Consider the following 72,089-nt stretch of genomic DNA (forward strand, 5'->3'; position numbering starts at 1 on the left):
GACATCTACAAATAGAAAGGACAAAGATAGATTAGAATTTGAATCCCTAATTATTACCCAATAAGAAAATTAGGGCTAGGATCCAACAACAATATTTACATATTAGAAAAGGGATGCCGTAATCTAACATGCAAACAATTTGAAGGTAAGTGAATGACGATTCACTAATTCTCCACCATGAAAACCTAACTTTAAGCTCTTAATGTATTGAGAATTCCTAGGTTTGGATGAGATTCATTGAAACTTTTCAATGACATGTTTAAATCTCGATATGCCCCTCTCGTTTGTGACTGGGATATCGAGGATCACAAAGTGGGTGTGAATTACCATGCAAATTCACATGGTGCCTTCATTGTAACAATCACCTATTCGATGTGCCGGTAAACCACACACGCTCCATCGAACTATGATAAAAAAATGAATCACCCTTTGCCACCTTTGCTTAGAACCAATTAGTGTGCCAGTAAACCACACACGCTCCACTAACTTCTTAGCAAGGGTGCAAAGTGTAATTTCATGGGATTGCATCAATTCACTTTTCCTAAAGTAACTAGGATTGGGAATTTTTGAAAAACATGTAGTTACTTTATAGGTTCATTATACTTATTAATGAGGAGAGAGAGTTGCCCTATCCTACCCATTCGGCTAACGACCCTCCACCGATCAAGCAAGCGGTGGGTGAGAGTGTTCACCCATTAAGCGCCATTTTATAGGCAGCATCCTTATACTCACCTTATAGACCGACTTCGTAAATGAGGCCTACTAACGGTAAGACTAGCATTTTTAATTATATATATATATATATATATATATATATATATGAATCTTGTAATATTATATTAGTATAGGGTTGAATTTTAAACTTGTAAAATTCTAGGGTTTGAAATTTAAATTGTCTAAATTAAACTTTTAATCACAAAATATAAATTTCAAAACTTGAGGGCAAGTTTTAAACTTTTCAAAACATAGGGGATCAAATAACAAATAAGCTAAATCACATAATTATCCATATTTGATTTATTTAATTATTTCTTGCAAAACAATTTACCAATTCAATTAAAATAATTAATCATTTATCACATAAGGAAATTAATATTTAATTAATTGATAAATATCTTCAATTAGGTCAAGAATATACTCATATATATCTCAAAATCGGATTTATATTGACCTAACATGATTAAGGTAAGTTTCCAATAGATAAACAACAAGAAATCCCGAAATTTGCTCTTTCTGACGCTCGAACTCGCCGAGTACCACAATGGACTCGCCGAGTTGAGGCCTACTCGCCGAGTACCACCATGGGACTCGCCGAGTTCATCAGGCAGAATGATAAAATTCGAATTTAGCAAGCAATAAACAAGCAATCAATGCATCAAATCAATAGAAACCAATCTAGGCTCTGATACCACTGTTGGGTTTTAGCCATATGAACATTCTTATGTGAACATACAAAACCCTAATGCTTGGATCTAGGTTTCTCTAATTGTTCATGCATGAATCCAAGACTTCTAATGGTTATTCTATCATAATGACAATAAGAAATCAGAGTTATAAGTTTACCTTGAATTACTTGCTTGATCTTCTTGTCCTTGGAGCTTTAGAGTCACAATTGTCACTCCTCTAATGGTTCACAAACACCAACTAAAGAGGATGATTTGAGAGAGTGGGGAGGGATATAGAAATCGGCCAGGGTTCTTCCAAGAGTAAGAGTACCGATTTCTACAACCCTATGAGTCTATTTATACTTGTAAGGCTCCTAGGGTTTCACCTTTAAACCCTAATTGGATAACTTAAGCCCTAAGCAATCCTAATCCCTTCATGATAAGCCTTCGACGATTTCAAGGCCTATTCAAAGTCCTTAAACCGTCCAACCCCTCATCTTTAAGGAATTACAACCCAATGTACAACTATCACACACTTGACAGTTTATGACTTATATTAATCAAACAACAATATTAATCAAACAACAATATTATTATTCCTTATATTATTCTTAATTAATTTATGACTTATATTAATCAAACAACAATATTATTATTCCTTATATTATTCTTATAATATATTAATAATATTCCTTCTCTCATTATAAATCATCCTGTCAAGTTGCTATGGTGAAGGCAACCCAAAAGGACCATGCACAACTGGGTCAAATACTTGCCTAATATAGTTGCAGCCTTAGACACTATTCTAACAATAAGAACCAAGGAAGGGGATGAAAACAGTCTATTGTTTGGAAACACTTCAACAAACCAGATCCAGTTCCACCTGAAGGAGCACGCACCACATGTATTCACTATAAGAAAAGCTATGTGTATGAACCAAGTCAGAATGGTACTAGTGCTATGTCAAAACATTTGAGAAAGTTATGCAAGTTTGATCCACTTAAATGTCAAGTAGATAAAAAACAAACAACTATAAATTTTGTTGGAAAGGGTACGGATGGAAAGTTACAATGTGGTCGTTTTACAAAGGAATTGGGTAAACAAGCTCTTGCTAAAATGATTATTATTGATGAATTACCATTTAGCTTTGTTGAAAAAGAAGGTTTTCGTTATTTTTGTAGTGTAGTTTGACCCGACCTAGAGTTATCGAGTCGGATTACAATTGCTAGAGATATCTTATCATTATATGTGGATGAAAAGAATAAGTTGAAAGAGATTTTACGAAAATCTTCACAATCTGTTTGTCTTACAACGATGCATGGACTTCATGTTAAAACATCAATTATATGGTTTTAACAGTCCATTACATTGATGGAGAATGGAATTTGCAAAAAAGGATTTTGAATTTTGAAGTTATTTCGAATCATAAGGGTGACACAATTGGTAAAATGGTTGAGAGTTGTCTAACTACATGGGGTATTGAGAAGGTTTTTACAATCACCGTGGATAATGCGAGCTCTAAAGATACAAATATATCCTTTCTAAAAAAAGAAAATACAAAATTGGGGACATGCGGTTTTAGATGCTCAATACTTGCATATGTGTTGTTGTGCTCATGTGTTAAACTTGATTGTGTGTGATGGGTTAAAAGATTATGATTCTACAATTCAAGTTATTAGAAATGTTGTGAGGTATGTTAGATCCTCACCTTCAAGGTTGGCTAAGTTCAAGGAATGTGTGAAGATAGAAAAGTTAAATGTTGCTGGAACTGTATGTTTAGATGTTTCCACTAGGTGGAATTCAACTTACTTGATGTTGGAGTCAGCTTTGAAGTATAGAAAAGCATTTAATAGGTTGGAAGAAGATGGACAATATGCAAGGTTTTTTAATGTGGGTCCTAGTAGCTTGCTGAATGAAGTAGATGCAAAGAAAAAGTATGATGTCACTAGAGTCGGGCCACCTAGTGATATTGATTGGGATATTGCACAAGCATTTATGATTTTTCTTAAGGTTTTTTATGAAGTGACAAATCGGTTTTTGGGGTCTTTGTATGTAACTTCGAGTGCTTACTTTCATGATATGTGTTCATTGCATAGCCATATTGATGAATACATTGAAAGTGATGATTGGCGGGTGAGTTCGATGGCTATGAATATGAAGGCAAAGTGTGATAAATATTGGGGAAATGCAGAAAAGATGAATCCTTTATTGTATGTAGCAGTTGTTCTTGATCCTCGATACAAGTTAAGATGTGTCAATTAGAGTTTGGAAGAAATGTACCCTATTGGTGATATTGCATGTGACTTGAAAAAGAAGTTAAAGGCCAGTTTGACTCGACTTTATGACTTTTATTTGGAAAAAGATCATATGCATGCCAGAAGTTCTTCTTCAAACAAGAATCATAACAAAAGAAAAGTTAATGAGAATCTTAGCATACAAGAGAAGCGTATGCTAAAATATAAGGCACATTTGGAAGATGAAAAAACAGGATAAGTGAGTGAGCTTGAAAGATATTTTTCAGATAACCAAGAGCCAAGTTATGAGTCATTTGACTTGTTGGATTGGTGGAAGACAAATGGAGCAAAATATAAGATTTTAGGAAAAATTGCGCGGGATGTCTTGGATGTTCCCAGTTTCCACAGTTGCGTTGGAATCCGCATTTAGCACCGAGAGTAGAGTTTTGGATTCATTTAGGAGTAGTCTTTCTCCTAAAACAGTGCAAGCGCTTATATGCACACAAAATTGGATTCGGGGTGTGTTTAACAAAAATGCAAAAGTTGGTTATGAAGATGTGTTGAAAGAAATTGAAGACCTTGATGAAATTGAAAATGGTAAGTTTTAAATTTTCAAAAGTTATATATTTTCTCCTACTTATTATTTCTAAATTCTAACAAAATATAACTTGTATTTTAGATTTTGAAAGCAAACTTAATATTTGCACTGACAATATCAAATGAAAGGTACATTTCTTCTCTTGGTTTTATATTGAATTTTTGGTGTGATGTTTTAATATTGACCCTTTGGATAGCAAAAACTTATGAATTGGATATAATTTTGGAAGTGGATAGCATTTTGGAAGTGATCTTGCTGATAATGCTTTTTGGATAACAGTTTTGCTGTTTTGGACAGCTTAGTAGGATGTATGTATTAGAATAATATTTGATATAATGGAATAATATTTTATATTTTCATTTACTGCTTTTTATTTGCTGTTTTGGACAACTTTTTTTAATAGTTTTCTTGCTGTTTTTGACAATTTTACTATTGCAGTATTTTCAACAAACAGTGCAGTGCAGTTTTTTTTATTTTTTATTTTTTTTACTAAATTAGGCAGAATTTTGAATGTTTTAATACCTTAAATGGTGCTGTTTTTTATTTAACTGTTTTAATACCTTTAATAGTGCAGTTTTTTATTGTTTTAATACCTCTAATATTGTAGCTTTAATATTACGTAGAATTTTTACTGTTTTAATACATGTGATAGTGCATTTTTTTTTTAACTAAATTAGTTTAATGGACTCGACTAAAATGGGCCTAAAAAGCCCAAACCGTAAAACCAAACCGGAGCCAAACCGTTAGTAACGGTTTGGTTTGGTTCGATTTTAAATTTTCAATGGTTCGGCTTTGGGTTTTGCTTGACAAAAACCGTTAGTAACGGTTTGGCTCCGGTTTGACCTATAAACCGAAAAAACCGGACCGTGAACACCCATAATATTCTCCACAAAGAATTAAATTGGAATGGAGTGTGGGCAGTGGCGAGTCTAGAATAGAAATTCAAGTGGTTCACCAACTAGGGTCGGTACAAGAAAAAAATCGGGTTTACTCAGAAAAATAACCAATTCCACAGGTATAAAAACTAATGGTGAGAGGACTGAGCCCAAACCGATCAACCTTAATTTTTTATTTATTAAAATCAACTTAAATTTAAAATAAAACTGATTTGTTAATTATTATTCACATATCTAATAGTCGGTAATAAAAAAAATATATGTGAGTAAAGGTTTTTCTGTAAAGAAAAAATGATATGAAAATATATTTGAAAGTAAATAAAATAAAAAAGAAATTAACAAAATGGATATAAATTCACAATCAAATTGGAGATGATTTATGTGTGGGTTCCCCAAAGCAGCAAAAGTCGATAAATAAGATATATGTTTGTTTTTATTATAACTCAAAATAATAACCTTAATGGAATTGGAAACTTAAGTAGAAAAAACCTATTATTCCTAAATAATTTGAATCCTGGTTCTATTGTTTCACCTATGTTTCAACAATTGAGTTTTTTTACCAACAAAATCTCTCTCTCTCTCTCTCTCTCTCTCACACACACACAGAAAAAAATCGAGTTTACTCAGAAAAATAACCAATTCCACAGATATAAAAACTAATGGTGAGAGGACCGAGCCCAAACCGATCAATCTTAATTTTTTTTTATTAAAATCAACTTAAATTTAAAATAAAGCTGATTTGTTAATTATTATTCACATATCTAACACTCAGTAATAAAAAAATATATATGTGAGTAAAGGTTTTTCTTTAAAGAAAAAATGATATGAAAATATATTTAAAAGTAAATAAAAATAAAAAAGAAATTAACAAAACGAATATAAATTCACAATCAAATTGGAGATGATTTATGCGTGAGTTCCCCCAAAGCAGCAAAAGTCAATAAATAAGATATATGTTTGTTTTTATTATAACTCAAAATAATAACCTTAATGGAATTGGAAACTTAAGTAGAAAAAACCTATTATTCCTAAATAATTTGAATCCTGGTTCTATTGTTTCACCTATGTTTCAACAATTGAGTTTTTTTACCAACAAAATCTCTCTCTCTCTCTCTCTCTCTCACACACACACACACACAGAAAAAAATCGAGTTTACTCAGAAAAATAACCAATTCCACAGATATAAAAACTAATGGTGAGAGGACCGAGCCCAAACCGATCAATCTTAATTTTTTTTTATTAAAATCAACTTAAATTTAAAATAAAGCTGATTTGTTAATTATTATTCACATATCTAACACTCAGTAATAAAAAAATATATATGTGAGTAAAGGTTTTTCGTTAAAGAAAAAATGATATGAAAATATATTTAAAAGTAAATAAAAATAAAAAAGAAATTAACAAAACGAATATAAATTCACAATCAAATTGGAGATGATTTATGCGTGGGTTCCCCCAAAGCAGCAAAAGTCAATAAATAAGATATATGTTTGTTTTTATTATAACTCAAAATAATAACCTTAATGGAATTGGAAACTTAAGTAGAAAAAACCTATTATTCCTAAATAATTTGAATCCTGGTTCTATTGTTTCACCTATGTTTCAACAATTGAGTTTTTTTACCAACAAAATCTCTCTCTCTCTCTCTCTCTCTCTCTCACACACACACACACACAGAAAAAAATCGAGTTTACTCAGAAAAATAACCAATTCCAAAGATATAAAAACTAATGGTGAGAGGACCGAGCCCAAACCGATCAATCTTAATTTTTTTTATTAAAATCAACTTAAATTTAAAATAAAGCTGATTTGTTAATTATTATTCACATATCTAACACTCAGTAATAAAAAAATATATATGTGAGTAAAGGTTTTTCTTTAAAGAAAAAATGATATGAAAATATATTTAAAAGTAAATAAAAATAAAAAAGAAATTAACAAAACGGATATAAATTCACAATCAAATTGGAGATGATTTATGCGTGGGTTCCCCCAAAGCAGCAAAAGTCAATAAATAAGATATATGTTTGTTTTTATTATAACTCAAAATAATAACGGTAATGGAATTGGAAACTTAAATAGAAAAAACCTATTATTCCTAAATAATTTGAATTCTGTTCCATTGCTTCATCTATGTTTCAACAATTGAGTCTCTCTCTCTCTCTCTCTCTCTCTCTCTCTCTCTCTCTCTCTCTCTCTCTCTCTCTCTCTCTCTCTCTCTCTCTCTCTCTCTCTCTCTCTCTCTCTCTCTCTCTCTCTCTCTCTCTCTCTCTCTCTCTCTCTCTCTCTCTCTCTCTCTCAAAATAGGTCCTTAAAAAACCTCAATGTCTTGGTATAGAATTTCTATTACTAGTATTATTTAGTATAAAATTTGGTGGGTCATGTGACCCACCTTAGGCATGCATAAAGCCATAAACTCGCCACTGAGTGTAGGGGTTTTGAGTGTCTCTGTTTGTGTCTATGTAAACGATGAATGAACAATGTCTTAGTATAAATGTCTGTGATAGATTCTCGAATAAACAATAATAAATTTCTCGACAATATAAAAACCTATCATTCAATTCAGTATTGTGTGTCACCTTATATACTATATATATAAATTGTTTTCAAATGCACATGGCCTTTTGAGCTTCCACTCGTCTCTGCTCTCCCACAATAGTTTTTCTTTCCCTCTCACATGGTTTGTCTCTCCACATTCTCTCTCTATCTGATTATTTGAATTAAGTAAACTTGTTTTTGTTTTGTTTATTCATTGACTGAAGACTTCTAAGATACTTTCCAGATCTACAGTGAAAAAAGGGAGTTACAGAGGCTAACAGGATGACATGAATCAGATGGATTTTCTTTTCCCCAATCTCAACTTCTTTCGCTTTTCTGATCTAAATGGTATCTTTCATTTCAAATTTGTGGATCACGTCAATGGTATGTATTATGCTTCTCCAATTACATTTTCCCCTTCTGTTGACAAACTTCTCTCGATCTTAATTTCATAAATTTCGATCTGCAGAAACATTTTGTTAGTTGCGTATAGACTTCATTGATGCTCAAAATCACAATTTCTTCAAAGTAAACAGACATCAATACTTTTTGCATTATTATTATTGTTCTAAAACGGTGAACGAGATGGAGGATGATCATGTTGAAGATACAGAGGTTGAAGTCCTCTCTTCAACGTGGCCTGAAGACATTAATGAAGCTGGAAAAAAGTTCAGTGTAGAAAAACCAGGACTCCATGAAGATATGTTAGAGGATATTGCCTTCACTGAAGAGCCTAGTATAGTTGACTTCGCAAGGTTAGTAGAACTCACAAGTTACAGTGAAAAGGGGTCCTCACAGTTAGCTTACCTGGTAAAAAACTGGGAATATAAACAAGAAAATGCTGTGAGACTTTTGAGGGAAGAGCTTGAAAACTTGAGAAAACAACAATATGAAGTTAAGCTTAAAAATTTAGATATCTTTGAACAACATCGTTTTGAAGGTGATAAATGTCCGGTTTCTGTGCTGGATGAAGGTTATGAAAATTTTCAAGATGTACCCGAGAAAATAAATGATGTTATTGCTGAAGAAAAACGGGTAGAAATAGATGCTGAATATGATACAGTTATATATTGGAAGCAAAAGGCATTGCATTTGGGAAAATTGTTGGAAGAAAGTGTTGAGAGAGAGCATATTCTTTTGGAGAAGTTGGAGGAAAGCATTGAGAATCTTGAAAAACAATCATCACCTGTTGAAGAACTGTCCCAGATCTTGAAAAGATCTGATAATTTTTTACATTTTGTTCTTCAAAATGCACCCGTTGTTATTGGCCATCAGGTAATTTGATTTCAAGCAAACCCTTTTTCTTTTTTTCCTTTTTTGCCCTTTTTACATTATGATTGTCATATCTCAGGACAATGAGTTGCGATATCGCTTCATTTATAATCATTTTCCAAGTTTACAAGAAGAGGTAATACGATCATCATCAAATTTTATAAACTCAAATTTATTGTTTGTTGTAAGTTCATAGATTTTTGAACCATGTCTTTTTTGTTCCTAATACTATGCACAGGATATAATCGGGAAAACAGATGAGGAAATATTCAAAGGTGGTGGTGTAAAGGAATCCCAAGACTTCAAAAGAGAAGTTCTTGAAAGAGGATTACCAGCAAAAAGAGAAATTACTTTTGAAAACGAATTATTTGGTGACAAAACATTTTTATTATATGTTGAACCTGTTTTCAGCAAAGATGGAGAAACAATCGGTGTTAATTACATGGGCATGGACATCACTGATCAGGTACGTTCTTTGTTTGGTCTATTATAGCATCCTACTTTTATCTTTTCTTATTACAACATTGTGCTTTGAAAAATCTACCCAATTCACTTTTATAATTTGATAGATTTTCAAAGTAATGAAAGTAGGATACGCTATTTCTTGTACTCAGTCACTTCTAATATATATATATATATATATATATATATATATATATATATATATATATATATATTTATCATGTGACAGGTTAGAAGGAGAGAAAAGATGGCAAAACTCCGGGAAGAAATAGCTGTGCAGAAGGCTAAAGAGGAAGAACTTAATAAAACCATTAATATTACAGGTTGGTAACTTTTCTTTCTCTTAAACCTTAAAATTTTTTCTATATATGAAAAAGTATTATCGAACATTTTGCCTAAATCAATTTCTTTTAGAGGAAACCATGAGAGCGAAACAAATGTTGGCAACCATGTCACATGAGATAAGATGTCCATTATCCGGGGTTGTTAGCTTGGCAGAGATTTTATCAACTACAAAACTCGATAAGGATCAAAAACAACTCTTGGATGTTATGTTATCTTCTACTGATTTAGTTCTTCAACTTATAAATGACATTCTTGACCATTCCAAAGGCGAGTCAGGTTATTTTTCATCCCTTTATAATTTGTATTTTTTTTAATAGACTGATGTTTATACTGTGTATTATTTAAAAGTTTAGATTATTTTCAGGAGTTATGAAGCTGGAAACTACAAAATTCAGGCCTAGAGAAGTAATCAATGATGTTCTTCAAACTGCTACTGCATCATTGAAAAAGAAGCTGATTTTGGAAGGACACGTAGCAGATGATGTCCCATTGGAGGTTTAATCTCTACTATCGATACAACTTGCTATAAAAAGAAAACATTTATGTTAACATTTGTTAAACAATTTCAGATTATTGGTGATGTTCTTTGGATCCGACAGATTCTTACCAACTTGATCAGGTATTTCTAAGCAGGTCAAAATGGTCCATACACAACAAATTCTAAACTCATGAATTTTGTGCAGCAATGCTATTAAGTTTACTCACCAAGGGAAGGTCGAGATAAATCTATATGTAATATCAGATCCATATCCTCAACATGAACCGAAGAAGATAAACACAGATGACTCATCGATCTCAGCAAAAGACAATCGGCATGAGGAGAATGATCCTCAATCGCATGAAACGGTAGTCTGGATACGCTGTGATGTTAAAGATACAGGAATCGGAATACCAGGTACCTTTCAAATTCCTAATTTCTCATTTTCGTAGCTTCATGTTAACTACAATATTTCATTCATCGATTTGATCGATGTCAGAAACTGCATTGCCGAATTTATTCAAAAAATACACGCAAGCCAGTGCAGATACAGCTAGGAAATACGATGGGACTGGATTAGGTTTAGCGATCTGCAAACAACTGGTAATGATTCTGGATTCGGAATCGAAATCGGAATGTGAGAACGAAATTGGTTTTGACCTAAAATCCGTGTAAATCGTGATTTATCGCAGGTTGAGCTGATGGGAGGACATCTGACTGTATCGAGTAAAGAACATTGTGGATCTACATTTACTTTCGATTTACCTCATAAAGTTTCACATCCATGGTTCAGATGATATGGCCGATAACGACGAGTCTGAAGATGACGATATCACTTGTGATGTCGGAGCAGAGAAGAAGAGAAACTAGAGCTCTTTGGTAATTGTTAAATATAGGTCGACTTTAACGAAAATTACGAAGGTTTGTTTCTAACTAGGGGTATTCTGCGTTTCGTTCTACTTCAATAAATTTGTTATTTGTTTACGTGTAGTGAAACCAGTGTTTTAAAAACTGGTTCGAACCGGCCGGTTGAACCGGTCGAACCGGGAACCGGAGGTGAGGACGGTTCAATTTGGACCGGTTTTATAATGATTTCCTGACCGGATTGAACCGGACGGTTTTGATAAAAAACTGGTTCAACCGGCTGAATTGAACCAGAATGGATCGGGTTGAACCGAACATTCTTGGATTTTTGTGTTTGTTTTGGACTTCTTTGTTTGATTTTGACTTCTATAATGATTGTTTTTATATGTTGGATTCTATTTACGTTTGTAATACTAAAAAGATGACAAGTTTTGCAATCAATGTATGCAAGATTAATAAAAAACATATAAAAATATAGAACCGGTTTAACCGTCCGGTTGAATTGGTTAAACCGGTTGAACCGGAAAACGTCACCCGACCGGTTCAATTAAAAAACCGGATTTTAAAACATTGAGTGAAACTGAAAGCAGTAAGACAAACTTATGAAAATAAGTTGCTGTTCCTTACATTTAATCAATCATAATATGAAAGTTGTTATTGGTTTAGTGTTTACTCAAGTTGTATTAAAAAATTCCGATAATTAATTATTTAAAAGATTTTAAAATTAAAGGCTAAATGCAAGCTAAAGCAAAAGTTAAGGGAACTACATTTTTTCTATTTGAAACTGTGAGAAACACTTGCTAACACACTGTATCATCTGTAAACCGTATGTCTATATTAATAGCCAGTTTTCTCTTAGATAAACTTGTAAAGTAAAAACTCAAAAAGGTAGCTAAAAGATGCAACTAAAAGGAATTCAAAGTGGGAAGGTCCAGGATCCAACTAAACTAAAAGAAAATCGAAGAGAGCACCTCAAAACCCATCAACCTTCCCCATGAAAATACAACTCCAATCTTTTTTATTCGAAAGAGCTCTTGCACATAAATAGAAATGTTTCAAATACAACTCGTTGGAAGTGGAGAAAACCCTCTGGATATACCCATGAAAGTTGATTTGTCTACCTGTGGAGAAGCATATGCAAAAATCAGGAACATGTGAGTTTCTGCTTACACTTGTCTGCATTTGAAAGTTTAAACAAAAATCAAAATGATAATTTTTTAGACACGTAAATCTTGAACATTCATTTTACTAGAACATCATTTCGTTCTAAACCATATTTTCTGTCTCAATACTTGAATTCCCAAGTAGTATTTCACAACTAGATTATATTCATCAACAATAAGACTTTCTGATATTGGGACAAGAACTTATCATATATGATATACATGCTTATGCTGGGATAATCTCTGTTGTTTACCTTCATATTAATTTTATAAAGAAAGATGAGCTATTAAAGTTAACAACTCCCAATAAAAGCCAAAGTTAAATGGAAAAGAGTAAAAATTGTTGCAACCTCAACATCTTGGAACAACAGATGGTCTCCTCTGCTTTTGTTCTGTTTTTAAGTCTAATCTCAAAAACAGAGACTAGATAATAAATCAAAATCGACCTATCTTTCAGATTTTTCAATACTTGAATACCCAAGTAGGAAAGAAAAATCTATTATTTAATTTTTCATATATTAATAAATAAACTACAAGAGGTCAAAGACAAAGGAAGGGTTTACCTTCATATTAATTTTATAATTCCTGGGGGATATGGGAGATAAGGGGCCTCTTCTAATAATCTTCCTTGGGCATCTTTGGGCAGTTATCAATAGCAAGATGCTGGAGAGAGGCGAGTTGAGGTGTTGCAATCCCATTGAGAACTGCTTTAAACTTCTGAAATTGGCCTACCAAATTTCAGAAAGCAAAGATTAGAGTTACTAAAGTTAAATTACAAATAAATGTCAAAAGTCATATGTAAAAGAGTACAAATTGTTGTGACTTCAACATCTCACAACAGCAGATGGTCTCCTCTGTTTTTGTACTTTTATAAGTCTAAATCTCAAAAACAGAGACTACAGACAGAATAAATCAAAATCAACCTATTTAATGAAACTTTCATTTTCTTACACCATGTGACATACAATATGTGGTAAACTGCTAATCGGTTTTGTTAGTATTATCCATTCGTTAGATGGATCATTAAATAAAGAACATATTAATTGACATTTTCAAATGGATAAAGTGATACGTAGCTATCAGGAAATACATTATTCTAAAAATCTCATGTACGTGAAGCGATTCATTATTTGAACATATTCATAATTTGTTTGTTTCTACTTTTCAATCATTATTACAAAGATGTCAAAATCTAACTTCTACAACTTTATCAAATAATACAAACTCGACGATCAATACTAATTCACAAATTATGTTAGGATTTTGAATCTTTTGTTTTTATTAAAAAATTGAGGTATTTACACAACTTCAATCATATTCAATAACAAGAAAACAAAAAAGAAGCACTTGCACGTCCATGTTAACAACCATATATTGACATGCAAACATATTTTTTATTATATAAATGTTTATGTTGATATAATATTTGCATTTTCCTGATTGAATGAAAGCAAAATCAATTATTATTTTTATAATTTATCAAAGGCAGAGGGAGAAGCATACCTTCGTATTAAGTTTGTAACTGTTTAGAATATGAAGGTGAGGGGGATAAGGGATATGAGGGGCCAGTAGGAGCCTCTTTTACTAGTCATTTCTTTCAGATGTGGGCATCCTTCAATTTCCAAACTCAAAAGTGAAGGCAGCAACATTTCTGGTAGATCTATCATCTTTGGGCAGTTCTTAATGAAGAGATGCCGGAGAGAGGTGAGGTTTTGGAGTCCCATTGAAACTGATTCCACTTTCTCAAATCCTCTTATGTGAAGAGTAGTAAGAGTTGAAGGAAATAGATAGGACAGCTGACTGAAATTACTCACATCTTCCGACTGTCCACCTATTAAAGATAGATTCAAAAGTGAGGTTGGAAAAGTCTGTGGGCCCCACTTTGAAATGGGCTTCTTTAACCCCCCAATTCTAAGGGAACACAATTTTGGAGGCCAAAGCCCACCTGAAAAGGAAGCATCCATACTTTGACAATATGTTATTGACAAATGAATTAACACATTGAGTTTCGGCAACTCGTGGTCAGGAAATGAATCCATATATGGACAATTGCTAATGTAGAGATCCCTGAGTTGATTGAAGGAACTCAATTCAGTGATCGATTTCAGATTTGACCAATTAAATATGAATACAGATTCAAGCATGAGTATGTTTGAGTTGATCAGAGGCTTCTCTCGTCCTCCTACCAACTCCTTTTCCATTAATTTATTACAATTCCAAATGGAAAGTGACTTGACACTATTTGGACAGCTGCAATGCTCCAAGATTTTACAATTCCATACGGCCAAGGTCGTAAGAGACGTTAGGTTGCTCCCAGAATTATCCTCCTCTTTCTCTCCTAAGCTCACCAAATTCGAACAACCACCTACATCCAACTTCCTTAAATTCACAAGAACCTTACTTGCCTCTGCTTCTGATTCCCACAAGTATCTAATCTCATCACACTCTCTGACGCTTATTTCTTCAACTGCCCCTAAATGCTCTATAAGACCTCCCCACACCTGATCATTAAGTCCTGAAATAGAAGTTATACTCAACTTGGTGACTGATGAAGCTATATGAACCAGACTTCCTAACACTTCATGACCGCACCCACTTATCCATAGAACCCTCAGTGAAGGTAATGCTTCAACTGAGACTCTAACCAAATTAGGACAATTCCATATCAAAAGCTCTTGAAGGCATGGAAATGCTGTATCCACAGGTACCCCATTATTATTGGTTGACAATGCCTCCCACCCTTTCATATCTTTGAAACGTAGAGTTTCAAGTGAGGGGAATGCAAGACCAGTCCCAAGAAACTCGGGACCCACAACTTTTACCTCATCCATCCCTCCAATAACCAACTCCTTGAGTAATGGTAACTGACCAAGTGGCGGTAGAGATGTACAACTTTTACAGCCACTTATCGACACATCAACCAACCAATGAAACGAGGGATCCCCAACCCAACTTGGAAACTCTATACCTCCATATGACTTAATTTTAAGCTTTTTTAGATAATCACTACAAGGCTTCAGCAGATTCAGGACCTCCTTTTCAAGTGTTTCTTTCCGAGAACCATCAAATTCATCACTCCATTCCAACTCTAACTCACTTGGCCTCTTTTCAGATAAGTTTGCTTCCTCTGCATGCATTGAGCCTTGCACTTTTTCCAGCCCCTTAATGGAAATTTTCCTTTGGAGATCCTTTAAATCTTTACACTCAATTATTGAAAATCTATTGCCTCCTTCAATAACCATCCCATACAGAGCTTGTAGACTTTTCAACTCAAGAATCCCTAAGGGCATCTTCCTCAAACATGGAGTATCCCTCATGTCAAAATGCCGCAAATTTTTAAGCTTTGAGAAGCTCTCGGGCAACTTTTCCAAATGATAACAGCCATAAACAATCAATGTCTGTAAATTATAAAGGTTGCTGACATTATCTGGTAAATGTGTGATTCTGGTTCGAGATAAATTAAGATAACGTAAGTGCTTCAAATTACCAATGGATTCAGGTAACTCACTTATACTAAGTTGACACAAACGGAGGACCCTTAACATAGGTAACTCATGAAGTAAGTCATTGAGGACCTTATTTGATACGCAACATGTACCGAACCTTTCTTTTTTCCCAGCATACACTGCTAAGAATGTTCTCAAATTTGCAGCTCCTTTGAATGCCTCGAACCTTTTGTAAACCATGTAATCCTCACAAATCAGTGACAAATGGCGGTGCTTCTCCAAAGCTTCGTTCCTAAATTCCCTCTTCATCCCAATGTCTAACCTTGAAAAAAATTCTCCTGCCACAGATGTTGCCAAGTCATTCATGATATCATGCATCACAAACAATGATTTGTCATCAGGTGCATGTTGAAAAAATGATCTTGACAACAACTCTTCAAAACCTTCATGACCTAAGCGTTCCATCGATTTGCTTGCGGTTGATTGGTGCAAAAACCCTTCTGCCATCCACAAGAGAATCAACTCCCCCTTATCGAACACAAAGTCTTTTGGGAACAAGGAGCAGTATGCAAACAACTGCTTCAAAGAGGCAGAGAGATCATTGTAGCTTAGTTTAAGAGCCGGAACAATCTCATCTCCCTTTCCTGAATCCCATATTTCATTATTCAGCAAATCCTTCCATTCTTCTTCGTCTGTTTTTGTCCTCAACAACCTCCCAAGTGCGATCAAAGCCAATGGCAAACCAGCACATTTTTCAACAATGCCTTCGCCAAGTGGTTTAAGTGTTGGATGTGAATCGAAGTTATCTTCACCCAATGCATGCTGACAGAATAAAGACAGAGCACTGTCATGTGATAAAACGGAAAGGTTGTAAGGTTGCTTGTAACCGAGTTTGGTTAGCAACGACAGCTTCCGGGTCGTCATGATAATCTTACTTCCGGGTGCCCCTGCAAGAAATGGACGTGCTAGAATTTCCCAATCTGAATAGCTTTCACTCCAAACGTCATCAAGAACAAAAAGAAACCGCTTCTTTGAAATATTCTCTTTTACCGCTACTTGAAGCAAGTTTAAGTCCTTAAATTTTTGGTCTCCACCGCCTATCGATTGGAAGATAATTTTGGTTATATTGAAGATATCAAATTCATCAGAAACACAAACCCACGCCTTGAGTTCGAAGTGATCCTTCCCTTGCATTTCCTCATACAAAAGTCTAGCTAGAGTGGTCTTACCCACCCCACCCATACCAACTATGGGCACGATGCTAAAGTTTTTATCACAAGGTTCATCCTCCAGCAGCTTATGGAGCAATGCATCCTTATCACCTTCACGACCAATAATGCTAGATGCATCTACCAAAGAGGTCTGTAATCTTCTGTTGGTATGTTTTGGGCTTTCACCTTTCACAATTAAACCAAGATTATCTTTTTCCTCCACCAGTTCTTGTAACTTGATGGTAATATTATCTATCTTGTTACGCATCTTACTACTTAGTGAGAAATTTGTGCAACAAGTTGGGATTATCTTTCTTACCAAACTGGTGGAGGCTCCAGATTCGTGGGTCAACTCACGATGCATAATTTCGGTTGCCAAATCATCAAGTAGGTCATCTATGTCGTAAGCCAAATGTTGGAGACCATTTAGCCATCCTTTAACAGCTTCATCACTTATTTCCTTCTCAGAAGCATCATTAAGCACAGCTCTGATCTGGATTAATGACCTCTTCAGTTTCTTGAGCTCAGAATCAATCCCCTTGGAGCGAGCGATCTTCTTCAAGGCTTCAGAGGCCAGCTTTTCGAAGACTGCTGTCAAGAGTGCAGAAAGAACAATTTCAGCCATTGCTTATTGTGAAGACTCAAAATGGGAGCACTTGGTATGTATGTACGTATGAATTTTTGGGATGCAGATGAAATGAGTGCAGAAATAAGAACAATTCAATCCATTCTTAATAGTGATTTCAGCCATTTTATGGTCAACATTTTATATTATATATTCCACCTCCTAGCCGGCTGACAAAATGCGATCAATCACCCCACAATAAAAAAAAAAGGGGGGGGGGGGGGGGAGGGAGGGGGGACAACAAAACATTTACCAACCAGTAGACAACATAGAAAGGGATAAGATAATGTTAGATTCTTATATAATATTAATATTATTAATCATTTTTTCCACATCAGTTGGTAATAGTTAAGCATTTTATTAATTGAGGTATCATATAGGGAACTTTGAGTTTCTATGCCCAATAGGCAATAACATCACTTATATATGTTCAATATTATCATCTTATTAAAATCAAAATGTTCTATGTTGAGACATTTTTTGTAATAAAGATTTTTACAAATTTCAAATAACTAAAAATTTGTCTTCTTGGTTGGTACTTTCATATATACATACATTCTATTGGGAAGTAAGTTTTTAATTATAACGAACACTTAATAATTCTCATTTGTTAAAGGGATACATCTCCACTGGTTTGTTATATTTATTTTTACTTTTGTTAAAAGTCTCATTTAATATATCAATCTGACAGCAAGTTGCTACCACTTACAAACATATTCCAGTTATTTTGTGTTAGATATTTAGATACATTCAGTCAAGTGGCAATAAACTACAAAATATTATTGCTTCAAATTTACCTTGTTTGAGTGTTTAAAATAACAAGCAAAATGGAAGTAATTGGCACATCATACATTGTTTTGGTCTTTTGTTTCTATATATATTTACTTTTTCCAAACTTATCACTAGCACTTTTTTGACAAAATACCAAAAGTTCAAACATTTCAAAACCCAGATTATACAAATTAAACCAAGAAAAACAGAATGCCTCACACATAGCAAAATACAAAATCAGATCAACAATCTGATACATGAACAAAATTCTGAATACAAAACAAAAAACGCAGATTAACACTCTAATTAATCATAAAAAGAAGAAGCAATGTACAAAGCACAAACAGTTAAGCTGACGAACTGCGAACCAAAGTGAAAGCAGAGATGACTTCTGGGCAGGCAATGGCGATTGCCATGGGGGTACTGTAGCCGAGCAGGCGATGATGACGGGGCAAGCAGCCGAGCAGGAGTAACGATGGGTTGCGCATTTTGTAGAATGTTTTTGTTTTGAGGTCATTGTGGTGAGAGGGCTTTGGGGAGGTGGAAATGTTATATTTTCAGCAGGAAGAGGATTTTTTTTAGGGTGTTGGGATTTCTTTGAAAGTTAAAATAGACTTTTATCTTAAAAAAAAATCTAAAACTCATGGAAAAAAGAAATTAAAAAAAATGTTTGGAGGGCTAAAGACGAATAGCTTTGCCATCTTTTAGCTTCGTTAAAAGACGAATCTGTTGTTTGATTTCTATTTGGGAAATCTCCAGAAAAGTCCTATAATTTTAGCCTAATTTATGAAAAAGTTCCAAACTAATTTTTGTTTACAGAAAGCACAAACTACCGGCTAAATTTCAAAAAAACCATTTTTGGCCAATTTTGTAGATTTAGTCAGTATTATGTTCTTTTTCGTTAGTTTGCTCAAAATATTAGGATTTTTTTGAAAATTACCTGTTAACCAAAATATTGAAATTTTTCTGAATATTACTATGAAATTAATGAATATTATTATTAACAAATTAGTTATAAACATAAAAGTATTATAAACAAAAGAAATACATTTGTTGCTAATTTTAAGGAATAGAATGATCGACTATATACTTTTCTATTGTTTGTTGGTCACTTCAAAGTCTCTATGTTCCTCCTATGTAAGTTTATGGGTGTCATAGTGAGAAGTACTTTCTATGTAAGGTTATGAGTGACATAGTTCCTCCTAAAAGTCTCTATGTTCCTCCTATGTAAGGTTATGGATGTCAAAGTGAGAAGTACTTCGTTAGACGTAACCAATAAAAGATTTGATAATATTTATTAATACACAATCAATATATTTATATAAAAATATATTTATATATTATTATATTTTAAAACTTACCCTTTCACTTTTAAGCTTTCAGGACGTTAAAGAGACTACTTCCGCTGAGATGAACGGCCACATGTGCACGTCTTTTTTATATCTTTATATAAAAAGTAAAAACTAACATAAAGGGTAATTGAGGATGCGGATGGGATTAGAACTGGCCACTCACAAAAGCCCGCCAATTTACAACCAAGTTGTGTGGGTTTCTGATGTACACACACCTCAAATGTGATATATAATCCTTACTAGGTTATAACCCATGGAAACCACGGATGTTATGTTTATAATTATTATATAGACAAAAAGAAATATTGTTAATAAAATTTAAAGTCATCCAGGAACACTGAAGCATAACCAAGAGCCATCATCCTACATCCTATTTTTGCTCCACAAATGAAAATATCATGCTATTTTTGGTTTAAAAATAAAAGTGGAATGTTATTTTTGGCTAAAAAATAAAAGTAACGTGTTAATTTTAACTTAGAAATGAAACCATGCTCTTTTTACATCAAAAATGAAAGCAACATGCTATTTCTACCATTTTGACCAAATAAGTTTCATCAATGGGATTGAATGTTTAAAATAGAAAAACTGGATCATATCTATAAATTCAATTGACCACAAGGATGGAAAACGTTATTTACCCAACAATCAGATTAGCATATGTACCTTACCTTCATTATAGTTAATAGCTTCTTTGTAAACATTACACCATCTCTTCCCATAAAATATAGTATAGTAAAATTAGAAAAATATTCTAACAGGAAATAAACTACTCCATCTTCTAGCATACAAATCAACTAAATGTATTAACAGAGCACAAAAGTAAATTGAAAGAAACTTGGGTTTTCAATCGTCGGTCTTCCACTCAACAGTTACTTGATTAAATCTTGGATCCCATCTCAGAACTACAAAACACATTTTGTTGAATCCTACAAAAATTGCAAATTCACACAATAAGGGTAAAAACAATTAGAGAAAATAATTAAATTTTCAAATCATAAAGCTTTTTGTTTTAGGGAACTATAAGAAAGTTGCTCTAAGTCAAAAAAAAAAAAAAAAAAAAAAGAAAAAAAAACAAACAAAACAAAACAAAACTAAAACAAACAAAGCTTATTCCTAAATATAACAATTAGGGAACTATAGAAAGTTTCTTAAAGTGTGTGAAGTTTTGTTCCAAGCTGAATTCACTTAATGTAAATGTTTGATAGGCCATAATCAAAAAGTTTAAAAAAATCCATGGTTTTATTTTTCCTTATAAAGACAATAAAAAAATCCAAACTATAATGTTAAATGATCTTATGAAGTCTTAATAGTAATAGATAAAGACACCATCTGGTCTTGTAACTTCTTAACCTAACCGTTTCAACAAAAAGTTATCATTACATCTTCAAGAAACAACATTTGATTTTAAAGAAAAAGAAAATGCTTCAAGAAAGACTTAGACAAAACCTCCAGGTACAGAATTGTACCTGGTTGGACTTGGCCAAAAGAATCATTTTCATTTTATTATTCTAGACGTTGAGTAGCCTAGGATGCAACCAACATCAAAGTCCAACATTCTTCCCAAATGGTTTCATTGTAGAGGAGCACCATGATTCAAACACCAGATATAATAGTTAGATTATATCAGAAAAGATTAAGTAGATTAGTTGCCCCTTATTCTATCTTGAGAAAATGACGATTATGGTGTTGTTGTAATATCTCATTTGAATAATGAATGCATAATTGCTTGATGCTGTTTACATAGAAATGTCCAAAAAAAAAGGCTCATTGTTTAACTATAAAAAATATACAAAAGTAGAAATGAAAATAAACCAAGTAAAAAACCTACATCAAATCAACCACTTGTTCAAAGTTAGGGTTCAATATGATGTTTTCATCTTTAACAACATTACATCTTTCAACTATACCCTATAAAAATGACTTATTTATCTTTTATTTGTTGAAAATATATACGGTTATTATTGTCAAAGTGATTTAAAAGAAGGGTGAATTTACATGAGAAGTAGCACAAGTGACCACCAAGGATTCTATGAGAATGTTATTGTCAAAGTGATTTAAAAGAAGGGTGAATTTACATGAGAAGTAGCACAAGTGACCACCAAGGATTCTATGAGAATGTTGACTCCTGGGGCAGGCCCTTCTAAATATAACACAACTCCGCCAGGCTTCTCGGGCTGCACAAACATACCCTCTAACTTCTCCCACCTCTCTTTAGAAACAGAGGTCCTAAAATAAAAAGTTTTTTCTTCTAGCAACTCCTGAAATTGTAAATCATATATACAGTGACCCACAAGTGACTAAAATAAGCATTTACCTTGTGATTTACATATACTTTGTTTCTGATCCATGATATTCAAGTTTAAGGGTGGCGATGACATCAGCATGGCCATGGAGATGGAGATGTGGATGTTCAACCAAAACTCCAACATGTGCAATCAGTGTGTAAGTTGAACCTGGTGAAATTCTAATTGTAATATCTTGTTCTAATCCTTGCCAAGTTTCTTTCCTGTTTGCAATCACTGCATAACGATTGGATTTTTTTTCAACTACGACGCCATCACAAGAGTTTGTGTACCATGAAAGAAAAACATTAGAGAAATCATGATTTTGTACGATGTTGGTAGACGTGGCACTGCTGCTAGCCATGTTCCAGTCCTTCGATTTCTGTAAATTAAGCAATGTTAGTCATTGTGGAATCAAATCACTTCAAAAATGAACACATACCCATAACCGATGGATTGTGAGAAAGGGGTTGAGGAGAAAAGCCACGAAAAAAGTGAGCAAGCAACAATTAAAGTAGGCGATATCTATGAGGAATTAAAACAAAAACTGGTGGGCGAAACTGATGGCTGATGGGTTCTTCATAACTTCATTGTTTTCAATCGCCTATAAAAATTAAGCACATATATTAAGAAACTGAAACGGCCAAATGTGAAATTTAAAATCAAAGAGAGGTTTACCTGCGATCTATGGAGCTTTGTGTGATCTTTAATAAAAAAAATCTAAAGGTGAGATTTTTAATAAAAAAAAAACTATAAGATTGTTGATTATTCAGATTTTTAGATAGAGTACCATTTCAATTGATCAAGCTAAACCATAGTGTATGGTAGATTTAATTGCAAAAAACATTAAATTTGTCTAGTTTTGTTAAAAAGTAAACCTTCTCATATATTTGCACTTAATTATTGATGACTATCCTGTGTCAACATCTTCATCAACACAAATCTTAGATGGGGTAAAATTCTTATTTTCAAGCTTACAGATAAAAATGAGTACAAATGAAATAAATTCACAGACAATTGATGATTATCCTGTGTCACCTTCGTGATTGTCTTCATAAAGCTCTTTGAAATCTAGAACTCTGCAATTGAAGGAAGCAATGACTGTAGACATATGTACAAATAATTGGTGGTTAAACCCCTAAAAATCAAATTTCTTCAGCTTACATCACTAAAACTGAATTAGAACTGATACAAATCACAAAAATAAAGAAATGGGAAAGGGGGAAAGAAGAGACATACATGAAAGGAAAGGGAAAGAATTGCGACAACCTTACCACTATAGTTGCAAAGATGAAATATCAATTAAGAGGTCTCCCATCTTCAGTTTCCTAAAGCGATAAACATCGTGACCACAATAAAAGATACAATTGTTTACCTCTTTCAATCTTCCCATTCGGAAACCCTAAGGTTAAAGAACATAATGGTGGAGATGAGGTTTATAATTGTGATTTATTGAGAGTAAGTCAAAGATTTGAAGCCAAATGGATTACTGATACCCGATTTAATGGGATTGATGGAAGATTTTGAATGATATACGGAATCAAGAGGATATCATATGGCCGGATTGAGCGGACAATCAGTTTTAAAGGGTCGAAGGGTATTTTTGGAACTTCAGTTAGAAGATATTGGTGGGATAAAATGATTTTGGGGGGCTAATATAGCAAAATTGGTTTTATTTATTAGATTAGAGGGTTATAAAAACCAAATAAATTTAGTATTATTAGACATAAAATAAATACATGCAAAAATAATTATTAAATATGTTATTATTATGACTATTAATAAATACATTCACACGTAATTTGTTTTTAAAATACATTATTATTAAATGTATGAATACTTTTCAAATGTATGAATAATTTTTATATATGGCATTTTTAAAATATGTTTTTAAATATGTAAATTCACTTTTAAATACCCAAATAAATTTTTTAATGTATAACTATATTTTTCAATATTATTAAATACGTTTTCTAATGTAAGGGTAGTTTTTAAAATATAAAAATATGTTTTTAAATGTATAAATAGGTTTTTAAGCTATTATAAATGTATTAATTAATAGTTTTAATAATAACATATTTATATTTATACATGTATTTAGTTGCGTTTTTAAATAATATATTTATATTTTTAAACCTATAAGAATATTATTATAAGTATTTATACAACTAAAAAAACATATTTAAAAATATAAAAAATGTATACCTCCACCCATTTTATATGTATTTTTAAATATTTTTTTATAGGTATAGATACGTATAAAAATATTATTATACGTAATAGTATAAACGATATGCTAAATATATTTAAATATTTATAAAAATGTTTTATATACTTTATTATATGTATAAAAATTAATTTATATATTCTTGTATGTATGAATATATATATATATATATATATATATATATATATATATATATATATATGTATATATATATATATATACAAAATGTTTTTATTTGTATATAAATTTATTTATAATATTTTGTATGTTTAAAGCGTATTTATACCTTTAAAATATGTTTTTATATGTGGATATGATTTTAGATGTTTAAATATTTATAAAAACTTTTTTATACTTACTGCATACATAAAGATGCGGTTAATTTTTTAAAATACATTAAAATCTGTATAAAATATATTTTTTTATATGTTTAAATAAATTTATATATATTTTTAGACATATAATAATAATAACAATTATAATAATAAATAAATAAATTCACTACTAGAAACCTTACCTTCAGCGACGGAATCAGCTACGGATTTATTCTGTAGCCAATCAGTGACGGCTTGTTGAGAGATCAACGACGGAACACATAAATATATCGACCAAAATACTTATAGAGAAGTTCTGAGAGGTATCACAGAGTGATCAACGACGAAATGGTAAGATTTTATCGACAAAAACAATTATTCGCTAATCTGTCACAAGTTAAAATCTTTTAGCGAGGGAACAATGATGGATTTTTAAAAATCACAGGCCTTTTTTCTTGGCCCTCGCCAATCACTCGCAGAAGATCAGACGCTTCCTTTTTCCACCATCCAATTTTCTTTATTTTTTCCTTCCCCCGTTTTATTTTCATTCCCGCTTTTCTTTTTCGTTCCCTCGTTTTCTTCTCATTCCCTCCAATTTCTTCCCAAAACCCTAAATGATTTCCTTCCAAATCCCTAATTGACCTTCTGTCGACTCAAATCCCTCCTCCGCCCAAGAAATCACCTCCACCGCCATCCACTTGCATCGCCTCTCTTTGAAGACTGAATTATTCTTGAAGACTCGTCGTTTCCCTGCCAATGCCGTTCAATCTGTTCGTTTATCCTTTGCTGCTTTAGATCATAAACTCGAGCAAATCTAATTAGTTGTCGTCAGCTTCTAATTTTGGCTTCTAGTAGTGTGTAAGTTGCATTTTCATGTAGCTCTTTTACTTTTCTTTTGTTTACGGTTCATATCACCATTCGCTTTTCTAAGCTCTACCTTCCTTAACTCCTTAATTTTGTTTATACGTAGGGTTTTCATATTGATTTGATTATCATATTGACTCCAATTTCAGTTGTCTAGATTATATAAATTAGCATATAGATTTTGTTTCTAGATTTGATATGAAATGAAATTGGTACCAGGTGTATGCATTTAATAAGGGGATCAAATTCAAAACATTAGTAATCATGAATTGCAGAATGTCTCGACCTATTGGTGATATGTATTTTTGTTCCAATACTCCTGTCTTCTCTATTCCTATTTTCTTTGTAGGATCCATGTTTGACTTTTAGGTCAAAAATATAGCTATTGAGTTAGAAACACATGACAAACATAGGAACAAGTGCTTTAAAATGGACATTGTGATGCGTATTTGTAGTAGTTATTTAAAACAATATTTGGAACCAATGAAGTTGTTAGTGATCAGAAAGTCATTGGATTTGGTGTTGAGCAAGTCGTTTTAGTTCGAGATGAATATCTTATAGAGAAGGTTGTCAATCTTGTTGGAAAGAATGCCCTTGTTCTAACAATCATGGAGTCTAAATGACTATAATTTCAGGTAAAATACTAATTAATCTTTTATTTGTTTTCAAATCTTAAAATGAAAATGATTTGTACAACCACAAAAGCCAAACATTATGATGCACTCAACTCTATATTTCATGTTTTGTAGGACGTATTGTTATATGACTTTTTTACCACATCATCTTTCTCAAATAACGAATTAGAGTGGTTGTGATTTAGTTAAATTAGTGTTAAATGTTGTTTGCTAATTGCTTATTGATTTTGTATTTTCAGTTGGCAACCAAATTCCGTAACAGTGGACAAACATGTGTATGTGCAAATAGAATACTTGTGCAAGAATGTATAAATATAATAAGCCATTATCTATGTCAGACTTTTTTACTTTCTAATTTGATAAAAGAAAGGGAAACATGAAAGCAAATGATGATTGATGAATATATATATATATATATATATATATATATATATATATATATATAATTGGTATTATATGACAAATTTACAAAAGCATTCTCAAATGATGTTCAAGACAATAAAGTTGGCAATGGTTTATTAGAAGGTGTGGCCCAGGTAATGAATTATTTAGATAAATGTAAATTACCTAATTACCCCTAACTTTAACCACCTTGACCGGTTTTGATTTTCATTTAGTTCACAATAACTACTATAATAACACACATCTGAACACCCTCTTTCTTTAATTTAAAGATTGTAATGAGTGTTGAATATTGTTTCCTAAATGAATGTCGCCTTGCATGTTGTTTCATTCGTGCAGGATGTTGTCTCAAAGGTTTGATAACCATTCACCATTCGCTACACCAACTGTTGTCAATATGACATCAGGTAGAGGTTTAGTTAATTATCTTGTCATTTCTTTTATATCATCAACACTCTCAACTAATCACTATTTGTGATGCAAGTGTACATGATTTATAATGGCACATGTTAGTAAAACCCACTAAACTAGACTCACTCTCATTATGAATAAAAAGGTACACGTTAACACTGTAAGCCACTAAGAACCTTCCCTTGTAGTAGTTATTGTTTTTTTAGGAAATAAATAACAACATGGTTAATTATGGATACCAATATAGGCAAAGGTAGTTTGATATTGAGAAGACAAAACATTTGTGGGCTGATTTACCTCTTCAAAATGCAACATTTCTAAACACTTTGTATTTTTTACTTGGTTTATTGATCAGGGATTAAAAACCATGAACAAAAATGCTAGTGAACTTATCCAATGCCTCCCGAACATCTATGGAAAAAACTATCCTGAGGTACTTAATTTCTAATAACATAAATATATCTGATTTTATGTTCGGATTTTACAATTGATTGGTTTAATTTGTGGAGTTTACAGAAGCCAATTTGTCATCGATTATCCGAGTTTTTTTTGTCAAAGTTGAGAGTCTTATGGATGAGGCAAGCTTTCTCTAAAAACTTTATATTTCAATTGACCAATTCATGTGTTTTTTCCTTTTGATTTGAAGCTTAACATATTTCCATTACAAATGCAAGTGCTTTTCTGTCTTTTTTTTTTTATATATATAAACTGATATGTGACTCACGATTAAAGCAGGAACAAAGAATGTGGGTAAGTTTAACAACATTTTACACTATGCTCTATATTCCCATGGTCTCTTATTCATTGATATGATCTTCCATCAGATGATTCATCCATGGATGAGTGCTTTATTCATGTTCTTGATAGGAGAAGTATCACATACTCTGTTACTTTCTTTACCCATTAAGTTTATGTCTGAATTTGCTAATACTTTGTAATTTTTTATAGATCAAAACACATAAACTATATTGGCCTATTTGATAGGGGTGATGAAATGATTTGTAGTGCATCCGTCAGGTAGGGTAGGGTAGGTTGTAGCTTTTCGTAATTTTAATAAAAATTTTCAATTTGTGACCTTAGTTTTAATAAATCTTGTATAGGATCCATGGTTCCCAACACAGTTAAATCTTTCTTTTATCCAAAGTCTACGCCCAATGTTCATGTAAGTTCTTTCCCATTTTTTTTGGCATAAAAGAGAACTCTAATTTTTGTAAAAGATCGTTGAGTTGACTAGTTAATAACTCTATTTATATGTAGGTTTTGAGCATAAAATATCATAACCATCTCCTCGAAATGATCGATGCCAGGTACTTGTATTGTTTTATGAAATAATCTTTAATGAATATAAACTTTAAATAATATGTGCAGTTGTTCTGATAAAGAATGGTAGTTCTGTAATTTCCTTGCTAATTAAAAATCTTACATTCATTTTTAAATGTGCAATTAATTTTGTTGTGGTCAACACAAATGTTCAAAGAATCAAATCCCAAAAGAGAAGACAATTTCAGAACACCAGTTCCTAAACACGGTATTTTCTTTCACCAACATGTATTACCAATTACTATTTGGTCGGAATCGGAATTCAATTCCACTCCAGTCCAACAAATGCTTTGCTTGCAACAAATGCTTCCAGCAATGACCAAGTCTTCTTCCATTGCAGGAAAAATTAAGTGGTACTTGGTTCGGCTTATTCAATGGGATTTAACAGGACCGGAATCCAATTCCATTCCGATCCTTCTTTCTGATACAAGATATGAAGCAATGGAGAAGACATATGCGGAAATGCAAAATATGAGAGGAAATTTAGAATTATCATACATTATAGGTTGAAATCAATTATCAATCAATACTTAACTTTGGTATTTTAATATTAAAGTTTGGTTTTCGATTGTATATTTATTTGATGTTTTTGGTATTTAAATGTTAAAGTTTTGTTTGGAGTTGTATAACTATTTTATGTTTTTGGTATTTATTGTTTTTAGATTCATAAAAAAAAATTTGATATTACATATCTGCGAGGGATTAGCTACAAAAAGAAAAAAAATAAATCTTTAATTTGCGAGGGATCAATGACGGAATTTAAAAAAACAGAGATAGAGTTTTGCGAGGGATCAGCGACGGAACAATGTTATTGAGTAAATGTAGTAAGTGACGAATTTGCGACGGATATTCCGTCGCTAAGGTCGTCGCAAGACAAAACTAATCCGTTGCTAAATCTGTCGTTAAGTCATTAGCCACACTCTAATTGGCTATGGAGTATGTTTGTCGCTGATCCGTCGCAAAAGTCTTTTAGCGACGGAATAGCGACGGATTCGTTCGTCTCTAAAATCCCTGTTTCTAGTATTGATTATATATATATATATATATATATATATATATATATATATATATATATATATATATATATATATTGATGATATCAAATCCATTAGCACGTCCCAGACAACTCTGGCGTGCACCATGCCTGGTGCGCTCCTGATAGTCCAACCTGGCATCACCTTGCCAGCCTTGTATGACGCTCCCTTGCCAGCTCGACTTGGCGTTCCCTTGCCGGTTGTGACAACCATCAAAATTTGAGTCGATTCTAGATTTGACTAAACTTAGTTTCACGTATAGGCACGACACATACTAGACTTAGTAACTAGAAGCTATGTTATAACGTACTCGAAACTTGGAAACAATTAGAAACAATGGATAGTGTAGTTAGATTTCATATTGATATGTGAATTCTACAATTACTTAACTATAGTGACTAACTGGCTATCTATATTCGGGTCACTCTTTGACTCGAACACCTTTTCATTGATCATATACACATATCATGCACTTGATCTAGTAGTATAAATTAGGTTTGAGTCTTGTAGGAACTTAAGTCAAAGCTGAAAACTAGGACTAGTATGCTTGATTCCTTAATTTCACCCGAATCTCAAAATCACTACATAGAATGCCAATAATCTAATTTTAATTAAACTATGTAACCTGCTACAAAATATAAGTATTTGCAGTAAGTAAATTGATTATTTCAAATACTAAACTCAATTCCTTATGGTGTTAACAATTTTATTTGGTTTAAAACAAGTCAAGATACTCTATATTCATTATGATAGTTTAAAATGTCCAAATTTTATAACAAGTGGCAGAATTTTATAAAATGAATGCAAGTTTTATAAAACTTAAACTACCTTAAAATTTTATATTATATATAACATCCTTAATTAATTATAAGTCATGGAACATAAACTTGAACATGGAATAATAAAGCTTATACTTTATAAAAACTTATGAACATAAGTGTCAAATTTTTATACAATTCACCATAAAGCTTATACTTTATAAAAGCTAAATTTCCAATATTTGTAAATAAATAAATAAGCTAAAATATATCCCTTTATTCTCTCTCAATTTCGTCCACACCACCTCCTCCTTTTCATTTCACGCTCATTCTCTAACACACACACATCTCTCTTCTTTCTCTCTATAGAAAACTTCTCTCCTCCTAGCTTCTCTCTAGAAAATACGAAGTTAGATGCAGAATCTATGGGAGAGATTTTTCCAGTCGATAATTCATAATGGACATATTCATAATTTGTTTGTTTCTACTTTTCAATCATTATTACAAAGGTGTCAAAATGTAACTTCTACAACTTTATCAAATAATACAAACTCGACGATCAATACTAATTCACAAATTATGTTAGGATTTTGAATCTTTTGTTTTTTATTAAAAAATTGAAGTATTTACACAACTTCAATCATATTCAATAACAAGAAAACAAAAAAGAAGCACTTGCATGTCCATGTTAACAACCATATATTGACATGCAAACATATTTTTTATTATATAAATGTTTATGTTGATATAATATTTGCATTTTCCTGATTGAATGAAAGCAAAATCAATTATTATATTTATAATTTATCAAAGGCAGAGGGAGAAACATACCTTTATATTAAGTTTGTAACTGCTTAGAATATGAAGGTGAAGGGGATAAGGGAGATGAGGGGCCAGTAGGAGCCTCTTTTACTAGTCATTTCTTTCAGATGTGGGCATCCTTCAATTTCCAAACTCAAAAGTGAAGGCAGCAACATTTCTGGTAGATCTATCATCTTTGGGCAGTCCCAAATGAAGAGATGCTGGAGGGATGCGAGGTGTTGGAGTCCCATTGAAACTGATTCCACTTTCTCAAATCCATTTATTTCAAGAGTAGTAAGAGATGAAGGAAGAAGATGGGACAACTGACTGAAATTACACACGTCGTCCAACTGTCCACCTATTAACCACAGTTCCACAAGTGAGGTTGGAAAAGTCTGTGGGCCCCACTTTGAAATGGGCTTCTTCAACCCCCCTATGCTAAGTGAACATAATTTTGGAGGCCAAAGCCCACCAGAAAAGGAAGCATCCATACTTTGACAATATGTAATTGACAAATGTATTAACACGGTGAGATTTGGCAACTCGTGGTCAGGAAATGACTCCATATTTGGACAATTTGTTATTACGAGTTCCCTGAGGTGATTGAAGGAACTCAACTCAGTGATCGATTTTAGATTTGGCCAATTATGTATAATTACAGATTCAAGCATGAGTATGTCTGAGTTGATCAGAGGCTTCTCTCGTCCTCCTACCAACTCCTTTTCCAACAGATTATCACAATTCTGGATGAAAAGTGACTTGAGGCTATTTGGACAGCTGCAATGCTCCAAGCTGTCACAACCGAATAAGGTCAAGCTCGTAAGAGATGTTAGGTTGCTCCCACAATTATCCTCCTCTTTCTCTCCTAAACTCACCAAATTTGAACAACCTTCTACTACCAACTTCCTTAAATTCACAAGAACCTTACTTGCCTCGGCTTCTGATTCCCACAAGTATCTTATTTCATCACACTCATAGATGTTTACTTCTTCAACTGCTCCAAGATGCTCTATAACACCTCCCCACACCTGATCATTAAGTCCAGAAATACGACTTAACTCCAGCTCGTTGATCGATGAAGCTGCATGGACCAAACTTTTTAACACTTCGTGGTCACAACCAATTATCGTTAGAACCCTCAGTGAAGGTAATGCTTCAAGGGAGACTCTAACCAAATTAGGACAACTTCTAATGCAAAGCTCTCGAAGGACTGGAAATGTTGTGATGACGACCCCATTATTATTGTTTGACCATGCCTCCCACCCTTTCATATCTCGAAAACTTAGAGTTTCAAGTGAAGGGAATGCAAGACCAGTCCCAAGCAACTCCGGACCCACAACTTTTACCTCATCCATACCTCCAATAGCCAAATTCTTAAGTGATGGTAACTGCCCAAGTGGCGGTAGAGATGTACACTTTTTACAGCCGCTTATCTTAACATGAGTCAGCTGACCAAACGAGGGATCCCTTACCCAACTTGGAAACTCTATACCTCCATATGACACAATTTTCAGTTCTTTTAGACTATCACTACAAGGCTTCAGCACATTCAGGACCTCCTTTTCAATTGTTTCTTTTCGAGAACCATCAAATTCATCACTCCATTCCAACTCTAACTCACATGGCTTCTTTTCAGATAAGTTTGCTTCCTGTGCATGCATTGAGCCTTGCACTTTTTCCAGCCCCTTAACAGAAATTTTCCACTGGAGATCATTTAAATCTTTACGCTCAATTATTGAAAATCCATTGCCTCCTTCAATAACCATCCCATACAGAGCTTGTAGACTTTTCAACTCAAGAATCCCTAAGGGCATCTTCCTCAAACATGGAGTATCCCTCATGTCAAAATGCCGCAAATTTTTAAGCTTTGAGAAGCTCTCGGGCAACTTTTCCAAATGATAACAGCCATAAACAATCAATGTCTGTAAATTATAAAGGTTGCTGACATTATCCGGTAAATATGTGATTCTGGTTCGAGATAAATTAAGATAACGCAAGTGCTTCAAACTAGAAATGGATTCAGGTAACTTGCTTATACTAAGTTGACACAAACTGAGGACCCTTAATAAAGGTAACTCTTGAATTAAGTCATCAAGGACCTTATTTGATAAGAAAAATGTTCTCCAACTTTCTTTTTTCCCAGCATACACTGCTAAGAATGTTCTCAAATTTCCAGCTCCTTTGAATGCCTCGAACCTTTTGTAAACCATGTACTTCTCACAAACCAATGAGAAATGGCGTTGCTTTTCCAAAGCTTCCTTCCTAAATTCCATCTTCATCTCAATGTCTAACCTTGAAAAAAAATCTCCTGCCACAGATGTTGCCAAGTCATTCATGATATCATGCATCACAAACAATGCTTTGTCATCAGGTGCATGCTGTAAAAATGATCTTGACAACAACTCATCAAAACCTTCATGACCCAAGCGTTCCATCGACTTGCTGGTGGTTGATCGGTGCAAAAACCCTTCTGCCATCCACAACAGAATCAACTCTTCCTTATCAAATAAATAATCTTTTGGGAACAAGGAGCAGTATGCAAACAACTGCTTCAAAAAGGCAGAAAGATCATTGTAGCTTAGTTTGAGAGCTGGAACAATCTCATCTCCCTTACCTGACTCCCATATTTTATTATTCAACAATTCCTTCCATTCTTCCTCGTCTGTTTTTGTCCTCAACAACCTCCCAAGTGCGATCAAAGCCAATGGCAAACCAGCACATTTTTCAACAATGCCTTCGCCATGTGGTTTAAGTGTTGGATGTGAATCGAAGTTACCTTCACCCAATGCATGCTGACAGAATAAAGACAGAGCACTGTCATGTGACAAAACGGAAAGGTTGTAAGGTTGCTTGTAACCGAGTTTGGTTAGCAATGACTGCTTTCGGGTTGTCATGATAATTTTACTTCCGGCTGCCCCTGCAAGAAATGGGCGTTCCAGAATTTCCCAATCGGCATAGCTTTCACTCCAAACGTCGTCAAGAACAAGAAGAAATCGTTTCTTTAAAATCTTCTCTTTTACAGCTACTTGAAGGAGGTTTAAGTCCTTAAATTCTTGGTTTCCACCTCCTATCGATTGGAAAATAATTTTGCTTATATTGAATATATCAAACTCATCAGAAACACATACCCACGCCTTGAGTTCAAAGTGATCCTTCTCTTGCATCTCATCATACACAAGTCTAGCTAGAGTGGTCTTACCCACCCCACCCATACCAACTATGGGCACAATGCTAAAGTTCCTGTCACTTGGTTCATCTCCCAGTAGCTTATGGAGCAATGCATCCTTATCACCTTCACGTCCAACAATGCTAGATGCATCTACCAAAGAGGTCTGTAATCTTCTGTTGGTATGTTTTGGGCTTTCACCTTTCACACTTAAACCAAGATTATCTTTTTCCTCTACCAGTTCTTGTAGCTTAATGGTAAGATTATCTAACTTGCTACCCATCCTACTACTTAGTGAGAAATTTGTGCAACAAGTTGGGATTATCTTTCTTAGCAAGCTGGTGGAGGCTCCAGATTCGTTGGTCAACTCACGATGCATAGCTTCTGTTGCCAAATCATCAAGTAAGTCGTCTATGTCGTAAGCCAAATGTTGGAGACCATTCAGCCATCCTTTAACAGCTTCATCACTTATTTCCTTCTCAGAAGCATCATTAAGCACAGCTCTGATCTGGATTAATGACCTCTTCAGTTTCTTGAGCTCAGAATCAATTCCCTTGGATCGAGCAATCTTCTTCAAGGCTTCAGAGGCCAGCTTTTCAAAGACTGCTGTCAAGAATGAAGAAAGAACGATTTCAGCCATTGCTTATTGTGAAGACTCAAAATGGGAGCACTTGGTATGTATGTATGTATGAATTTTTGGGATGCAGATGAAATGAGTCCAGAAATAAGAACAATTTAAGCCATTCTTAATAGTGATTTCAGCCATTTTATGGTCAACATTTTATAATATATATTCCACCTCCTAGCTGGCTGACAAAATGCGATCAACCACCCCGCAACAAAAAAGGGGGTAGGGACAACAAAACATTTACCAACCACTAGACAACATAGAAAGGGATAAGATAATGTTAGATTCTCATATAATATTAATATTATTAATCATTTTTTCCACATCAGTTGGTAATAGTTAAGCATTTTATTAATTGAGGTATCATATAGGGAACTTTGAGTTTCTATGCCCAATAGGCAATAACATCACTTATATATGTTCAATATTATCATCTTATTAAAATCAAAATGTTCTATGTTGAGACATTTTTTGTAATAAAGATTTTTACAAATTTCAAATAACTAAAACTTTGTCTTCGTGGTTGGTAGTTTCATATATACGTACATTCTATTGAGAAGTAAGTTTTTAATTATAACAAACACTTAATAATTTTCATTTGTCAATGGGATACATCTCCACTGGTTTGTTATATTTATTTTTACTTTTGTTAAAAGTCTCATTTAATGTAAGCTTTTACACAAGATACCTACATGTATGTCAGATAATAAGATTAAAATATATCAATCTGACAGCAAGATGCTACCACTTGTAAACATATTCCAGTTCTTTTGTATTAGATATTTAGATAAATTCAGTCAAGTGGAAATAATCTACAGAATATTATTGCTTCAAAGTTCAAATTTACCTTGTTTGAGTGTTTAAAATAACAAGCAAAATGGAAGTAATTGGCACATCATACATTGTTTTGCTCTTTTGTTTCTATATATATTTACTTTTTCCAAACTTATCCAGATTATATAATCTGGGTGCTGAAATGTTTGACAAAATACCAAATGAAATGTTTGACAAAATACCAAAAGTTCAAACATTTCACAACCCAGATTATACAAATCAAACCAAGAAAAACAGAATGACTCACACATAGCAAAATACAAAATCAGATCCAAAATGATACATGAACAAAATTAAAAATACAAAACAAAAAACACCGATTTACACTCTAATTAATCATAAAAGAAACGGCAATGTACAAAGCACAAACAGTATTAGTGTAAAAGTATGTTACCTCCTTCCAAAATGCAAAGCTAAGCAGACGAACTAAGGTCAGTGGAGGTTGAGAAATAAGAGAGCCTTGAGCTTATAAGGATGTTTAAATAATTCCCAAACCTTAAAAATTAGGGTTTGACATTCTGCCAATTACGCTGGTCGTACCCCAGCTTATGCCGGGCATACCCACCCAGATACGCACCTTTCATTCAATGCATGCATGGGACCAATCTTGCAAATCTTTTCCACTAAGGACTATTTCTGCCAATTATTCAAACAGCCATAACTTATTCGTCTTAGAGGGTGTTTGGGATTGCTTATAAAAAAGGCTTATTAGCTTATTTGCTTATCCAATAAGCAAATAAGCTAGAAATGTGTTTGGGTAAATGAAAAGTGCTTTTAAAAAGGGCTTTTTGGTAAAGAAGAAAAATCAGTTTTTGAAAAGCAAGAGAATCGTGGCTTTTTAGGGCTTGTTGACTTTTTCGCTTTTATCATCTTAAAAGCTAATCCAAACACATTTTTAAAACTTCTTTTAGAAAAAAGCCATAAGACAATAAACACTTTTCTAAGAAGGCACTTTTAAGTATAAAAAGCACTCCCAAACACCCTCTTAGGTCCGTTTCGAACGAACTTTATATCCACAGAAAGGTGATGAGAAGCCCTACACTTCTGACAGCTCACCCTTGCCATAAAACTTCCTGAATAAAAACCCAAAACTCATAAAGAACCGAGCCGCCAAATTACAATAATACCCTTGGGCTCCGAAACACAAACGAACACTCAGATTACTTATTCCATAACACCCATATCCAAAAATGGCCAATTCCCTTCTTCTCCAAGGCCCTAAGCCTTATGATAACCAATAATCGGGCCACGACCCTAAATAACGAAACGATTCGAAACTGGGTGTTACATATCTATATCTCACCATTTTAAATTTAGTTGGCATTTATTACGGTAGTCATCTCCTTCACACAACTCTTTGCGAAATCTTTCACGAATGTGTAGCTAGAAATGGTCAATCGATTGTGCTTTTCCTAGCTCTAAATCCTCCGAAATGTCAACCTAAGATTGTGTCAACTCTAACTCTTTTGTCGGAGTCTACGCTTTAGGCTTGCCCTTTTTTTTCTCTTCCACCGGTTGTTTTCCTTTGTGATGTGGAGGGGTGAGGGGGTTGTGTTTCTCATACGACTTCGTCATCCGAGTATTCGAGCTTTGGCTTTGAGGGTGGTAGGGTTTGGGTTGGGTTTGATAGTGATAGGGTGGGGTTTGGCTTTGGGGTTGATTTGGTTAAAGTTGATCGGAAAAAACGAAAAAGTTGTTAAACATGTTGGGGTTACTATTTGGCACTTGTATGTGGTAGTGTTGTCAACCATTTTGGTATTGAAATTATGGAGAGGATTGAACAGGGGCTTCATGTTTGGGGACAATAAACCGAGCACGATGGATCAACAGCAAAAATGTTTCCAGTGGGCATGGCTAAACTAGAAACATAGGATTTTCTTCTCTCAGATTTTGGGGTTAGGTTGTTGGGATTATTGGGATTCATTTTTCTTAAAAATAGAGTGGAAAATGATGGAATAAGGTGGGATTTTGATTGTGGGCTAGAAGGGGTATTTATTTGGTTTTTAATTGGTAAACAAAAAAAAAATTGACTGTTGCCAATTAAAAAAAAAATATTTTTTTATCGTTGGAATATAATTCAAAAATAAAATAAATAATAAATTTCATTTTAAATCTGTAGCTAATCACAGAGAGAGTAAGAGAGATCAGGGAGAGCCTATCACACCCCCAAAACTTTCACCCTAAACCGCACCCAGGGTGTGGTGTTCCTGGGTGCGTTTTCGGCCACGGCACCTAGCGGTTTGGAGTACACCGTCCGGCCTTAGACTTTACTTTCCAAGTGCCAATGGTAGTTTTTCATCAATAAATCAAGATTAATCTTTTAAAGATCAAATACATTCAATATATTAAAAGACGAATAAAAGCAGTTAAAGTGACAATAGGATAATAACATAAAAGATTTGATAAAAGCAAAACAGAGTAACAAAAGTGCACATAATGAATGTATTTGTAGTGGTCTCATTTGTAAGAGGAAGTTAATACCATAAACTAAAGCGTGATTTCCAATTCTCGAAGTGATTCCTTTCATCCATGAATTAATGGTCTAGGCCTTGTGATTTAAAGTATTGTTGCATTTCTATTAAGGTAATCCTTCATTAAAAGCCAATACTTCTAAAATTAGACTTTCATGTATTCCCAATTGAACAACAGGCGCAGACTGGACTAGTTTTGTTGGGTGTCAATCAGATAGTATTTTTAACTATAGAAGCTAGTTTCATGCACCAAAGAAAATATATAGTGGAAAAAGTCAAAGTTCAATTAAAAACAATATATCAAACTGTGTTTTGTATCTGGGCTATCTAATTAAACTTTGCAGAAAGCAATATGCTGTTACTAAGGTTTTACAGCTGCAAATGAAATTCAAGTTTACATGCAAAGTGTACAAGTGTGTTGTGACATCAACGTCTTGGTGTTATCTATTTTTGTTCTGTCCTCAATCTACCTCTTTTTTCGGAAAAACAGATAATACTACATCAAATAACAGATATGAGTAGTACTTTTGTTGGGTATCAATCATATAGTATTTGCATGCTATTGCTTGGTTGGTGCCACCTTCAAGTCTGAGGTATTGACTATTCAAATAACTGTATCCAGCGTTATCAATAGCGACCATGGCGCTCACTATGGCTTTTGGCGAGGCGAGGCGTCCATGTGTCGCCATAGGTTCCATAGCGACTGTATAGCGACCATAGCGATCGGTGGCTTTTTTGTTGTTTTTTTAAATGGTATAAAAAGGCCCGTATTAGGGTTTTTTGTTGACTAAGTCAAAATAGCATCGGATACAAGTCTCCAACATTCGCTTCTCAGTCGCATCTTTTCTCTCGACCGGTCGACCTTCAATTGCGATCGCCCCTCTTCTGATCGGCAGCTCCTCTGTGATTTCTCCGGTTCAGTGACTTCAGTCGACACTTCAAGTCTCCAACAACTGACCTGCACTGGTCCTTCTCTCCATCAGCTGCAAAGGCGTGTATTTTTCCATCAGCTTCAAGAATCAAGCCTTCAACTGTAAACCTGTAAATCTTAATACTCTGTATGGGTGTAGTTAATTGTCTAGGTATGGGTTTAGTATAACTTTAGTATAGGTATTAGTTTAATGTTGTATATGACACATTGATACCCTGTATTGTTAATTAAAGCTGTATTGTTAATGAAAGCTGCAATGCAGGAAGTTTCTTTGAAATATGCATGAATGTAATATTGTAATGTTGTGATTGTGTCTCAACTTAGCTAATTATGCATTTATTCACTTGTTTATTAACTAATTAACTGATTAACTTACTTAGTTATGCATCTATTAACTTAATCAGTTATGTACAGGGCCGGTCCAAACCTCTTGTGGGCCCAGGGCAAAAAGAAAAAAATGGGGCCCAAAATAATTAATAAAATTTAATTTAATTTAAAAATAAACACATCGTTACAAAGTCCACAAAAAATCACTATTAATATTAGAAACATAAATATGACCACAACATTACCTAAAAGAGAAATTATTATCATCTTAATTCAAATTAGTTTTTCTGCATTCAAACTAGTATCATTTTCATTCAAACTAGACGAACTCGATGGTTTAAAAAAATTATGTATAGATCCTTTATAAGTTTGAATGAAGGCATCAGAAAATTTCGTTTCTTCCTTTTTTTTGGCTTCTAGATAATTGTTTTTTGGAAAACATTATAGATTGTCAATAGCTAAATATTATCTACTTATGGGAAAAGATTAAATCTGATTTTTGATATATGATTTCTATCTTAAAGTTGTAGAAGCCTAATATCATATTTAATTTTAATCAAGGTGCAATTGCAAAATAAAATCAAATACAAACAATCAAACATCTGAATTTAAAACTAGATTTAAAGTTTTGAATTCTGAATCATATATCGGTAAATATATTACCTTCTTAAGTAAAAAAAATCTAAAAAGTAGGTAGAAGATATAAATTTAAGTTTCAAGAAATCTGAGAAAAAAAACTATAAGCTTTCAACATTTGATTAGATACCAGGACGAGGAATCAGGAATGCGAATACAAAATAAAATCAGAAACAACACTAAAACATCAGAAAAATTAGGATTGGATTTAAAATTTTGAGTTTTGAATCAGATATCTACAAAGAAATTATCTTGTTAAGTAAAAAATATAAAAAATAGGTAGAAGCTATAAAGAATTGACAGTCTAGTCTCCAGCAATCTAGCAATCTGAGACACAGATACACAAACAAAATAAAAAAATAAATAAATAAATAAATAAAAACTATAAGGAACGTGAATAAGAAATCAAATCAGAATGAGAAACAAAAGAATCAGAGGAAAAAAACAAACAAAAAAAATTTATAGCTAACCTTATGGTTTTTATCTCATTCGTCGGGTGCTTTGCAATTTTGCATTTAATCGACATAATTGATTATAATCTAAAGGATGGTAAGAGACTACGAGAAGGGAAGAAGTCACACGACATAACTGATTATCAATCATTATTCTGATGTTGATTCATGAGGCAACGATTAGGATTCACGAGGTATCAATTAGATTAATTGGTTCCCGCTTGATGGGGATTCTTGTAAGACGCCCTAAACGATAGTGTTTGCTTAACGTTACTTCAAAAAGCGTTTCAGAGTCCAGACAAAAAGATTTTATTTCATTGGGCTAAAGTTTGGTTAATTTTGTAATTGGGCCCTTAGAAGACATATAGACAAAATTTATTTTTTATATATGTATACATATTATATATTTGAGAAAATTTGGGCCCCTTAGAGTCGTGGGCCCTGGGCGGTCACCCGGGTTGCCCACCGTCAGGACCGGCCCTGGTTATGTATTTATTAACTGATTAACTGATATGTATCTAATTTTTATATACTTGTCATTAATATCACTTAATTGTGTAACTTTATCTTTGATTTGTTTCTGAAATAGATATGGCTAGTAATGATCCGAGATGGCAATACGGGACAACAGTTGAAGGAAAAGGTAATCAGTGGGTGATATGTACTTTTTGTAATAAAACAACCAAGGGCGGGATTACAAGACACAAGCATCACCTTCCTGGTGATTCCGCCTAAGTACTAAAATGTCCCAGAGTTCCGATAGAAATACAAAAACTTTTTAAAGATGCTTTTGATAAAAAGAAACAAGATAAAGAAGCAACGAACAAAATACCCCACTTTGATAATGATGTTGTAGATATAGATGAAGATGAAGAAGCTGCAACTAATAGTGAGTTTTTCCAATCGAAAGGCAAGAGGCCTATTTCGTCGAGTGGCTCAACTGCAACCACTAAAAGATCCGTGAAAGGGCCTTTGGATGTAATGTGGCCGCCATGTGATAAAACGGGGAAGAAAAAAGGGTATTTGGTTGGAACCTTCGGACATAAAGAAATCCACAAAAAGTTAAGGCTTGATGTGGTTCAAAAGATATGTCGTTGGATGTATGATGCGGGTATTGCATTCAATGCGGTGAAGTATGATCATTTTGGGCCCGCACTTGAAGCAGTTGCTCTTCATGGTTGCGGTATGAAACCCCTAGCTATCATGAGGTACGTGTTCACATGTTGAAGCTAGAGATGGAGCACACAAAAGCACTTTTGACATTAAATGAGATGGAGAAGAAGTCATTCGGATGTTCTTTAATGGCCGATGGTTGGAGGGACCGAAAAGGAAGATCACTTATTAACTTCCTAGTAAATACTCCACGAGGAAGTATGTTTATAGAATCAGTAGATGCTTCTGCTTGTTCTTATACAAGTATTTTGTGCAGTTTTTTTTTTTTTTTTCATTTTTTATGCAGTTTTTTTATCCCTTTCTTATGCAGTTTTTTTTTCTGCTTTATATGCTGTTTTTAATGCAATTTTTTATTCAATGCTATTTTTTCCTGTTTTTAATGATGTTTTTTTTCCTGTTTTTTGCAGGTGAATATTTGTTCAAATTGTTTGAACACTTCATAAAAAAACCGGCCCGGAAAATGTGGTTCAAATTGTAACAGATAGTGCTAGCAACAACGTTTTAGCCGGTCGACATACGTGGAAGAAAAATATTCACATATTTATTGGACTCCATGTGCAGCGCATTGCATCGATTTGATGCTTGAGGACATATTTAAATTACCTCATCTTAAAAAGACACTTGATAGAGCAACTGCGGTCAATAGTTACATCTACAACCGCACCTTGCTCTTGAATATGATGAGAGATTTCACAGGCCAAAGAGATATGGTTAGACCCGCAAAGACCCGGTTTGCGACCACCTTCATAACTTTGAATTGCTTTAGAAATCATAAGAAAATTTTGAAGAAGATGTTCGCATCTGAAGGGTGGAACAAAAGCAAGTTCCTGGGTGAGGCGGGAGGATGAGGAAGTCAAACGGCTAACACTATATTCTCTCCTAGTTTTTTGGACCAATATAGATATTGCGGTCAAATTTGGTGACCCTTTATTAACAGTGTTTTGATTGGTAGATAGTGAAAAAAAGCCTCTTATGGGGTACATCTATGAAGCCATGGATAGAGCAAAGGAAAGAATTGTCTCGTCTTTCAACAACAAAGAAGACAAGTATAAACAAAATTTTGAAATAATCGATAAGAGGTGGAATTGTCAACTACACCAAGATTTGCACGCGGCTGACCACTATTTGAATCTGGGATTATATTACAAAAACCGAAGCGTGGAAGATGATAGTGAGGTAATTACAGGATTGATGGCATGCTACATAAATTGTCATTGTCGGAAGAGGATGAGTTGAAGATTCACACCGAGTTACTTATATATAGAGGTGCACAAGGGATTTTTGGGATTTCGATGGCTAAAAGAATGAAATCAATGCTTTCACCGGCGGAGTGGTGGATGCAATATGGATCGTCCACACCGACACTTAAGAAGTTTGTTATTAAGGTGTTAAGTCTTACATGTAGCTCATCAAGGGTGTGAACATAATTGGAGCGTATTTAAACAAGTAAGTAGTTTATTATGATTAAAATAATTAGAAATATAGAAATATGTTATAATAAATAATATATACTAATGTTTATTTTTTATTTTTATAGCTCCATTCCAAAAAAAGAAACCGACTTAAATGGCAAAAACTAAATGATTTAGTTTACATAAAATATAATCAGGCTTTAAGAAGGAGGTATGATATGCGAGATACGATTGACCCGATCATTTTGTACGACTCGAATGTTCAAGATCCGAATGATTGGATGGAGGGGGAAGAAGATGCTCTTGTATTTGAGGGTGATAACTTGACATGGGATGTAGTTGCGGAGGCTATGGGGGTGGATGAGGAGCCTTATGCTACAAGAAGAACGAGTAGGAGGAAAGAGGGCGTCAAGTCGAGCTCGCGATCTATCTAGAGGACCACAATTGATAGACGAAGATGAAGAGGAAAATGATGTTGGGGATTATAAAGAGGTTGTAGAAGAAGAAGTGGATGATGAGCCCATATACGGGGAGTTGGATGATTTGTGAATCGTATTTTAAAGTCTAAGATTAATACTTGTTCTTTTTTTTTTTTTTTTTTTTTTTTTTTTGTAATATACATGTTTTAGAACTTAGTTGAACTAATAGTCTTTAAGTTTTTAGCTTATTTATTAGTTATAATTACTAATTAGGTGAAGGTAAAAATAATATTAATTTTTAATAGGTATTTTCTAAAAATGAAATAGCCGTCGCTATTTCATCGCTATCGCTATATAGCATGGCGATAGGTTGTCGCTATGCCCTCGCTATCGTCATCGATAACACTAACTGTATTTGCAATTCCTTGACTATGCAGCATAGGGTGTCTCGTGCTAAAAACCACCAAGTCTCTTTCTCCTCGGGTTCAATTAAGTCTAGAAAAAGCAGTAATATTAAGGAATCTCATAATTTATATAAAATCTGACACCAGAAAGTAATTAATTTGACAATGAGATAAATGTATATCTTTTAAGTTTTCGACATCAAGGTTACGTTGAGGTAAACGACTAGCAAATTTCATATATTTGAGCAGCACCGGGATTTGTGTACTTAACGACTTTTTAACAACCTAGTAAGTCAAGTAACAGTTCTTTAATCATAAAAGGGTAATTCTTATAAGCATAATAGTCTTAGAGGTCTAGAAGACCCTAGCTAGCGATGGTGGAAACCTGTAAAGCAGAGGGTTGAGCACATGGTTTAGATATTGAAGTCCATAAAAAGTCAACTTTTTACCCCTAGGCACAAAAGTTTTGATGGTTGGTTGGTTTTTGCCAAATCATGTTTAGATTCGGAAAATCATTTTAACAAATCCATGAACTCAAGTTTCTTTGAGATGGAGGGTTCTGGTCATTTTATTAAATGCATCAATAGACTTGGGTGATATAAAGTATGGCCTAAAAGCTGCAATGTAATAGGTGCTCATCAACCCCAATATGTTCCTCCCTTTATAACAACAAATTCTTTTTATTAATGATCATGTTATATGCAAGAAAAAGCACCGAACTTTCATTGATTTGTTATTATAGAATCCTACATTCAATTATTCATATTACAACCTTTTTTTTTTGAAAAATTTGCCCAATTTTAGTAGTTTAATCTGCTATGAATTGATTTACCAAAGCAACTTAATAACAGGGACAAACACAAACTGATAATAAAGTATAGATTTAATGCTCAACCTACTGATAAACACAAGATTGCAAGACCAAAAAAAAAAAAAAAACCCTAGCTCTTTGAGAGGCTAGTCTCTCCCAAGGTATACAATACCAGATTTCATCAAAAAGATGATTCACTCATCCCCTGTACGTCCTAAAAGTACTATGTGTGACAAACTAAAACAATTTAAATGCCTAAATTACACCTCCACTAACAAGATGCTCTTTATTTTGCTGAATTTCCTGTAATACTCCTATCTAATATACTTGACTAATATCAGAGGTATAGCGTAATCCAAATACAAAGAGCAACATACTTTCACTTATTTGTTATTCTAGTAATTTTCAGAAGTATAATATAATAATAAAGAAATAAAATTTGAAACTGCAATGCTATATTTGAAGAGATTAACAACCCAGCCTTGAAAGTAGATTCAATTTCTCAAAGTAGGCTACCAAATTTCAGAAAGCAAGAGGAGTTACTAAAGTTATACAACTTCCAATAAAAGTCAAAGTTACATGACAAGATTACAAAGTGTAGTGACTTCAACATCTTGGAATAGTAGATGTTTTTGTTCTGTTTTCAGTCTAAATCTCAAACTTCCGTTTTCCTTCAACATCTTTGATGAAACTTCTGTTCGCCTATGCGATTTGACTTTCGGTTGTCCTGGGTTTAGTTATTATTACTCATAGGTTAGATGGATCAATGAATAAAGAACATAAAAAATTGACATTTTCAAATGGAGAAAGTGATATGTAGTTATTTGGTAATACATTATTCTAAAAAACTCATGTGCCTAAAGTGATTCATGATTTGAACATATTCATATTGTAAATTGTTATTACATGATTCCAAAATCTAACTTGTACAACTTCACCAAATAATACAAACTGTACGTTCATGCTTTTCCTAGACTACCCTACTGAAAGAATAGGCTTTGGAAGCGTGTCCTTTGATTTCATTGTGCTCTGAATAAATACAATTACAGAGTGTCTTTATATTAGGCAATATAATCTACAATATCTTTACAATATATAAAATATTCTACAAGATATACATGCTGAAATACAACGATATCTAATACGCCCCCGCAGTCATAGCCGGAGGAGATCGAAGGTTAAGAATGGATCTAAAATCCTCGAACAAAACACATGGCAGCCCCTTCGTAAAGATATCGGCGATTTGGAACCGAGAGGAAACGTGAAGAACTCGAACTTGGCCTTGGCGGACTTTTTCCCGAACAAAATGAATGTCAATTTCAACGTGTTTGGTCCGCTGGTGTTGAATTGGGTTGCTGGACAAATAAATAGCGCTAACATTGTCACAGTAAACAATAGAGGCTTTAAGCGGAGGGTGATGGAGTTCGAGAAGTAGATTACGAACCCAACACAACTCGGAGACAATGTTAGCTACCCCCCGGTACTCGGCTTCCGCACTAGACCTGGAAATGGTGGTTTGCCTTTTGGATGACCAAGATATGAGGTTATCTCCAAAGTATAGACAATAGCCTGATGTGGATCTTTGTGTGTCTGGACAACCAGCCCAATCGGCGTCCGTGTAGCCAATGAGAGACACGTTGCTAGGTTTTGTCATGTGAAGACCAAAGGAGATGGTGCCTTGGATGTAGCGAAGGATTCTCTTCAATGCATTGAAGTGGGGAATGTGAGGTGCATGCATGAACATGCAAACCTGTTGAACAGCATAGGTTATGTCTGGCCGGGTGAAGGTTAAGTATTGGAGGGCCCCCACCAGGCTACGATATAATGTAGGGTTGTCCATGAGTTCTCCGTCGTTTTCACTTAGTTTACCATTAACATCAACAGGGGTGAGAGTTGGCTTGCATGACAAGAGGCCGGCTCGTTCAAGGATATCTGAAGCGTATTTTTGTTGAGAGAGAAATAGGCCAGTTGGAGTGTGAGTGACGGAGATGCCGAGAAAATGACTCAAGCGACCAAGATCTTTCATTGCAAATTCATCGGATAGTTGTTTCATGATGGTTGAACGAAGAATATCGGATGATGTGATGAGGAGGATGTCATCGACGTATAAAAGAATGAAAGCCATGTCATCGCATTTGCGGTAAATAAATAATGAGTGATCACACTGGCTATGATTGAAACCCATAGAAGACACAAAGTCAGTAAAGCGTTGATACCATGCCCGAGGGGATTGTTTCAGACCATATAGAGACTTTCGTAGACGACACACATGAGTCGGATAGGACGGATCCCGAAAACCATAAGGTTGATGCATGTAAACGGTTTCTGCGAGTGTGCCATGAAGAAAGGCGTTTTGGACGTCTAGTTGATGGATAGACCAAGAATGAGCCAAGGCTAAAGTGAGTACAATCCGTATAGTAGCCGGTTTAACGATCAGACTAAAAGTGTCACCACAGTCAATGCCAACCTGTTGAGACCTTCCATCACAAACAAGACGGGCCTTGTATCGCTCAAGGTGACCGTCGGAAGTTAATTTGTGCTTAAAAACCCACATACATCTGATCACATTCATATTGGGCTAACGAGGTACAAGTTCCCAAGTCTCGTTAGCAATAATTGCATTAAATTCATCATGCATGGCTTTATTCCAGGCTGGGCTAGAGAGGGCAGCAACAGGAGTTTTTGGAATGGGTTCGGGATAAGTGTTGGTGTGAAGGTTGAGTGGTTGGCTCGGTTTAGTGATGTTGGACATGGAACGGGTATGAATGGTCCGGGTAGGAGGTGGGGGAGGTGGGTTGGGGGTTGTTTCAGTGAAGGAAGGAATAGGCGAGACAGGAGGCCGCTGATCAGCAGTTTGAGGGGCTTGAGTGGTGAGTTTTGGGCGACGAGAGTAAGTATGAAGCAAGGGGGGAAGAGAGGTGGCAACCTGATCTGTTTCGGCTGATGGAGGGGTGGTATTAGGGGTGGTATTAGGGGCTGTTGGGGCAGCAGAGGACCATAAAAATGGGTGTGGGTCGGTTTGAAGAAAAGAGTAGGACGGGGTGGGAGTAGGGTTGAGCGGGAAACAAAGACATCCAAAAGTATGTAAGTGGGTGTAGGATGGGTGTTTAGCATATAAGATGGAGGTAGGAGTTAAATATTGTTTGGTTTTGGTGGGAAGTATGTTAAGAAGATAGGTAGCCATTTGTAGGGCATGATGCCAAAACGAGGGAGGGACGGATGAGTGGGATAGAAGGGTTCGAATGATGTTGTTAATAGATCGATTTTTTCTTTCCGCCTTCCCGTTTTGAGGAGATGTATGAGGACAAGAAAAACGAAACAACATTCCATTTTGTTTGCAAAAATTGTGAAACTGAACGTTGTTGTATTCGGTTCCATTATGACATTGAAAAGTTTTGATTTTGCATTCAAATTGAGTTAAGATATAAGTGGAAAATTGGGTAAAGATGTTGTATACATCAAACTTGCGGATTAGGGGGTAAGTCCACAAAAAATTAGTGTAATCATCTAATAATAGCATGTAATATTTATGTCAAATGGTAAATGAGTAGATGACATAGAATCATAAAAGGGCATTTTTATTTGTTTGCCAAAAATACATGACTGACAACGAGGAATTTTAGAAGTAGTTTAACAATGAATAACATTATTTTTGTTTAAACGACGAAGTAAATCTGGTCCCGGGTGCCCAAGGCGTTGGTGCCAGACTTGTTGAGAGATGGCTGAAAAAGCAAAAGGAGTGACAACTTGAATTGAAGAAGGAAGAAGCGGGTACAGATCTCCGGTGCTATTACATCGAAGGATAGGTGTCCGCGTCCGATCACTACTAGAAAAAAGGCCTTTTACGACGCTCATTGCGCGTCGTAAAAGGCTCAGACGACGCGCAAATGCGCGTCAAGGAAGGCCCTGTCATAAAGAGAGACGACGCGCTTTTGCGCGTCGTCTATAGACGACACGCATTTACGACGCTCATTTACGACGCGCAATTACGACGCGCGTTTACGACACGCAATGCGTATCAAGGAAAGCACTGTCATAAAGAAAGACGACACGCATTCTCGTGTCGTGACCTTACGACGCGCGTGTTAATGACACGCAATGCGTATCAAGAAAGCCCCTGTCAAGAAAGGCCATGTCATAAATGAAGATGACACACATTTTTGCGTATCGTAAATTTAAATGTTTAAAAAAAATATTTATATATTTATTAGTTTTTAAATTAAATTTTCATTTAATGTCTCATAATAAAAATAAAATACCATATACAAAAAATACAATACATTGCATAAAATTTAATGTCATACAATTCTATTTTCTTACAATATATAAATTAAATTTACATTGTTATTAAGAGGTTTTCCCTAACAATATAACCTAATACTACATTGCTATAATAAAGGGGCACCTTCTTGTTTCAGTAACTTGTCATTAAGGTGTCTGAAGAAGCTCTAAAACCCTTCATCATGTCTCTTAGCTTCAATATCAATCCAACTCTTTATCAAGAACAACACGGAAATCCTACACAGTAATCATGTCAGTTGTACAATATCAATATCAACTAATTAATAATACACATGGTATGTATGAGAGTGGAATCAACCATATTCAAATCAATATCAACTAATCAATAATCATGTCAGTTGTAGAATATTAACTAATCAATAATCAATATCAACTAAACCACAACACAACTAACACAAAGATATTAGCCACTTTTTTGCATCAGAAAACAAAATGAACTTAACAAACCTGCAAATCAAGAGAAGTCATGAATGACCCTGTATAAACTCTAAAAAAAGAAAGCAAGTAAAGTTAACAGATTAGATAAAGTACTAGACAAAAAAATACAAGAGTGAATTATTATAAATAAGAATAGAAGGAGCACCAATTTCATCCAAAACTTCCTGAACCTATATGTATCATCAAATTACCAAATTACCCATAAACTATTTAAAATAAATTAAAATTTTGTGATTTCCTTTTTGTAAATTAAAAAGTGAAAGGACCAAATGTGTAATTCCGGAAAATTAAAATTACAGGGACCATAAATGTAATTTATGCATACCTCCCAAAAGAGCTTAACTGTCCAGCTTCCTTCAGTGTAACCACCAGTGTACCGTGTGTTATTCCTCAAATCATCAACATCAAATGTCATGGTTTCCACCAGAAAGAAGCTTTTTTTTAATATTAAAAACTTTAGTTGATTTAATTAAAAAAATTAAGATAAATCAATTTAAGCAATACTTAATACCTGATTAAATTCACTGGCATTAAACAATTTCAATCAAGATGGGGATATAAGATATGTTAATCCTCTATAAAACGCATTTGAAAGTGGCAATACCTGTAAATAATTAGTGGCATCAAATATAGCAAATTTTGTTTCTTTTTCCGAAATGAAAGGGTAAAAAGGTCATTTTAGAGAGATGATTATACCTGTCGGTTAAGTTTATAATCTACCATAGCATATATATACTGCAACTTATTATCATTTGTGACAATGACATCTTTACCCCCAGTTTTAAGTTAAACAACATGTCGTTTTCCAGATAACTCTTCATTAACTGTAAAATCTAGACACATATCCTTCACATCACTATCATAATGCTGCAATAATATATCAAGAAAAGAAGAATGAATTATAAAGTTTGGGATCTAATGCTGACATCTCATCAATAAAGCTGTAACGACCTAGAAGCTTTTGTACAAAAACATGGGAGAAAGAATAATCTAGTAATTACTAATTAGTAAAAAGTAAATACCACTTAATTCCATCAGATGTGGCTATTGCAATATCTAAGTTTTGTGCAGTGAAAACTGAAACAGTGTAACCTCAAAACTCAAAAGTCCCTGGATTCTATAAATAATTAGATAGTAATTACTAATTAGCATGCATATATATACAATAAAGCTAAATCAATCAATAGTAATAGTAGTTGAGGTTTACCGAGTTATTTCAGCATGCCACAGTGGTAATATTGGTGCTTGACATACTAAAAGAGTTACACCAGTAGGAACAAGGGAACAGCAGGAACTGGAACATTGGAATACAACCTATAGGATCTTCTGTTTCCACCTTAAACTTGTCATTGTCGCTTCTGATTCGAACAAATTGAAGCTTTATATGATTGGAGAAGGAGCTAAAGGAGAATGAACCTTCAAATATGTTATGACTAAAATCAATGTACTCACAAAAATTGTTTGAAGAAATATCAAACAACTTAAGAGATGTTGTTACTAAGATCCAATTCACCGAGATTCTTCGACTCACAGAACCCTGTCAAACGACAAAAATAAAAATAAAAAAAATATGCGTAAGCCATGAAACTCAAAAGGTAATTAAGTTATAAAAGATTAACCTTCAAGAAATATATTACTTGCATTTTCATGGTCATACAAGTTCAAAAAGATTAAGCATCAAGGAAAGGACCAAAGGTAATGTTACAAAATACTCACAAAAATGAAATGTGCATGCTTTAGATATATAACTTACCATGATTTGATAATGAGCCATTAAGATTATTGTGAGCGAATGGGACAGCTCTTAGGGAAGATAATGCATGTATTGCTGAAGGGATGCTCCCAACAAGACTGTTAGAACTCAAATCCAAGACCTCAAGATGGTGGAAAGATGCAAAAGCTGGATGACAACAAGAGAGTGTTACAAGTCATGTGTTATTGACGATTGAAGCTAGATAAGGTCCCACCTCTGTAATATTTAGCTGTTTAGTTGCAGCATCAACAAGCCTTGATTCACTCCCCCCTAAAAGTTACAAAAAGAAATATAAAAAACAAACATTTTTCAGAAACTGTTTAATCTAGAAAAGGGTTTTGTGTATACTAAAGTTGTGCAACATAAACCAGCAAGAGAATCAAGATACTTTTTCCCATTTATGTCATACACATATGAACCCTATCATAACAAGAATCAAACCTTTTTCACAATAGACATAGAATATACAAAATTCCAATACTTATAAATGTTAATAATCTTTACCTCAGATTTATCTATTACCAATGGATGCAATTCATCAGGCTGCCATCTAGCAGTGAAAGGAGCCAACATGTCATGTCCCTTATACCTAATATTGGAATAGAAGCAATCAGAAAACGATTTTTTTAAAAGAAATCCAATATTTTGAGGCATAGTATTAAAGATGCATTGCTATAACATACCCCTTACGATCAACTGCAGAATCATCAGTTTGTACAGCTTCTATACTAGTCCACCTCACCATCACACTTCTAGAACCTCCAACATTTTTTCTATGTGAACCAATCTATAACATATAACATCTTATTAAATTCAAATCATTAGAGTTGTAATCATAAAGCCTGTTTTCATCTGAGTGTCAGTAACTACAAGTCACATGAAGCAATGGAAAAAAAAAAGTAAGTGGAAAATACGCTATGAATTATGAAAACAAACAAGTTATAAACTTTCATACTTTTGCAATGCTAAAAATTTAATAGCTTCTCTATTTATTTAGATAAACAGGTCCCGCGCCCCAAGGAAATTTCAATGTTTCATAAGCTATTAGGTTTAATTATGATGGAGAATATAAATCTAGCCGATATCATATTAGCAGAATACTAATTTTAACAAGGATCATATATAGTTCAATAACATATATTCCTGATTTAATTCGTGTATTAAACTGATTTTGATTCTGATTGTGTGCATGAATGGGAGGAATAACTAATAAGAGGGCCTAACCTGTGATGCAGCCCTTCGAAATAGATTACTCATCTTCTCCTATATTTTAGTGAAAAAGCTCCAAGAATCAAGTGAATGTTAAAAAAAAAAATCAATATTGATATCCCTTTTGTACGCCCTTAAAACTTGATAGAGACAGAAACTTGATAGAGATAGAAAGGGAGTCAACATGGAGAAAGAGAGTATGTCGATTGTCGACCATGTGGTGTGATGTTTATAGTTGGCTTTTAATAATCGAAATCAGATAAAGATCGGATCGGAGATGTTGAGTTTCATCCTGTTGAGCAACTCGGTTTCATGGGAGTCGCATATTAGGTAACAGGGAGAAGAACGATGGTAAGCACAACATACCTTTGTGTAACCAGAAGAGGAGAATCGAACCCGTCAATCGGATGTTGGTGATGTTGTGTTTGTTCACATATAACAAATTTACCCCCACATCCAACACTTTGAGAATAAACAATATTGAACCAATTAACGAACCTTAGAGAGTTTATCGCCACCAAGATGATGCAGATGCACGAAAAAAACCAGAATCCTTTTTTCTTGATTGAGAAGATGAAGTTGAGGGATGAATGAGAAGTCGTGTTCCCCTAATTTGCTGAATGGATGAAGAAATAGGACCAAGGATAGAAGCACAACTAGACTAGGGTTTGTAACGTGGGGAGTCATTGTAGATGGAGTAGGGTAGAGGTGAAGAGGAGTGAGCGGGGTACTTCAAAATTTTGGGGGATTTTCCATGTTTCTAGTGGTGGCGGCTGCTAGGTTTTATAGAGAGTAGCAGGGGAGAAAATGAAAGAAGATATTACTATTTCAAATGTGTTATGTTTGATTAGGGTTTGCACATAGAAGGAAGTGAAAGTCGATCGGAGAAGAAGGGGTTTGCAGAGAGAAAGAAGGGAGAGAATGAAGTCGATCGATTTGGCGGGTGTAGAGAGTAGAGAGGAAGAGGAAGCGGGTGTTCAAAATTTTGGGGGATTTAGTTTCCCCCCTGAGTCCCAGAAACGCGCGTTTTAAAAATTATAAAGCGACATTTGTAGAGGACGCCCTTTTTATTATAGGTGCCCTCCGTGTTTTTAATATTTTTACATGAGACACTAATTTAAGGGCACTCAGTAATGCGCGACCTAAATCCTTAAATTTTTTGAAGAGATGACACTTTTTTAATGTCGCTCTCTAATGCGTAACATAAATCAAAGAGCGTCGTGTTTTGCGCGTCGTAAAAGGCCTTTTTTCTTGTAGTGGATAATCCTTCACAAGAAAACCAAAAGCATCAAATTCAATGGAAACTTGGTTGTCGGTTGTGAATCGACGAACTGATAATAAATTTTTGATGAGATGAGGAGAGAAAAGAATGTTGTTAAGTTTAAGAGGTGGAAAAGGGGATTTTAAGATGGTATGACCGGATCCGTGTATGGGTATTCTGGAACCGTCACCAACCGTGATATAATTTAATGTATTATTGTTAAAATGAGACGAGATAGTACCTGAGTTGTTTGTCATGTAGGATGTGGCACCGGTATCCATGTACCAATTGTTGTCCGGAGGGTTGAGGGACATGGTGTATAGAGCTTGTCCCCGGTTGTGGAAGTTGCCACGGCCCCTGCTACTATCAGGTCGAGGTTGAGGAGAAGGTAGGGTTCCCGGGTTAGTAGTGGAGATCAAAGCCGTGTGGGATGCTTGGTTGGACTTTCGGGTTTCCTCCATAATAAGCTTGGATCGGACATTTTAGAAATCTGGAAGAGGATCAGATTGTTGAATCAGCATGGCAATCCTATCGTATTGTTCGGAGAGACCTGCAATGATTTGTAAGACAAGGCGTTTGTTAGAGACTGGAGCTCCCACATTAGCAAGTTGATCCGCAAGTAATTTCATGGCTTGGCAATAGGATGTAACATCAGAAAAATTGTCAAGGCGGGTGGTGGTTAGCTTATGTTCCAAATAAACAGCCCGAGAATTTTTGTTGTCTTGGTAGATGTTTGCAAGGGCTGCCCAGGCTTTGGCAGCAGTGGAGTCAAGAATAAGAATGGCGTGAAGAAGGTCGTGGGAGATGGTGTTGTAGATCCACTGAAGTACTAGGGCATCGAGGCGGGAATGAAGTTGAAGATCAGCTGGTGCTTTTGCTTTATCTTTTTCAGAAGATGAGGTAGCAGGTGTAGGGGGGATGATGAAGTCGATGACTTCAAAGGCCCTGCAATGAATCTTAAAGAGCTCGGACCAGGTGGTGTAGGAGCTGTTTTCCATCTCGAGTTTGATGGGAATGAAGTTGTGAATGTTGGTAACAGTGAGAGCAGGGTGGAGAGCCATTGAGAAAGACGTGAATGGTAGAGATCAGAAGAGAGAGGTTGCCGGTAATGAAAAGAAAAAAAAATAGGGTTAGGAGAGGATCAATTGGAGCTCTGATACCATGAAAGAATAGGCTTTAGAATCGTGTCCTTTGATTTCATTGTGCTCTGAATAAATACAATTACAAAGTGCCTTTATATTAGGCAATATAATCTACAATATCTTTACAATATATAAAATATTCTACAAGATATACATGCTGAAATACAACGATATCTAATACCTACTTTAAAGCTTTCCGTAAATCAATTTACTATATATTATGTCGGGTGTGATGGAATTTATCAATTTTGTATGGATTATAATATGTGAGAAATCTAAAACAATTAAATGGAAAATTCTTCAATTTGATCGGAGGAGGATCTTATCTTGAGGGCTCGATGCTAATCCCAGTTTTTCTTTATTTTTTCTTAGTTGAATAATCAATTTGTTACTAATTGATTCTTATATAATATACTCGTTTATTAATATTTTATCCTAAATTGTTCACTTTGGGTGATAACTTCAGTCATGCTTATCAATATAAAATAGTGAGTATTGACCTTCAAAAGTCCTTTGTGGTTGTGGATGGGTCTAAGTGGTTTGATCTTCTTAATGAACCATACTTTAATGCAACTACTGGTGACTTCCCACTTGATGAAAGCATATTGTTTGAATCAGATGATGACCTTAGAGATGTTGCATAGATGAATTCTCCAAATTTGTAGCATATCATTTATTTTATTTGTATGTTTATATTGATATTTAACTTCTATGCCTTGTTTTCATTTTTGGGCTTTGAAAAAGATTCTTTTCTCAGCCAAAGGCAAAGCAAGGGCATTGTTTTTTGATTCTTTTCTATAGGTTATCTGCGACATTGATTTTTAGGTGATTGATTAGGTGTTCAGATGAGTGTAGTTGTCTCCACTAATCCAAGTTATTTCTCTTTCTTTGTCTCATTTTTTCTATCTACTTTTGGTTAGCCGTGTAAGTTAAAAAAAAACTATCATTTAATCGTATAAGCATAATTCTCAAAAGTAGATTTGTTTAAGATCTAGAGGACCCTAGTGATGGTTGAAACTTGTAAAGCACATGATTTAGAGATTAAAGTCCTTAAAAACTCAACTTTTTATGCCTATGCACATAATGGTTGTTTCCATCATTGCAAGAATAAACTCTCGTCTCACATTATGTAGCATAAAAATGTTGAGGGTCAGTTGTTGCTAAATCATGTCTAGATTCGGAAAATTATTTTAATAAATTCATGAATTAGGGTATGGCCTAAAAGCTCAAGTGTGACAAATTCTCATTAACCCCGATATGTTCCTGCCTTTATAATAACAAATGTTTTTCTATTAATGATTAGAGTTATATGCAAGAAATAGCAACACACTTCCATGGATTTGTTATTATAGCATCCTATTTTCTTTTATTCATACTACAACATTGTACTTGGAGAATTTTACCTCGTTATAATAATAATATCATCCAAATATAAATAACAACGCACTTTCATTGATTTGTAATTAGAGTATTTTTTAGAAGTACTTATTAGATATAAAAATTAAAAGTACATTGATATAGTTGGTTAAATTAGCAACCCAACCTTGTAGGCACTTGGTAAGCATTTGTTAGCCCTCCATTATTACGAAACACATATTCTAGATACTCAAGATACAAAGTCAAACCGAGTCAATTGGTCAAGGAGTGTCTGGGTCAATTACAAAAGTCAACGGAAGTTAGTTACATCAGGAGCATGGAGTCTGTTACAAATGGCTGGGAGGTAGGTACTGAAAGAAATTTAAAGAGGGAAATTGAATGATCTAAATAAACTAAAAGGAAAGCAAAGAGAGCACCTCCTCCTCATCGGCCTTCCCCATGAGAATACAACTCCCTTGTGGTGAACTTGAATGTTTAAAGAAAAATCTGAAGAAGAAATTAAGATGATAGTCTGAAACAAGTCTTGACATGTTAAATTTGGGGATTCTAATCTGTCCTGAGGAAATCCATTTAGAACTTAACACTAACATTTATTCAGATGGGACCATATCATGAGCGCAAATCTTAAATACTCATTTACTTGAACCCAACCAACACAAAATAATCCAATCTAATTATATTCCAACTAAGGGTCTAAGGAAGACCCTTAGTTTTATTTGGTAACAGTAATAAGAGTACCAGATGTACAAGAGTATTTAATTTGATATCTTGCTGTAATCAGTTCCAGCAAAGAGCATTGGACTATTTTTTCAACTTCACAAGTGTCGAAGTTGGTTTCTCATCCGATAGACAGAGTGAGCAATTACAAACCATGTTTCCTCTCATATGCAGTCCTTTCCCAAATTATCAACAGTTGAATACCCAAGTAGTATTTCCACCTACACATCAAAATTGAACTTTTTTCAAATTTAATCAATTCAACACCATGGTATCGAAATCCACCATATGTTTTTTAAAATTTTAAAATATTTAAATTGTTAACCATTTTGATCTATTTTGCAATCCACCATGGCCCTTCCATGTTCACAACTACATGACATTCACCAACAAAAGAACTATCAGATATTGATAAATATACGTTATGCTGAGAAAATCTCTAAGGGCTGCTTTTAGGGTGAAAGCATAATGCATTATCTGATTTATGCATATGTGTACTAAAAGAAGTGAAAGGCAGATGGAGGGGCTTATCTTCTGACTAATTTTGCAAAATACAGGGATACATGTAGATTCTCAAACTCAAATATGAAAGTGTTCAATTTCTCAAAGTGACCTACCAAATTTCATAAAGCAAGATGGTTATACAACTGCTAATACAAGTCAGAGTTACATGCCAAAGACTACAAATTGTGGTGACTTCAACATCTTGGAACAGCAGACGGTTTCCTCTGTTTTTGTTCTGTTTTCAGTCTAAATCTCAAACTCAGAGACTGCAGAATAAATCAAAATCGACCTATTTAATGAAACTTCCATTCGCTTACTTCATTTGAATTTTTAAAGGTGGTGATGGGTTTACTTAGTATTACTTTTAATAGGTTAGATAGATCATTGAATAAAGAACATAGTAATCAGTAGCTACCAGGGAATACATTATTCTAAATCTGACTTGTAGAACTTTACCAAATAATACAAACTCCATGATCAATCCTAATTCACAAATTACTTTAGAATTTTGAATATTTTGTTTTTCTTAAAGATTTGAAGTATTTACACTTGTTACCCATTTTGACTTATTTTGGAATTCATGGTGGGCTTCCCATGTAGACAACCTCAATCGTATTCAAAAGCTATAAAACAAAAAAGAAGCAATGGCATGTCCATCTTGGCAACCATATATTGGCGCGCAAACATTTTTTTATATATACATGCTTATGTTGATATAATACTTGCATTTTGTTGATTGAAAAAAAGCAAAACCAATTATTATATTTATAATTTATCAAAGGCAGAGGGAGAAACATACCTTCAGATTAAGCTTGTAACTCCTCAAGTTATGTGAATGTAGGGGATATGTGAGACGAGGGGCCAGTATTTACCACTCCTTTCTTTCAGATTTTGGCATTCAAATATAGTCAAACTCAAAAGTGAAGGCAGCAACATTTCCGGTAGATCTCTTGTGTTTGGGCAGTTGTCAATGGTGAGATGCTGCAGAGAGGTGAGGTGTTGGAGTCCCATTGAAACTGATTCCACTTTCTCAAATATACTTATGCCAAGACGTTTAAGGGATGAAGGAAGAAGATGGGACAACTGACTGAAATTACTCACGTCTTCTGACTCTCCACCTGTTAACCGCATGTCCACAAGTGAGGTTGGGAAAGTCTGTGGGCCCCACTTTGAAATGGGCTTCTTCAACCCCCCTATTTCAAGGCAACACAAGTTTAGAGGCCAAAGCCCACAAGAAAAGGAAGCATCCATGCTTTTACAATTTACTATTGCCAGATGTGTTAACACATGGAGTTCGGCAACTCGTGGTCAGGAAATGACACCATATTTCGACAATTTTCTATTACGAGATCCCTGAGGTGATTGAAGGAACTCAATTCAGTGATCGATTTCAGATTTGGCCGATCAGTTATGTATACAGATTCAAGCATGAGTATGTTTGAGTTGATCAGAGGCTTCTCGTGTCCTCCTATCAACTCCTTTTCCGATAATTTATTACAATTCCGGATGGTAAGTGACTTGAGGCTATTTGGACAGTTGCAATGCTCCAAGCTTTTACAACCCAATACGGCCAAGATGGTAAGAGATGTTAGGTTGCTTCCACAATTATCCTCCTCCTCTTTCTCTCTTAAACTTACCAATTTTGAACAATTACTTACTTCCAACTTCCTTAAATTCACAAGATACTTACCTGCCTCTGCTTCTGATTCCCACAAGTATCTTATTTCACTACACTCTTCAATGCTTAGTTCTTCAACTGCCCCAAGATATTCTATAACACCTCCCCACACCTTATCATCAAGTCCTAAGATATTACTAATATTCAACTTGGTGATCGATGAAACTACACGGACCAAACTTCTTAACACTTCATGGCCACAACCATGAATCATTAGAACCCTCAGTGAAGGTAACGCTTCAAGTGAGACTCTAACCAAATTAGGACAACTTTCAATATGAAGCTCTTGAAGGCATTGAAATGATGTACGGACAACCCCACTATTATTGGTTGACCATGCCTCCCACCCATCCATATCATAAAACCATAATTTTTCAAGTGAAGGGAATGCAAGACCGGTCCCAAGTGACTCCGGACCCACAACTTTTACCTCATTCATCCCTCCAATATACAACTCCTTAAGTAATGGTAACTGCCCAAGTGGCGGTAGAAATGTACAGTTTTTACAACCACTTATCGAAACACGAGTCAGCCGACCAAATGAGGGATCCCCAATCCAACTTGGAACCTCTAAACCTCCGTATGACGCAATTCCTAGGCTTTTTAGTTTTTCACTACAAGGCTTCAGCACATTCAGGACCTCCTGTTTCCTTTCGAGAACCATCAAATACATCACTCCATTCTAAATCTAACTCGCTTATCTTCTTTTCAGATAAGTTCGCTTCCTGTGCATGCACTGAGACTTGTACTTTTTCCAGCCCCTTAATGGTAATTTTCCCTTGGAGATCCTTTAAGTCCTTAAGCTCGGTTATTGAAATTGCATTGTTTCCTTCAATAACGATCCCATAGAGAGTTTGTAGGCTTTTCAACTCAAGAATCCCTAAGGGAATCTTCTTTACACGTGGAGTATTCCTCATGTCAAAATGTGCAAATTTATAAGCTTTGAGAAGCTCTTGGGCAACTTTTTCAAACTATAACAGCCAGAAACAATCAACGTCTGTAAATTACAAAGGTTGCAGACATTATCCGGTAGACATGCTATTTCAGTTCGAGATAAATTAAGATACCGCAAGTGCTTCAAACTACCAATGGATTCAGGTACCATGCTTATGTTAAGTTGACACAAACTGAGGACCCTTAACAAAGGTAACTCGTGGAGTAGGTCATCCAGGACCTTATTCGATATGTAAAATGTTCTCCAACTTTCTTTTATCCCAGCATACACTGCTAAGAATGTTCTCAAATTTCTAGCTCCTTTGAATGCCTCGAACCTTTTGTAAACCATGTAATCCTCACAAACAAATGACATATGGTGGTATTTTTCCAAAGCTTCCTTCCTAATTTCCTTCTTCATCTGGATGTCCAACCTTGAAAAAAATTCACCCTTCACAGATTTGGCCAAGTCATTTATCAGGTCATGCATCACAAACACCAATTTGTCATCAGGGGCATGTTGAAAAAATGACCTTGACAACAACTCGTCAAAACCTTCATGACCCAAGCGTTCCATCGACTTGCTTGTGGTTGATTGGTGCACAAACCCTTCTGCCATCCACAACAAAATCAACTCATCCTTATTGAACAAATAGTCTTTTGGGAACAAGGAGCAGTATGCAAACAACTGCTTCAAAGAGGCAGAGAGATCATTGTAGCTTAGTCTAAGAGCCGGAACAATCTCATCTCCCTTTCCTGGCCCCCATATCTCACTATTCAACACTTCCTTCCATTCTTCCTTGTCTGTTTTTGTCCTCAACAACCTCCCAAGTGAGATCAAAGCTAATGGCAAACCGTCGCATTTGTTGATAATACCTTCACCATGTGGTTTTAGTGTTGGATGTGAGTCAAAGTTGCTTTTTCCCAAGGCATGTTGACAAAATAAAGATAGAGCATTGTCATGTGACAAAACCGAAAGACGGTAAGGTTGGTCATACCCCAATTGGGTCAGCAATGATAACTTCCTAGTCGTTATGATAATTTTGCTTCCAGCTGCCCCTTCGCGGAATGGGCGTTCCAGAATTTCCCAATCAGCATAGCGTTCACTCCACACGTCATCAAGAACAAGAAGAAATCGTTTTCTTGAGATCTTTTCTTTTATAGCTAATTGAAGCAAATTTAAATCCTTAATGTCGTGGTTTTCCCCACCTATGGATTCAAAATTTCAAATATAGTTTTGCTTATACCGAAGATATCAAACTCGTCGGAAACACAAACCCACGCCTTGAGTTCGAAGTGATCCTTCCGTTGCATTTCATCATACAAAACTCTAGCTAGAGTGGTCTTACCCACCCCACCCATACCAACTATGGGCACGATGCTAAAGTTTCTATCACTTGGTTCATCCCGCAGTAGCTTATGGAGCAACGCATCCTTATCATCTTCACGACCAACAACGCTAGATGCATCTATCAAAGAGGTCTGTAATCTTCTGTTCGTATGCTTTGGGCTTTCACCAATCACACTTAAACCAAGATTATCTTTTTCGTCTACCAGTTCTTGTAACTTGATGGTAATATTATCTAACTTGCTACGCATCCTAGTACTTAGTGAAAAATTTGTGCAACAAGTCGGGATTAGCTTTTTTACCAAGCTGGTGGAGGCTCCAGATTCATCAGTCAACTCTCGATGCATAGCTTCGGTTGCCAAATCGTCAAGCACGTCATCTATATCATAAGCTAAATGTTGGAGGCCAATCAGCCATCTTTTAACAGCTTTATTAACTATCTCCTTCTGAGAAGCATCATTAAGCAGATCCTGGATCTGTCTAATGACCTCTTCAATTTCTTGAGCTCAGAATCAATTCCCTTGGAACGAGCGATCTTCTTCAAGGCTTCAGAGGCAAGCTTTTCAAAGACCACTGTTAAGAAGGCAGAAAGAACGCTTTCAGCCATTGTTTATGATAAGAAGAGCAGAGAATATAGTAGAGATGTGGATGAAACCGATGCAAAGGGGATGATGTCAATTATTGTTTAGATGTGGATGAAGTGGAAGCATAAAGAGAACAATCTGAATTTTGCTTAGTGTAAAGATGTGGACAGAATTAACGCACATCACAAGTTAATTTGTGGCCCTGAACATAAAAGATTATTGTCTACAAACACAAAATATTAGAGTTATTAACTAAAGGATAGTAATTACAAAAATTTATTTACCATATTATTATATTTTAACTAGCGATATTCGTTTGTTATGCGGTTATAATTAAAATATTGATAAATATATGTTATTAAAATAAATATATTTTTATTAATAACTTTAAATTAATAATTTGTACACTAATTTATTATAAAATATTTTAAGTATTTTAAATAAATGATAAATATTATCAAACATGAGTGTACGGAATTATTTTCGTAATTAATTTATGAATATCAAATGATAGATCTCATATTATTCTATTTAAAGCCGCATCATCTTAATAATCGTCATATGTGAAAATAAAAAAAAAATTAATTTAGATAAACATATTTTATTTGATATTATTTTAGTGAAATTTATATAGGTTATGTGTGAACTTGAAATTACGATGTAGGTTTTCATATTTAACATTTTATTTATATCTTTATTGTTTTTAATAAATTTTAAAACTATCTTTTGATACATGTTTTATATTTAAATTTTTAATATTTTTAATTTAATTCAAACTATCTATTTCGAGAAAAAAAGTATTATTATAAAAATTAATTTTTAATCATTTTTTTGTTAATTTGACATTTGATTTAGATCTTATATTTAAACTTTTTAGCTATTTCGAAAAAATAGGTTTTTCTACAAATATATGTTTTTTTTAATATAACAATAACGTTGTTGTTAAATTTGATATAATAATCCGTATACTAAATTGATATAATATATTGATTATTTTGAATTATATGATAGTGTATATATATATATATATATATATATATATATATATATATATATATATATATATATATATATATATATACTAGCAAGGTCTAAGGGTCATGCTTAGCACGGCCCACAGAGATTTCTTTGGTAAATTTTATAACAATTGTAACAACATTAAGCATGTAAGGTTAATATGTAGATATTCAATGTACAATGCATGACCAAAAAGAAATTGAAAGTGCAGTGCTATCAACACATAAATGAAGTAGATTGATATTTCCTGCCTTCTGCTCGTCATGAAGTTACAGTTGGATTCAAGTTCACCTTTTAATTTCTGAAACATTTTGTAGCCCTCATAAATATGATTATAAATTGAAATAAAAGGAGGCTAAATTAGTGAAGTAGTCATGATATATAGACATGTTAGAAGTTTAGATCAAACTGATTTTGTACACCTAGATTAAATCCAAATTGCAGAACAAGCTGTTCACACTCATTGTTTGGACGAATCTTGTCAATTGATTCCCTACATGTATAAATAAAACAAAATCACATTTAAAAGTCATTCATAGGAAAAAGGAATATCAAGCATTAAACCAGTTAAATTAAGAATCTCAACATGTATAATATGAGACACGGGCCACTAGCTTTATCACCGATCATTTAAGAAATATTACTGTTTACAAATGAACCAAAAAATACATTCAACACAACAGAAGTGTGTTGTTCTTCATAACATATAAAATTGACGTTTTAGGACTTAAATTCATATCTAATTTATGTTTTTGCATTTCATTTTCCATAAAAATAAGATTTTTTTTATAAAATCACAATATAAATACCAACACATGAGAATATAATGGGTAGGAATTAAATGTCGCTAACTTTTCATTTTCATAAATTATGACAGTATCTTAGATCATAAAGTAAAGTACTATTGTGGTGAAATTACAAAAAGAGCATTAAAATTATTTTTTGTTAAGGGTTAAATACATAAATAGCACCCTACTTTTATTTTCTCCTGTTAAGAGGTTGTACTTTAGAAAACTACGTTATAGCATTCTACATACAATTTTTTTCTTATAAAGACATTAATTCCTTCCACTTGTGACGCTATGAGATTAAGTATAAAAACCTATATACCAAAAATACCATTCTAAGTTTTACAACCAAGTATCAAGGAATTTGAAATATAAGTATCTATTGGCACATAGTGTTGATCTTACCCGTGGTTCAGGCAAGCACACTTGGGGATAAATATTCAAGATCATGGTGGCCATAGGTTCCCATAACCCTAGCTAAGTATTTATAAAATCGTAACATGTCAAAAAGCCAACCAAACCTATATATAAGATGTGAATTATAAAATTAATTAATACTTGATCTACATATAGATTACCTCCAGAATCTTGCCCACATGAAAAAACATATAAGTTTCAGTAAATTACTTACAATCACCGATGTGAAACAAAGTTATTGAAACTGCATACCAAATTACCAATACGCCAACTATAAAATATTATATTGAAATCATAGATGAAAAATATAAATAAAAAGTACGTATTACTTACCAATTTTCTAGCGTGTAGCACCTAGTTCCTGGTACGTAAATTTCATTTTAGTATTTTTCATTTTAAGCCTTGGACTCGGCGAGTTGTAGGTCCGACTCGCCGAGTAGAGACGGGACCCGAGACACATTTAAGTTGGTGACTCGGTGAGTCCATATCCTGACTCGGCGAGTCACCGCTGTTTGATGAAACCCTAAGTTTCAGGGGTTTGCACCCTATTTAATCCCTCTTCTCCGTCCCCAAGCTCGCCCCATTCACCCCTAGCGCCCTAATCTTCGTTCAAGCCTTATTCCTTGAGAGTTTGAAGCATTCTTAGTGTGTTTTTGAAGTTTTGGAGAAGGGAGAAGAGTGGATCAAGAAGAAGAAGAGGAGGTCAGCCATCTTTGAGCAATCTCAGTGTCTTCCTTGAGGTAAAACTCGATTTCCCCTCTGTTTTCGTGCTTATTGTTCCTTATAGCTCCATTAAAGTCCTTCTTAAACCATTTCCAAGCTTGTGTATGTTTGAGGGTTTGTAATAAGCCGAGTAACCTCTAGATCTCGGTGGGATCGAACTCTAGGATCTTGGATCTACTGCCTTTTGTGGACCCATATTGCATGAAAACCCTAGATCTACTCCTTTGGTGCATTTTGAACCCTAAAACCCTCATGGTTGCTTATTTACATGTAAAGCTGGAAACTTTACGTGTTAATTGAGCCTTAGGATCACGGATCTATGTATGGCATAAGTTGGTTTCAAGCAGAATCGCGTGTGTAGAAGTTGCATGTGGCCGACTCGGCGAGTCGTTCATCTGACTCGGCGAGTCGAGTCGCGAGTCCCCGAGTTTTCCCCCTTTTCGTGTTGCTGAGTGGAGTAGTGAGTCACGGGGTGTGACTCAGTGAGTTGGAAGCCGAACTCATCCATGAAGGAACTCGGCGAGTCAATGCCCTGACTCGACGAGTTCAAGGCAATCTTCTTAGATCAAGAACAGACTCGATGAGTTGTTCATACAACTCGGCGAGTCGCAGCATAAAGTGTTCATCAGATGAAGATGAACTCGGCGAGTTATTCATACAACTCGGCGACTAGGATGAAGGACTTGGACATCAGTTTAGAAGGAGAACTCGTCGAGTCAACGCCTAACTCGACGAGTAGAGACGGGATTCAAGACAATCGATTGGATAAGGTCTCGGTGAGTTGGAATGCCAACTCGGCGAGTCGGGTCAACTGAAAGTTGACTCTGACTTTGACTTATGACATGGTCAGGGGTAAAATGGTCATTTTACCCAAACGACAGTTAGCAGTGATTGATTGAGTATGTTGTGGGAATTACAGCCGGAGGATTTCCGGAGCAGCATCAGCAGCAGTAGACAGTCAGTTCCCGATCAGATCAGCAGCTACTTCGAGGTGAGTTACCTTCCAGTAGCGGTGGGTCTACGGCCACAATGCCGGCCAACCAGTAGGAGTCGTATGTTAGATGATTGTCTTTGTGATATCATCTAGGTTTGCTACTACCTGATATGTTATATGTGATAGAAGTAGAGATCAGTTGTTAGGACCGAAGGGTAGTCAGACACCCCAGAAATGTCTGACAGTATGTGAGGATATGTTTGCATGCTGTCCTGTTATGTTATATGCGATAGAGGTAGTAGGAGGGGACCAGTCCCCGAGGATCGGTTGTTAGGGCCGAAGGGTAGTTCAGACACCCCAGATCTGTCTGATTATGTGTTATGTTAGAATATATGTGTAAGTAGCAGTAGGGGGTGAAATAGTCCCTGAGGATCGGTTGTCAGGGCCGACGGGTAGTCAGCACCCCAGAATAGCTTGACACGGGTAGTCAGCAACCCAGAATGGCTTAACACGAGTAGGACGGCACCCCAGAATGGCCGCTCGGGTAGTCGGCACCCCAGAATGGCCGTATCGGGTAGTCAGGCACCCCAGAATAGCCTGGCAGTATGTATGTTATGTGTTTGTATGGTATGTGGTACGATGGGGGAACTCACTAAGCTTTGTGCTTACATTTTTCAGTTGTTATTTCAGGTACCTCTTCAGTTAAGGGGAAGGAGCAGGCGCGGTAGCGGCTCATCACACACACTCATTGATTCCACAGTTATGAGATTATTTTGGGATTGATACTCTGATATTTTGGTTATTTATATGTTGTGGATTTTCAAATTTGGTTTTCGTTGTGATATGATTTAATTAAACAATGTTTTAATTATTAATGTTTTCTTAAGTAATGTTTTAAAAACGAAGTTTTTGGACGTGAAAATTGGGTCGTTACATACCGTGTGTATTTTCAAATCCATATCTGTTTGGGAGACACTTGGATGGCCAGAAACACTTTGAAATTCCTCTAGTGATTTAAAAGTAGTTCTTTCTATCTCCATTCTATATAAGAATTATTGAGTTTAACCATGTGGTTACTTTTCAGATTCATCTTCTTTACATAAATTTTACTTATAAGACAACTTATTTCAGAACCTCTATTGATGTTGGTCTTTGTCGTTGAGATTTAGCATTTAATTGTTTTGTTGAAGAAGCAATAAAACCGTACCTTTTGTCATCAATAGACTCCAAGAGCTTGTATTAAATTACCAATTGAAGCCCTTTCAACAGAAAAAACCCTGCCAAGAAAGATGAATATGGATGAGAAAAGAACATAATCAACCTAAAATTTCTTGAAAGTCTTATTTAATTGTAGAAAATTTCATAACTAATTTGAAGGATTTTCCTATTTCACCTGTGATTGACCTTCACCATGTAGAATACATGCTTAACTAAAGTACGATCGCTTTCCACAGCTCTATAGTAATCTCTTATAACCTTGTTAGCATCATTTTTCCAATTCCTCTAAAAGAAAGTAAAAATTAATGTCTTGAATGAGGAACGAAAGCCGTCTGGTTTCTTTTTCCTACCTATAATCGACTAACACCTAAATTACTAATGCTGACTAGCGGTACAAAAACTTAAGAATATGTAAGAGAGGGAGGGGCTAAGGGTTTTTTACTCAAGATATCAAAAGATAGGGGTGGTATATCTCGATTCTAATGTAGCTTTCCTTGAATATCATCAAGCAGAATCGATTGAGGCCAAATTTGCATAGATGTTCGTCAACATAGGAGAGAAAAAAATGGGAGTTGGGATGGGAAAATTCAAGTCCTTCATGATTTTCAATCACATGTACCTTGGTAAGTGCTGAAAATTACAATCAATTTAGTATAAGAATGTATGAAAGCAAATTAGGAGTCCAAATTATAAGAAAACAAAAAGACAAAATTTAAACTTACTTGTACAATCGTTGATGTTAAAGAGGACCTTATGCGACAGAGAGAAAAAGATGAAGAGAAAACACACATAACCATTTACCCTGCGTCTTTGATGAATCTGAATAGAGACTGGCGATAACTTGTTTCACCCATTAAAGGTTTCTTTTGTTGTGACGATTTTGATGAAATCAATTTTGAAGGATCACATGTTCGCATTAACTTTGATCCATACAGAACTTCCTTTCAAAGATCAATTCAATAAAAGTCTCCATTACAACATTATGAACGTCTCACCGGTGTAGGGTTCAACTTCCAGGATCGTCGATCGAGTGCGAGGGGTGGTGACACTGATTATTAAGAGAAGACTGAGAAGAAAGAGAGAAGAGGAGAGTGATGGGTTCTTTAATCAGAGAATTTAGAAATAGGTAGAGGGAGAGAATTGGGGGGGGGGGTGAATGACGGTGGTGGATTTGGCACAAAACCTTGAGAAATTGATTTTAGGGTTTATAGGAATTGACGATAAGTTTGTAACAGGTATAAATATGGAGCGGTGGAGGGAAGTTTTGGTGGTCTCGAAAGTCTAGGGAACATAAAACAGTAAGCGGTGGAGAAGTTTGACATGAAACGTGTCTACCTTTGTGGAAGATATACATTGGGCTACAAAACGGTGAGAGTGGGAGAGTGGAAGAACAGGGATTCACGCGCCTTTAAAGCAACAATGCGTGAACTTGAAAGCCAAAGATTAAGAGATAGGGTTTTTGTATATAATAATGATATATATACACACACACACACATATATATATTATAACTGCATAATCTCAATCGTTTGAATGACTTCTACCTGCGAGTTACTCATGAATAAAGTTAAATATAATATATGGTTTAATGTTATTTTCAGTTGTTATTATTTTTTATTAATTTTTTTTATTTATTTGTCTAACGTTTATATTTCTATCATTATAATTATTTAAAATATCAAATATTGTTTTTTGATTTAAAGGGAACAATATAATCATTTATATAAAGCTATTTTTAACTATTGTTATTGTAAGTTATTTTAAGCTACTTATTTGAAATTTTTTATCGATTATAAAAATATATTTAGGAAATATTTTAGTTAAATTGATATTACAATTTAGTTTTTGCATATAGCACTACAATTTATCACTTTTAAGTATTCACAAAATATTCTTTGGGGTTTTTAAATGGAACCAAAATTTATATTTAAGTTAACATTGTAATGTTATATTTAAATTAACAATTTAAGTATTTTATTCAAACTGTTGAAAAGTTGTAGCTTTAAACTGATAATGGTTTAAATACAACAACATATTAAATCTAATAAACAAAGTATAATATGTTACAAGTTAAATACATAACTTTATAAGTAGAAGTAAATATATTATCTTAATATTGAAATTTAGTTTATTTATGATTACACTTTAGGTTTGATATTTATTTAGCCTTATTAACCAACTTATAATCATTATTAGAAAGACACTACAATTTATCACTTTTAACTATTTACAATATATTCCTTAGGTTGTTTAAGTTAAATTCAAATTTATATTTAAGTTGACCATGTAATGTTATATTTAAATTAATAATTTAAGTATTTATACAAATTGTTCAAAATGCGTACTGTCAGAATCACCGGTTTTAGCATTGCCTGATTTCTCAAAAACTTTTGTTGTCGAGTGTGATGCATCAAGTAGTGGCACCGACACCCAATTGCTTTCTTTAGCCGTAAAATTGCATCAAGTAGTGGCACCGGCACAATCCCTCAGCAAAACAACCACTCAATTGCTTTCTTTAGCTGTAAAATTGCAGACCACCACCACAAACTTCCAACATATGAGCGAGAGCTAATTGGCTTAGCTAAGGTCGTTGCCCATTGGATACCTTACTTGTGGGGCAGACCATTCCTGATCACGACAGATCATTATAGCTTAAATTTTTTGATGGAACAACGCCTCACAACCTCGCCACAACAACATTGGGTCAGTAAACTTCTTGGCTTTGATTTTTAGGTTGAACATCGTGCACGGGCCCTTAACAAGGCAACAAACGCCTTATCCATGCGGGAAGAAAAGATCGGGTGGGTGAACTGTTTGCTTTATAAGAAGTCCAAATAGATATTTTTTCCGCCCTCCAACAAGAGATCAACACTAGTGTGAACCTCAAGACCTGCGCCAATGGATTATAGGCGGGACCGAGGCGACCAAGTGGTCAGTCCGAGATGGACTCATTTTTTACGATAAAGGAGCATATTTGCAACCAATGTCTCCGCTAGTAGAGACAGTTCTATCTGATATTCATGACTCTACTCGTGAAGGGACTCAGAAAACTATGGAGCGGATTCGTCGAGATTTCAATTGGAAGGAATGGAAAAAGACGGTTCAAGACTATGTTCGTAATTGCGTGGTGTGTCAACGCAATAAATGGGAAACACTACAGTCTGCAGGTCTTTTGCAGCCCTTCCCGATCCCTACTACGATCTAGGCTGATATTTCAATGGATTTTGTTGAGGCTCTCCTCAAGGTGTCGGGAAAATCGGCCTTATTGGTTGTCATAGACCGTTTCTCTAAATACGCCCATTTTACCCCCCTTGGGCATCCGTACACGGTTGAATCAGTTACATGAGTGTTTTTTCAGAAATTTTTCAGTTGCATGGTCTTCCAGAAACCATTATGTCTGATCAGGATAAAATCTTCCAAAGTGCCTTTTGGAAAGAATTATTTCGTCTCTCTAGAACAAAACTCTCTTTTTCTACAGCCTACCATCCACAAAGTGATGCCCAAACAAAGGTGGTTAATCACACCATGAAATGTACTTATGTTGCTTGACAGGGGATAAACTGTGTCACTGGCTTACATGGGTACCTTGGGCAGAGTACTGTTATAATACATCTTACCACACGGCTCTTCAGGCGATGCCTTTCAAACTTGTTTATGGCACGGATCCACCGGGTTTGCTTAATTATGTGAAAGCCCAGTGTAAGGTGGATGCGGTAGACCAAACCTTGATCGACCGTACAACCTTCCTGCAAGAAGCATGCAACCGCCTGGCTAAAGCACAACAACACATGAAGACAACTTATGATGATCACCACCGCCTTCTGGAACTCGGTTCAGGTGGGTGATTAGGTTTGGCTAAAACTGCAACATTATCGCCAGATGTCCGTTTCTATGAATACTTTTACTAAGTTGTCTCCTAAGTTTTATGGACCTTTTGGTGTTACTGAAAAAATCGGGTCGGTCACCTATCGGTTGGCATTACCAGAGGGGTATCATATCCATAATGTGTTTCATGTGTCCTCATTGAAGCCACATCACAGGTCCCCACCTGATATGATTACCAAACTTCCACAACTCTTTGATGGCAAGACTCTATGTACTCATGTTAAAGTGTTATGTATGTGGAATTTGCAAGGCAAACCAGAGTTGTTGGTTCAGTGGGCCCCTAATGTTGTCGAGAGTGCTACTTGGGAAGATCAAGCCACCTTCCAAGAAGCTTATCCAGATTTCGAGCTTGAGGACAAGCTCAATGCGGAGGAGGGGAGTAATGTTATGGTCGCCGATAATAGATATGGCAAGGTTTATCAGAAGCGTAAGAAAGAACCTAAGGCAATTGGATGAGAGTAAAAGGATTTCGTTTTTTTATGCATGCTATTAATTAGGAGTATTTTAATTCTAGATAATGTCTAGTTTTGAGTCAGATTCTATTTCCAATGTCTTGGTAATTTAGGAGATTTGCTTTCCTTATTTTTGAAGTATATGTTTTCCCTATTTAAAGGGCAGTCTTTATTGGAATAAATCATGCTTGAATTTCTTAACAATCAGAGAATAATATCAGTTTTCTCATTTGGCTTAGTCTCCTGCAGCAGGGGCTAGGTTACTGGAAGATTCACGGCTCCTGTAAGTGCAAGTACAGGGCCAGTCACGAGATCCAAATCACGGGGCATAACAATCTTCAGAAGTGTTTTGTTATATAGAATTTGACTTTAAATTGTTAAAAGGTCCATTATGTATAGTTTTGGGGATATATTTTTGTTGTTTCATCACATCTTCATAATGTGTTCTATCAATTGAATTCAGCTTCAAAAGTTTCATTTTGTATAGATTAAAAGATTAAATACAAGAAATAACAATGTACTTTAGTTGAATTGTTTATATAACATCTTGCTTTTATTTTTTTCTCTTCTTATAGCAGTGTATTTTGCCAGATGTACACAATTATAGAAATGTAGTACAAATACAAAGCAATTGCTTTTAACTGCTATAACATGATAGATTTCTCAAAGTATGTTGTCTTAATAAGACTATTGAAAGCATGATGCTATAATTCGGAAAATACTATGAAGTAAATGGCCTTTACTAAGAAAAATAAAATAAAAGTAGAACACTTGATTATCAGTAACAAGTATGGAATACTCCAATTATGTAACCATCCGTCAATAAACAAACCAAGTATAAATACGCCTTGATCAATTTTTGACAAAAACCATAATTTGGAACAACAGATCGATTGATGAGAATATGATTCTGAAAATGTTTTGCTATCTAAATATATTTTAGGCAAGCTATGACATTGACATCTTTACTATAAAATATATAAAAAAAAATAAAGACCAACCCGGACAACGGACTGGTATTCCGCTAGTTCAAGAAGGACCTTAGTTATAATACAT

At 34.6% G+C, this 72,089-nt stretch overlaps 5 protein-coding genes, 1 long non-coding RNA gene and 2 pseudogenes across 7 annotated transcripts; 2 read left to right on the forward strand and 6 right to left on the reverse strand.

Moving 5' to 3' along the window:
* The first annotated feature begins 2,345 nt into the window (after window positions 1–2,345).
* Window positions 2,346–3,647, forward strand: LOC145096135 (zinc finger BED domain-containing protein RICESLEEPER 2-like). The gene is made up of 3 exons (XM_079033904.1): window positions 2,346–2,547; window positions 2,745–2,960; window positions 3,037–3,647. The coding sequence occupies exons 1-3, from the start codon at window positions 2,346–2,348 to the stop codon at window positions 3,645–3,647; spliced, it is 1,029 nt and encodes a 342-aa protein (XP_078890030.1).
* Window positions 3,648–7,985: 4,338 nt separating this feature from the next.
* LOC145093812 (uncharacterized) lies at window positions 7,986–11,008 on the reverse strand. The gene is made up of 3 exons (XR_013703098.1): window positions 10,870–11,008; window positions 10,437–10,799; window positions 7,986–8,115 (listed from the first exon to the last, which is right to left on the reverse strand). It is a non-coding gene; the product is annotated as an uncharacterized LOC145093812 (long non-coding RNA).
* LOC145093811 (histidine kinase 5-like) lies at window positions 8,238–11,459 on the forward strand. The gene is made up of 10 exons (XM_079032069.1): window positions 8,238–8,927; window positions 9,004–9,060; window positions 9,163–9,390; window positions 9,616–9,709; window positions 9,801–10,007; window positions 10,096–10,226; window positions 10,301–10,350; window positions 10,415–10,626; window positions 10,709–10,812; window positions 10,902–11,459. The coding sequence occupies exons 1-10, from the start codon at window positions 8,238–8,240 to the stop codon at window positions 11,004–11,006; spliced, it is 1,878 nt and encodes a 625-aa protein (XP_078888195.1). The 3' UTR covers window positions 11,007–11,459.
* A 378-nt stretch (window positions 11,460–11,837) lies between these two features.
* LOC145093814 (putative disease resistance RPP13-like protein 1) lies at window positions 11,838–34,611 on the reverse strand. Its single transcript, XM_079032070.1, has 3 exons — window positions 30,720–34,611; window positions 12,800–12,964; window positions 11,838–12,249 (listed from the first exon to the last, which is right to left on the reverse strand). The coding sequence occupies exon 1, from the start codon at window positions 34,493–34,495 to the stop codon at window positions 30,743–30,745; it is 3,753 nt and encodes a 1,250-aa protein (XP_078888196.1). The 5' UTR covers window positions 34,496–34,611; the 3' UTR covers window positions 11,838–12,249; window positions 12,800–12,964; window positions 30,720–30,742.
* On the reverse strand, window positions 12,046–14,983 carry LOC145096136 (uncharacterized). Its single transcript, XM_079033905.1, has 3 exons — window positions 13,822–14,983; window positions 12,366–12,421; window positions 12,046–12,249 (listed from the first exon to the last, which is right to left on the reverse strand). The coding sequence occupies exons 1-3, from the start codon at window positions 14,981–14,983 to the stop codon at window positions 12,046–12,048; spliced, it is 1,422 nt and encodes a 473-aa protein (XP_078890031.1).
* LOC145093815 (putative disease resistance RPP13-like protein 1) lies at window positions 14,934–17,570 on the reverse strand (annotated as a pseudogene).
* Window positions 34,612–53,798: 19,187 nt separating the features above from the next.
* Window positions 53,799–54,377, reverse strand: LOC145096137 (uncharacterized). The gene has a single exon (XM_079033906.1). It carries the CDS (start codon window positions 54,375–54,377, stop codon window positions 53,799–53,801), a length of 579 nt encoding a protein of 192 aa, XP_078890032.1.
* A 2,070-nt stretch (window positions 54,378–56,447) lies between these two features.
* On the reverse strand, window positions 56,448–61,698 carry LOC145093816 (putative disease resistance RPP13-like protein 1; annotated as a pseudogene). The gene is made up of 2 exons (XR_013703099.1): window positions 57,856–61,698; window positions 56,448–56,773 (listed from the first exon to the last, which is right to left on the reverse strand). The product of XR_013703099.1 is annotated as a putative disease resistance RPP13-like protein 1 (transcript).
* Between the last annotated feature and the right edge of the window lie 10,391 nt (window positions 61,699–72,089).

This window comes from Lactuca serriola, chromosome 3 (assembly GCF_051521515.1).
Source record: "Lactuca serriola cultivar US96UC23 chromosome 3, Lser_US96UC23_V15, whole genome shotgun sequence".
NCBI lineage: Eukaryota > Viridiplantae > Streptophyta > Magnoliopsida > Asterales > Asteraceae > Lactuca > Lactuca serriola.

Coding starts and splice junctions, on each gene's coding strand:
- LOC145096135 (XM_079033904.1), top strand. CDS start 2,346: ATGTCAAAACATTTGAGAAAGTTATGCAAGTTTGATCCACTTAAATGT. Junction 2,548..2,744: donor TAGCTTTGTTGAAAAAGAAG/GTTTTCGTTATT, acceptor TGGTTTTAACAG/TCCATTACATTGATGGAGAA. Junction 2,961..3,036: donor TACAAAATTGGGGACATGCG/GTTTTAGATGCT, acceptor ATGGGTTAAAAG/ATTATGATTCTACAATTCAA.
- LOC145093811 (XM_079032069.1), top strand. CDS start 8,238: ATGGAGGATGATCATGTTGAAGATACAGAGGTTGAAGTCCTCTCTTCA. Junction 9,061..9,162: donor TTCCAAGTTTACAAGAAGAG/GTAATACGATCA, acceptor TACTATGCACAG/GATATAATCGGGAAAACAGA. Junction 10,627..10,708: donor TACAGGAATCGGAATACCAG/GTACCTTTCAAA, acceptor GATCGATGTCAG/AAACTGCATTGCCGAATTTA.
- LOC145096136 (XM_079033905.1), bottom strand. CDS start 14,983: ATGAAAGGGTGGGAGGCATTGTCAACCAATAATAATGGGGTACCTGTG. Junction 12,422..13,821: donor ACATCTGAAAGAAATGACTA/GTAAAAGAGGCT, acceptor TCCCAATATCAG/AAAGTCTTATTGTTGATGAA. Junction 12,250..12,365: donor AATACTACTTGGGAATTCAA/GTATTGAGACAG, acceptor TTTCAAATGCAG/ACAAGTGTAAGCAGAAACTC.
- LOC145093814 (XM_079032070.1), bottom strand. CDS start 34,495: ATGGCTGAAATCGTTCTTTCTTCATTCTTGACAGCAGTCTTTGAAAAG.
- LOC145096137 (XM_079033906.1), bottom strand. CDS start 54,377: ATGGCTCTCCACCCTGCTCTCACTGTTACCAACATTCACAACTTCATT.